This window comes from Lissotriton helveticus, chromosome 2_2 (assembly GCF_964261635.1).
Source record: "Lissotriton helveticus chromosome 2_2, aLisHel1.1, whole genome shotgun sequence".
Taxonomy (NCBI): Eukaryota; Metazoa; Chordata; class Amphibia; order Caudata; family Salamandridae; genus Lissotriton; species Lissotriton helveticus.
Window position 1 is genome coordinate 393,771,489 of NC_136060.1, and position 72,089 is coordinate 393,843,577.

The following is a 72,089-nucleotide window of genomic DNA, read 5'->3' on the forward strand; positions in this document are numbered from 1 at the left end:
GGAAAACCTAGTCGACACTGGGAGCTACTACTTCAGGATTTAAGGAAGGAGCTCAGAGATGTTTTAGTTTGGTAAGGAGCAGGATAGTAATCCCATATGTGAGATGATGAGTGTAGTGAGGTTTGCAGCGCTGTGTGAAAGAATAGAATGTGAATTTAAAACTGCCTAGATAAGATCACTAATTTACTTTATTGATGTGTTCTACCTGACAGGATTAAAATGAAACAGCACAGTGGTATGGATATAGAACCACTGTCACTTAATGGTCAACATGTTTCAGCCTATTGATCAAACTCATGTATCAGCGGCTTTCTTCAGGACCAGATGTAAATGTGCTATTGCTGCTGCAACTATGTGATAAATAATAAAGTTTCATACAACACCGGTATTCCTGCTTTTCTTTCGTTTGTCAGGTCATACCCAAGGTATCTATGGATAAAACACAAGGAACAGGAAATGGGGGTAGTTACGAGAGAGGAAGGAAAGGAGCAACAAAGTAATGAATCACATGAGAACTTGAGCATTGTGCATTGTCACTATGTCACAAGTATACTATGTTACTAGTCATAGGCGAAAGGGACTTACCCTCACTGTAGGATAGCCCTGCCTCACCTCTACCTGGCAGGCTGCTCTGGAGGGAGGCCCCGCGCTGCGGGAAAGCACACAAAGGGTGCAGAAATTATTAAAGATTTCTGCACCATTTATACTTCTAAAAGCCTAATTACTCTGTAAAACAGGAGGCCAATAGGCACGACTAGGTACGGCAGAAGACAGAAGCCTCAAGTGTAAAAGAGGCACATATTCAAAATAGGCCACAGCTTCTTGACCATAACATTCTATAGGAAACTTAGAATGTGTGTAGTATTATATTTTATTTTACTCGAAAAGTGAAAGTCTGCCATTAAAAATCAAAGGTTTTCCCTAACTAGTAGCTTACCTTTCCGTCTGTACCTTGACTCGAACAAGAGCTCGCCCGGGGCGAGCTCCCGAACGGAAGGCGCGCTCGCGTTTATATGCTAGCGGCTTAATTGTCTACCGCTGTGCCAGGAAAGGGGTCCTTCCATTTTAGCGGTCTTTACAATCGCCTGTGCTTCTATTGCGCATGCGTCTATGCACGTAATACTATACTATGCGCATGCGCTTACTGATGTATGGAGGAGACACTGCTTCACGCACATGCGCGCTTGAGCAGTGTCAGTACCTCACTGTTCTATGTTGGGAGAAGCTTGAACATTCTTCCGATGTGTATTGAAAAGCAAATTTTGCATGAGGGAAAGTCGCGCACGTCTTTTTCACACAATATAAACCCTATAGAGGGTCGACACGTGGCTATGGTGCACCCAATAAATGTCTTATCACTTAATGATATGGTTGCTAATGTTGAGAGGACTAAATCCATATGAATATTTCCAAGAGAATCCAGTCTAAAGTCGACATAGATGACTCATAGACCACAGAGGTATTTAAATGGAAAATACATGTCACATGGAACGGTGATGTTTATGTTCGTGTTTCTAGGATAGTATATGTAGGTAATAATGATCAATCACTAGACCTATAATCAAGGTAACCTACTATCTCTTCTAGATATATGGAGAGATAGAAGGTACAGACATTCTTCTCATTCTGCACCCCTTCACCGCTACATTCTGGTCATCCCTGTCAATTCTCAACCAGGGTATCTTATTCTATGGCGGACATTAGTGAGTAATGTATTAGATAGAAACCCAGGGTATTTCATCATTTAGACCCATTGTATCTGTCCTCAGTCTATAGACCCACTGTTGTTCTTTGCAGAATAGAAACCTTGAAGGATCTGTCAAATGTGGTGGGATCCAAGGTTTTTCTCAAACCACCCAATGTAGATCGGTATCTACATGGCCTTTGTCTAGAAAATGGTTGGTCAGTTTAGTTGAGCGTTTTCCACATCTAATTGTGCTCTTATGTTCTTGAATACGTATTTTAATTTTTCTAGTGGTCATTCCCACATAGCGAAGCTGACAGGGGCACCAAATCAAATAAATCAGTCCCTCGCTATTACAATTAGTATGTTTCTCAATCTTCCATGGGGAGAAGTGCCTATGTCAATTTCTAGAGTTTTCTCTGTTTGGGGACAGACTGTACAAGTCCCGCAAGGAAAATGACCTACCACAGGAGGCATATTCCATAGTGTGGTCTGAGAACCGATGTTCTTGATTCTTTGTGGTCATGTATGGACTAATTTGTCTCGCAGATTGGCACTCCGTTTATATGTGAACAGAGGTCGGGGAAGCACATTGTCCGCTAGATTCAGAACTTGCCAATGCTTGTTAATACTTTTTTTGACGGAGTTAGAGAAACTGGAGAAGGTGTTCACAAACGTTATTCTTTGATTTACTTCTTTAGTTGTTCTCTTTTCCAGTAGCGATTCTCTATTATTGTTAGCCACGCTTTTCTTAGAGTTGCGAATTATTTGGTTAGGATATTTCTTCTCCTTGAGATCTTGTGATAGTGCCTTCGCATGTTCTTCGTATTGTTCCAATTCTGTACAGTTACGTCTTATGCGTAAAAACTGCCCAAACGGTAAGTTTTCACGAAGAGCTTGTGGATGGTAACTTTGAAATGACAGTAAGGAATTGCACAAAGTTGGCTTTCTATACAGTTCTGTTATCAATTCTCCATCTCTCGGTTTGATCAGCAGATCCAGAAATGGGAGACTAGATCTAGAAAATTCTAGGGTGAACCGCAAGAACCGTGCAATTCCACTACCCCCATTTCCTGTTCCTTGTGTTTTATCCATAGATACCTTGGGTATGACCTGACAAACGAAAGAAAAGCTGGAATACCGGTGTTGTATAAAACTTTATTATTTATCACATAGTTGCAATAGCACATTTACATCTGGTCCTGAAGAAAGCCGCTGATACATGAGTTTGGTCAATAGGCTGAAACATGTTGACCATTAAGTGACAGTAGTTCTATATCCATACCACTGTGCTGTTTCATTTTAATCCTGTCAGGTAGAACACATCAATAAAGTAAATTAGTGATCTTATCTAGGCAGTTTTAAATTCACATTCTATTCTTTCACACAGCGCTGCAAACCTCACTACACTCATCATCTCACATATGGGATTACTATCCTGCTCCTTACGAAACTAACACATCTCTGAGCTCCTTCCTTAAATGCTGCTGTACTCTGCTCCGTCTCCATCTCGTGCAGGGAGGGGACATCTGCCCTGCGGCTCTGCGGAGTTGTCCGCACTGGTGGTGGTGGAGGTGGTGTTCTTGTCCGCACTGATGGTGGTGGTGGAGGTGGTGTGTGGTGGAGGTTGTGTTCTTGTCTGCACTGATGGCGGTGGTGGAGGAGGTGTTCTTGTCCGCACGGATGGCGGTGGTGGCTGTTTTGTTCGTGGTGGTGGTGAAGGGGAGGACATGGCTTCATGTCCCTGTGGGTACTCGGCATCGGTCACCACTGGGGTCTCAGAGATGACGAGGCGGCCGCTGTCATCAGATTGCATGGGGGATGCATCTGTGTGTGAAACAGTGCATTGTTATTATTTTGTCATTATATGTGGGTATTGCATTCTTTTGTCTATATAAAGTACATATTTGGACTGACATTTGGCCCTTTGCTGCTGTTTTCATATCATTCACCTCTGGGGTCAGACATGCTCTCCTTCATGTCAGTCAGTCAGTCAGAAATACTTTATTCGGTTCATTACAAAAACCACAAAAGTATACAAAATCCAAAAAACGGAGGGCCAAGGTACCAAATTACAATATGGTCAACAGACAGCAAGAAATATAAAAACGATAAAAACTGTACAAAATATATGCAGAATTCATATGCAGATTTAAAAAGCATACACAGATCCTCCAATTTACTTAAAAGTCATTATTTACAAACTCTAAAAATAGACCATGCAAGACGTTTATCTAGAGCTGAATAGTTTTTTCCTTAGTCTCATGGCTATAGTTAAAAATGTAGCAACATTAATGATTTCCCACATATTGGACAGTAACTGAAGATGCATTAAGGCCGGTTTCACTTGTCTAAACCCTTTATCTTTTTGTAGGGGGTACAATGAATTTTTTCCGAATGTCCGTAAAATAACCACAAAAGAACATGAAGTGAGCAGTGTCCATTATCGAAAATCCATCACAAGTACACAATTCTAATTCTGATGCCTTGGTCCAGCATGGGCGCCCAGAGAGAAGGAGATGGTGTTTGTTCAGCCTAAACTTGGTTAGTAGATATCTGTGGTTAGCATTGTTAACAACCTTCAGATACGGTTCTAGGTCGTGATCTGTTGTTACTACTAACTGATGGGCTCTCACGGTTGACTTAGTCAACTTGTGACCTTCTCTATCCATCCCTTTGTGCAGCCTGAATGCGGTCTTAACCCATTTCATGTCTCCCTTGACCAATTTGGACGGCTCATCAAATAATTCTGGGCGACCTAGGGAGGCTGCAAGTTTTTTAACATATTTTAGCCATGGAATGGAGTCCCAATGTTCTAAAGTAAAACAATCCCTCAGGATCTCATGGTTCACCTCCAATTCCGGGTTCATCCAAACCGCAATCCACTTTAATAGGGGTGCGATAGCAATCCGGTCTTCTAGATATTCCACCCCACATTCTCGGTGCACTATGAAACCTGAGGTCGATTGTGGTACTGATAAAATGGATTTCAAGAACTTGTCTTCTGCCACCTGTAACAACTTGACGTTCTTAAAACCCCATAGATCTGGGCCATACATGGCTATGGAAACACATTTGGCGGCATAAACCTTTAACACTGCCTGCAATGGTTTTACCCCCAATTTGCGGGAAAAACCCAAAACTGCAAAAATAGACCGGACAAAAGCATTTCTTTTCTCAGACAATTGGGGAAGCCAGGTGGAACTTTCATCAAAAACCACCCCCAAATATGGGAATCTAGTTACCCTCGATAACTTATTTCCATTACAGTGGAGTGTCATCAGCTTCCTATGCCTGCCCTTAGTGCCCACGGCCATGACATGAGATTTGGTATAATTGACGCTAAGATCCAGGGAGGACATAAACTCATGAAATGAATTTAAAAGACTTTGTAGCCCTACTGACGTACGTAAAGAGCGGCATCATTCGCATATAATAATGCGGGAATAGGGAACTTGCCTGCCCTCGGGATATCCTTGCAAGCTACTCCTAACACACTGGCCAACTCGTTAATATATAGGGTAAATAATAGGGGAGCTAAAATACATCCTTGCCTGACCCCGTTGGTTATACCTATCTTGCCCGTACAATTCCCCTTACGATCATCTCTCACTATGGCTGTGAGGTCCCTATGGAGATCGGCTAAAAAATATACTATATTTTCATCTATACCCATCTTTAGGAGCAAACCCCATAGCTTGGACCTGTTCACTCGGTCAAAGGCCGAGGACAGGTCCATAAATGCTATGTACAAGCAACCTTGCTTCGCTATGGTATACTTCCCAATCAGCAATTGGAGGTTGAGGCTTTGATCTATCGTACTGCGCCCCTTTCTGAACCCATACTGTAATGCCGACAGAGAGTTCGTTTCCTCAAGCCAATTAGTTAATTTACACAGAACCACTCTGCCTAGGACCTTCACTGCAGAATCTATAAGGGAAATTGGGCGGTAATTACCCGAGTCACCTCTGTTACCTTTTTTAAAGATAGACCGATTACGACCAGGTCATAGGGATACCGGATTTGCAAATTCTATTAAATACATTAGATAAAACTTTAGACCATATTGCTATGTTGGACTTAAAAAGATCGGCTGGTACGCAATCGGGGCCGGGGGCCTTATTATTTGTCATTTTACTGATGGCTTCAGCCACCTCATCCTCATTCACCACTAAAGTATATGGATGACTATTCAACTGGGTTGAAACATCAACCCCTGTAGTCTCCTGTTCATAAACTGACTTAAAATGAGTGAGCCACTTGTCTTCCTGAATGCCACAATCTAGGACATTGTTGCTAGAATCAACAAAGTACGGTTGATTGACCACCGCCCAGAATTTAGCACTATTTTTAATCACGTCTATAGAGGTCAGTTCCTCCCAGGCATCTTCCCTGATCTCTCTTCTCCTCTGTTCTACTGCTGCTTTATATGCTTTCCTTAAGAGGGCCACACGTTGTCTGTCGACTGGCTTACATTTCAGGGCCTCCTTCAATTTACGATTGGCCACTGAACAGTTATGGTCAAACCAGCCGACTGTCCCCGGATCTTTAGCTTTACCAGAACGCATCAAATCAGACATAACCTGGTGACAGATTTTTTGATATGCCTCCACTACCTCTTTGTCCCCAGCTTCCTCATCCATGCATATACGCAGCTCCTCCCCTCTAATGTTAGAAAGGTTACTTAGGAAGTCTTCAGGAACAATTTTACACCATTTGATCCTACGTGCCTGGTCTGTTGCCAGAATATCTTGTTTGTCAGCCCTGTTCAATGAGCTCTCAGACGTGCTAAGTACACCTCTGACACGTAGAAAGACAGGGTTATGATCACTAAAATGAGACCAAACAGGAGAATAGCCTACTATGTTACTCCCCACAGTTAAGCTTATGAAAATAAAGTCTATAGTTGTCCCACTGCCATTTCCCTTAAAGGTGGGTATATCCTCCTCATCCCCCGAGGGCATTCTTAAACCATTTTCAGCCAAAATGTTTTCTAATAAAATCCCCTGTTCCGTGTGCTCAAAATGGGTATCACCTTGTTCAATAGGGGCAAACAGATCAGTAGACAAACATTTATCTGGGCAACCATAAATATGAAAGTCCCCCAGTAGTATTATAAAGCATTGACACTCAATCATCTCCCTATATTCTGCAAAAAAGGAATTTAGCGCTGTCAGGTTGCTAGTTGAAGTGGCTCTATCAAAAGAGTTATAAAAGTTTACAATTAAAACATTGTGTGCCCCTTTGCAGGCAATTTGGACTGCCAAACAGTAAGGAGAACCTGTCGCGATCACCGTATGTATTCCAAGGATGTTATCTGCCACCAGGGTAGCCAACCCCCCCCTTGCTCTTCCTCTGGTAGTAGTGACTGCTGGGAGAGAGTAGGTGATATAGCCATCCAAAGTGAGTATATTCTTTGTGTCCCAAGTCTCCTGTAGGCCAATAATGTCTGCAGTACCTATAAATTCCCTCCAGATAGGGTCATCAACTTTGTTCCTTAGCCCAGCAATGTTCCAAGTTACCCCCTTTATGTCTCTATTGCCTCTGGTGGTATCACTGCCGGCCAGTTGACTATTAATACTAGTTATTAGATCCCTGCCCTCACCAGGCTCCTGAGCAGCTGAAGCGGATAACCAAATATCCACAATAGGGACCCTAATATCCGGGGCCGCTTTTGCAGGTGAAACAGGTATGATCCTGTTTCCTTTAGCATTTCCTGACGCTGTGCTCTCCAATTGTCAATCCACCCAACCTAAATCAGACAGACAATCATACTGGTTTGCCAATGGGATATTGAGGAGGTTATCTAATACGTGGGGAGCTTGGGTGTAGTTATTCGAGTGACCAGTGATCATACCGTTACCCCTAAAACTATCTGCGCGGTATCCATTACCATGGTTATGCCTTCCTCCTCTTCTCTGAACTGGGTTCCACCCCTCCTCCCCGCCCTCCACCCCAACTATAGGAATTCCTATCCCTAGGTACCTCATGCCTCCTCCCTCCCCTGTGAAAATTGGGGTCCTTTAGCCAACTCCATCTATTGTCCAGTTGCTCCATGGGCGTATAAAAATAGGACAAAGGCCTGGCCGTGACTGAAGTACCATTACTTCGAGGTTTCCCCCGACAAATGTGCTCCACAATTCGGGGATCTTCAAAAGTCACTGCTATGCAGTCCCCCTGCATTCTTTTCCTATTTTGTCCCACCCAAGGCGTTCTCTCAACCATTAGGATATTACCACAAATATTTGAGGGTAGAGGATAGTTAGTAGCTAGCCAGTGGCATACCTTATGTTTAAGCACCTGGAAAGTTTCTAGGTTTGAAGGGGCTAATTCCGTACCCCCTGTCAAAATGATCACATAGGGACAGGCATCCGGCGGTAGGTGAATGTTTCGCCGTGTCATGATTTTTTCAGGGGGGCTGAGTCGGGCTTTGGAGTAAAGGTAACAGGTCCTTTTAGATTACCTCGGTTGGTGGGCTTATTTAATGCTGGGGTTTGGGTACTCGCTTTATTACTCACAGGGTTAGGGAGATTCGGCAGCGGAATCTTAGGTGTCTTATTTTTAACCACTATTGAGCGTTTACTCACTGGCTGGGGTTTGCTAGCTAGAGCAGTTGCGTGAGTTGCCCTATTGGCCTGAGAGCCATCCTGAAACCTTATCTCCTTGTGTATATCATGAAGCAATTTTTCAATACCAGGAAGCCTAGCTTCTAAGGGAGCGAGTAGTGTTTTAATAATTTTTGTTATAGTGCAGCCTATGGGCTCGTCCTCCCTATCAGTGGCTCCTAGTCTGTCGACTCCCGACCTATCGACTATGGAGCTGTCCTCAAGGATATCTGCCAGGTAGTTATCCAACATGGTATCATCAAGGATATTCAAGGGTAATTTGTGGTCTCAGATTGAGCTACTACCGCCCCAGTTTTCCGCCCAACAGGTTCCCTCAACTCTTCTGTCCTTCCCCTCTCACTGGGATCAGTATTGATATTCCCGGCTGTTACAGCACTTACTTTCTTAGCTCCAGGAATGTTGGTATTGGGACCTTTACATTTTGGGATAGCCCCCTCCCGCTTCCCCCTCTTCTGACCATTTAGGGTCACTACCTGAGAGTCTACCTGAGGGTCTACCAAGTTAGACTCCAAGCTAATCCCTGCGAGGTTGCAAGCCTGGGCCTGGGGATTATGGAGTAATGAATCTCGTAAACCAGGCTGGGTGATGGTGACATTATGAACATCAGCGCGGGTCTGCACAGGGTTAAGTATGCATAAAGAGGTATCAGGGGTACATACAGAACCAATGTGACCCAAAGACAATCTTTTAGCAAATGCGAGTTCCTGTGAAACCCTTCTTTCCAAGAGTACGATGCCTTGGTCAATCAAGGAGTTAGTACGAACAATGAAATCATCTAATGTGCCGGCCTTCTTTTTACCACCCGCCGCCACCATACTTCTAGTTTCGCGGCATTCCATCTTCCTCACCGAATACAATAAGAGGGAACAGAGTAAACTGCGAACTCTTGACTCACGTTGATTGTACTAATCGGTGGCAAGTTATCGACTTAAAAGGGCCCCATCAACTGACTTAAGAACAGAGGTAGCCAGAATGTGCTTACAAATCAAGCCTAATATCCACATTCATTAATGGTCGACCAGGGTCATTGGCCCAGTCCAGTCTCCTCGGGCCTCTGAGGGCCACAGCGGGCCCGCCCTTTGCCCGGGCTTAGCCCGGCGCTCCCGCGCGACTGGTCTTTTTGTGCTCCTCCGGGCGCGTCTGGAAACGTCAATGGGCGGGGCCTGGAGGGATTGTGGGGGCTGTAGTCCCCCCGCTCGGCGGCCGCGGTTTGTAGGCGGCGGCGGGGGGGGGACCAGATGCCCAGTTACAGCTCTCCCCAGCGATCCCCAGTCAGGGACAGCAAGCGTGACGGCAAAATCCTCGGCTCCCGCAAGGTCAGCAAGAATTCTGTGGCTCTCCCACCCCTTTCGCGGAGGTCCGGTCTTTTTGTGCGCCTCCGGGCGCGTCTGGAAACGTCAACTCCTTCATGTTATGACTACAAATCCCATGATGCAACACTATGGTGAGGGTATGTGCTTTAGGCACGGTTACATGTGCACTGTGTCTGGCATGGGGGAGTGGGCAGGGATTGACAACAGGCTGCATATCTACGCTGCCATGCATCTTACCTTGTCCTCCTTCCGCAGCACCAGAGGTGTCCAGTTGGGTGACCCACACAACAGCTTCAGGTTCAATTGTTGACTCCACAAGGTCCTCCAGGGCTGTGTTTGGTGTCACATTGGATGACCCCCCACCTGTGCCTGCTGCATCCTTTACCCTTTGAGAAATCTTCTCCTTTGCCCTTTTACGGAGGTCATACCAGCGTTTCTTTAAGTCGTCAATGCTGCGGTGGGTGACTCCGACAGCATTGACCCTGTCCTTGAGGCGCAGCCACATCTTTCTTTTTTCTGCCTCAGGCACCTTCAGGGACAGCTTCCCAAACAGCCTCTCATTTTTGCTGCTGACACCCTCAATGAGTATTTCAAGTTCCTTATCAGAGAACTTGCGCTTTCTCTTCCTGGGTGTGTCCTTTCCCTGCTGGGGTGCCTCCTTCTCCATGATCAAATGCTTGGCAGGTCCTGGTTGCTGCTGGTTCTGTGTAGCTCCTCAGCTCCTGTGCTCTGCCTCCTCCTCTCAGCTCCTCGGGCACTGAATGGAGCATGAGCTGTCCAACTTCCTGGTTATGATGTCATCCGTCTGCTTCCGATGCATCGCGTCTTTTTGCAAGTTCGCAAATACCGAAATCGCATTTACCGATTCGGTATTTGCTAATTCTTGCTAATGGTGTCTTGCTGTTGTAGTTTCGCTGTGGAATAACGATTTTTAGCGATTCGGTATTTATTACCGATTCTCTTGATGCATCGCGGTTTGCATGTCCTTATTAGTGATCCCTTATTTTTCGATAATAAGGACATGGAATACCGAATTTTGATGCATATGCCCCTAAATGTATTCCCATTAAGATCATGAGAAACAGAAAGATGATGTTTCCCAGGCTTTTCACCTAGTGAGGGCCACTAACAAATGTACTTAAAAATGTACACATTTCTGCTAAGGAGCAGTGAAGAACTTCTCTCATCCAAGGGCCTAGGTTGTAAAGGACAGCCTGTCTATTCTCGGCATGCAGCTTGTGAGCTCAGAGAACAGCTGCTATCAAACTAGCCAAGGTAGTTGGTCCTGTTATAACACTTTTAGCTGTTGCAGACTTCTAGCCAGATCCCACTAGGATATTTTGCATAAATTTCTGATATCCTCCGTTGCAAACATAAGCATGATACCCCTCTTGTTTTGCTTCATATTCCCTGTACTAGGATAATATTTAATAAAGATTTATAGAAAAGTGTACTAGTAGGTTTGAGTACTGTCGGCGGGGAAGGGGGGGGGAAGGCATGTGCACAAAGGAATGCATACACACCCAATTAAAGCAAGTTTATCAGCTCCTTTTTCAGATACAGGTCACCCCCAAATAAACTATGACCCCTGCTCCACAAAAACTGCCAGGCAGTGATTAAGAGAGAAAATCAGTGTGACACAAATATATGTATACGCTAAAAGTCCGGGCAGCTTCTGATGTTGTTTCCATGACTACGCAAAAGATGCCTTCTCTCTACTGTTCACATACTCCTGCTACAATTCAATTTTCATTTTTGAATTCGTAAATATCAAAAGAAAAACATATAAACGCGGTCTCCCGGGACCGCTAAATTAGTTTAGCTCCCCTCAGATTTCCATTTGTTTGAGATAATGTTTTAATGTTCCAATTCCCGTTAAATGGATAGATTACTTTCTGAAAAACGCTGCTTTGTCATAACTGTTTCCAACACACTTCACCCACTTTGGGACATTTTCTCGGCCGATCATGCTAAACTGGCCCCAAGGCCTTGCCCCATCAGGAGCAACACAAAGTCTTCATTTCACGGCCTTCAAACAAGAGTGAGCAATCACCAGGCACTCTGGCGTCTCCCTGGCAACCACAAGCCAAGCATGGGATAATTCAATTTATCCCCTGAACCCCTAGTTGCTTCTTAAAGAGCTGTCAGCGTCTGCACGCCCTGGGAACGGCTGTGGGATGCTGAACCTCTGACCAGCCTGCAGAGTAAGCCTGGATATTACTCAAGTCAGAGCATTTGGTGTGTTTTAACATGTAGCACATGGTACATTTAACATTCAGCGCATGGTCTGTGCCTCTTTTCTGCTGGAGGCCGCCATCTTGCCCCCTGACATAATGTCTCTTTTAACCACGCTGCCAGGCCCGAATAGAGAGATGCCACGCCCCCATTCAGCTAGAAGAATGGACTTCTGTGGAAAGGCATCGACGTGGCCTTGGGCCGTCCGGGAGGCAGGGTGTCATGGGAAACATGCGCGGGGTTTTCAATGTCTCAATCCGCGCGGCTGAGACACATTTACAAATGAGCGCCTTTCAATGGGAATATGCAAACAGTCATGAATTACTCCTGGCATTTCAATATCAGGCCAGAAAAGGTTGACATGCTATTCTTTTTATGTTAATTATATTAAAATGTGACAAAGCAGATATCTCGTCTAGCTCAAGGCTCAAGTATGGAACTTTTTTTTTTTTGCAGTGATACTTTTCTCCTTTATAGTTTTAGTCCTAAAATAGTAGTATTAGTAATAAATGTGTTTATTGCCTAACATACAATTACGAATTCCAAACATTCGAATTACATCTGAAGTGCAATTTTGAAATATATTACTAAAATCCATCTTCACTTTGACTAAGGTATGCACGGCAGGTATCTTTGACCTCATGGTCACAGTGACTCACAGGTTCGAGCCTGCGGTGTCCACTCTGCTTGTTATCCTTCTGGGGTTGGTAAACTGTGTACTGCTATTCAGCACAAAGATACTCCTTGAGGTAAATATGTGCTTTACAAATACAATTTACGTCACATAATATAACCAAGGCCTCTGGAATTATGCAGCGGTGGAGGACAAATTAGGTGGGAAGGTTGACTAAGTTATGAGGCAAGCAAAGGAAAATGAAGCGGCTTCTTCGGTGAAAGTATTGTCTGGCTAAGCTGTGATTTTAGCACACATAGATCCGAAATAGACCCCAACACTTTTCAAAACACAAAGGTTTAAAAAAAAACTACACACTATCACCTGACCCCACTGAAAATGTTTACCAACAAATAAACTATTTTATCTAAGATGGAAGCACTTGAACACTATTTTATTACAATTTCCCGTTCTAAATTAAATAGCAATACTGTTTCTTAAAACATACAATGTTGCACTTGGCAAAAAAGCAAGACTACTTTGGCTCAGACTAAGTAATAAAACACGCGACTCTTTTTATTCTGCTTATCCCTGTCATATTTTTGAACTGTTTTTTAGTTTAATTTTGGTTTTCGTCTGTGTTCAAAAAGTGCACCACTAAAAGCACCCAGCTGTTTTGGGATAAGGGCCTATGATGCTACATGAATTTCCCATCCCGTTTGAATTGCATATAAATGTCAGAATCTTTTCATGCTGTAGCCAAAAGCCTATAATAGGCAATTAACTAGGGGCATTTATGCTGTCTTGGCAAACGTTTCACTTTATTAGTATAAGTGTAAAACCTGACTGCAGCAATTAATAACAGAAAGATGATAGCATTTGCAGAGTGTTTGCCACTGTACCACACGCAGCACGCCTTTTAGTAGCTTTTGATCAGTATTTTTCTAGAAAAAAATATTTTTGAAATCTACAACTAATGTAACAGAGGGATGATGGCACTTATGGTACATCCGTAATTATAAGGAAAATGTTGCAGCGGCACAATCCCATTTTCTAGTGACTCTCAACATAACAGAGCTACTAATGGATGCATTTATTTATTAACAGTGTTATTTAGCCTGTGCAAGACCCAAAAAGTGGAAGAGTGATTTACATTGGAACAGTTATGCATGAACTATAGAAGATGTTATATACTATAATAAGAAATATAATACATAGTAGAACAATACAATATACCACGTAATACATTAGAGAAGTATTTAAGGGGTGAAAAGAGCATGCAGAGTAAATAAGGTGAATTGTATTCATAATTAGAAAAATATTTCAAATAGAAAATCTGCCCAAAAATAGTAGCATAAAGGATAGCACATAGATCTCATATAGGAAAATTGCCTAGTCAATCGCACAGGTATAAAAAAAACTCCCTAATCCCACCACTCGGAAACCTGAAGCAAAGAGTAAAAGGTCACGAAAATAAAGCCAGGAAATGAATAAGGAACTGCAGCCTTTACTGGCCAAACCGACAACAATTGTTAATCATAATCACTGCAGTTACACTCCAATGTCTACCAAATTCTAATACTGCTGGAGCGATACATAATAAAAATGGCGTTAATGATGGACATATAAGGTTGTAGTAGTTGAGAAGTGTAGGGCGCGGAAACACAGGAAAGAGCTGTCCTTGCTCCAGACTGAAAGCTCCCAAGGGCACAGTGGAACCTTCGGGCCCAGCCTAGGACGTCATGCCATAAACACTGAGTCACGTGAGCAGATGACAACATCTACTTCCGCCGACTGGAAAATAACCAATGGCCGACAAGATGCGTACCGCAGCCGCTCTGGCTAGGGTGAAATGTGCTGTGCAGTTCAATTACCCCATACACCTGCACGCCATGAGGGATGGTGTGCGTGCACGCACTCTAAGGCATCAATAAAAACGTCTGTGGTTTACAACATGGTATATATATTGTGACATGTTATGCGTGAGTCTGTATAAAACTGTCCACGTAGATCTTTCTTTACTGCAACACTTGGATCCGAGAAAGATGTAGACTGGATCAATAAATCACATATTTGTTTACTGGCTTGGAACATTAACTGCATAACAAATATCCATGCTAAAAGGGAGATATACAAAGAAAACATAACTAGAGCAGGCCCCATTTTCTCTGCTAGAAGTAGGCAAAGCCTCCTTGAGCAGTGCAAGCATAGGAGCAAATTATCGAACCGAATTGGGCTTGCGTAAATTATATATAGGTCCGTTTACTTTTTCTCATCTAAAACTATCGATATCAACCTAGTGGGCAATATAAGAGATTTTCTTTCAAAGCCTAAGCAGAGTTTCAGCGCTCTTTCCTGACATTTTGAGCATGACCCGCAGGTCACGAGTTCGAATTCCCTGCAGGGCCAACTTATCCATTCTTTTATCTGAAGTCAAGAAAGTGTGTTTATACAGGGTCGCCTCAGACTGTCACATTTACAAGGTCGATAACTATAGAGCGCTATTACCCTAAGTCTTACAAACACCTACTATTTACGCCTCTAGGGCCATATTATCAAGAAAGGGCGATACATTATCGCCGCTTCTATCGGCAGGAAACTGCAGCTAAAGCGGCGATAATGGGCTTGATAATATGCCGTTGTGAATTCCCATAGATGCTCTCTATTAAAAGAGAGGGACCCAATCATCCAAAGGAGTAGGGTACCAAAAGACAAATGTCAGTAAATGAGATCCCCCTTAGGCAATTTTGAAACTAAGCATTCATTCAGCTTATTAAAATAAACATAAAATCTTAATACAGCATATGTAAAAAACAATGAGGAAAAGCAGAAATTGCAAATATATAAAAAGGAAGTACAGTTTATTACAGCAAATTAAAAACCATTCAGGCTTGTATCAAACAAACCCATCATAAATACAATGATAATCATAAAAATACACATACATATACAATAACACTGGCCAAAATAAAATATCGGGACAGAAGATAAGGAAGAATTAGTTCCTATAGATGCCCAGGTTCTGGTGTTAACCTGGTCTGCTATGGGAATTCACAAGGGCATATTATCAAGCTCATTGTCGCCGCTTTAGCGGCAGTTCTCTGCCGATAATGTAGTGCCCTTTCTTGATAATATGGGCCCTAGTTCTTGTGTTTCTCGTATAGGAAGCAGAAAGAGTCACACAAACCACGTGCAAACTTAAAGGGACCAAGGGGCATATTACCAAGGCAGGCGAAATGAAATGATCGTCGCTTTTGCGGCCGTTTTCGGCCGCAAAGCGGTGATAATTTCATCGCCCTATTAGCAAGCTGTCGCTAACATCATTTAACGACAGCTTTTAGGTGATAGCAAGCAGTTTGGGGCCCGCTTTGCATGTCAAATATCGCTAATGACATGCAAAGTGGGCGTACCCAACCTGTTAGTGACTGAAAGCAGTCGCTAACTTCGCTATCGCTATTATCAACGCAGGTGTAGCGATTAAAAAATTCACGCTAAGCGCGAATATCGCTGAAAACTTACACCTGCTCAGACCACTTCTTAACCTGTATATCCAATTTGAGGTAGATATTCAGGTTAAGACCCTATTGGCGTTAATGCCTGAATATCGCTGGATTCCCTGCGATATTCACGCATTTCGGCACTATCGCCGGATATTTTATTGCATTTTAGATAAACTCTGCTAATAGCACGTTATCTCTGCGATAAAATCCAGCGATGCGCGCCGATAATTTTTTTTTCGCTAAGCTTATTTAGCGATAAATATCGCTAGTTGTTGATAATATGCCCCTAAGTGTGCACCCACAAGGTAAGAGACTGCACGTACAGCACACATCCATGCACACACACACTGGTAGGCTTCTGCATGGACATTTGCACACACTTAAATACGCTGTTTACACACCGGAGACTCCCCACATCAGTAACAGGCACAGGGTTCAAATGCCCACAGTTTAAGGAGCTGGCCGGCTGTACAAACAAACATACCTAAAAGCTGAGGCTTATGCTGGCGTCCACCAGATAACTTGTCCTCGCTGCACTGACTACCCTGCACCTTTTATGCCACTGCCCATACACCTGACAAGAACTTGAAACGAAGTGTAGCTCCCTTCATGGTGATATATAGCGAGCAGGACTGTGTCATGCTTGGTTTTCGCACGAGCCAGGTCTGGCAGGCAGCACCACAAACTGCTGCGACTGAAACACACCAGGCTCGTGCTCTCTGCCCAAACAATGATTATTGGTTCTTAACTGTGGCTGCATTTCAATTAACCCCTTCGATGCTGATGATGCCCCCCAGCCGTCATGCATCACGGGGCTCGTGTGCTGATGACGGCTGGGGGCCGTCATAAACCCACCCACTCGCGATTCTGCCGCACAGGCGCAGAATCGTGGCCGTGCCCAAGGGGTTAAATGAGAACCTTAAAGGCACGTGGGCATGCTTGCTCTGAAACGCCTGCATCTTCCTGCACTCCAAAAGCATCTTTGTCATTTTGTATTCCTCTTCCATCTGGGACAGTGTTTCCAGCCCAGTTTACCTACTGGCGTTTCTGATGCTGCAGTGTTACTGATGAAGCACAGTGGAGTGTGATTGAGCGGCACATATTTTGAGCAGTGTAATTTTGATCCACATCCTGAGATACTGTAGGAGTGCTTATTTAAAGTACTCCTGGTGAAAATTAATGAGACTTATAATTGTGTGCATAAAAGGAGACTAATAAAGGTCTATATAATAGTTACATATTAATGTGTCAGGAAAAGTTAACATTTAGGATGTGTCTTGTGAAGTTGATAAATAGAAGGCATATGTGTTGACTAATGTTTACGTGTAACAAGCAATTATTTCCATGGTGGTGCATTTGAAATGATATCTTCGTAATTCTTTGCAATTTATTCATGCATTAAGAAGCTGCATTTGTTATGTGTTTAGAAATGTACACGTATTTGCAACCTAGTAACAGAAAAAGATACCACTAATTATCTCTTCCTATTGTGTTTACTCACTTATGAAATACATCTGTATTTATTTTAACCTCTTCAAACAATGGCAACCAAGAAAGAAATTTACAAATAATAAAGTCTTTGTTCTATTTATTTCACCATCTTCTTCAAAAAAGAACGATTATATATCGTTTTTTTCACTATTTTGCAAACACATATATATACACAACATTAATACATATATACATATATATACAATATACACACAAACAACATTATATATATATACACACACTGTATTCCTATTATTCACAAGCTAACACATATATATATATATATATATACATATATATATATATATATATTTTTTTTTTTTTTTACACTGACGAAGCCTGTGAAGGCGAAACGCGTCTGTAAGGGGTGAGGGGGGTTTGGTGATTAAAATTCTGCAAACGGATACCAGCGTGCCGGCCTCTCTTTTTCTGACACCGGAATGGGACACGGAAAGTGTGCAGCAATATATATATATATATATATATTTTTTTTTAACCTTTAAGAGTCTTCGCCCTTAATTTTTTCAATCAAATTCTTTTCTACCCCTTAATCTAAATATCCTCGGAGTGGTATTTAGATAAAGTGGTAGAATGACAATACAATGTCTCGATGTATAGGAAGTTGTGTATATAGAAAAATCATTAGTCCCTGATGTATATATGGTAATTTGTAAATGTAATTGTTTTTGATTCTTTAGGCGGAACCTTGAACGCCCTAGTCCTGATGAGGCCTGGAAATTAGAAAGGCTGAAACGCATCGACACTTTTGTTTAAAGGCAGCAGTAAAGAAATTTGAATGTATAAAGGAAACTAGAAAGAGTATACAAATAATAGAGGCTTATGAAAATACCTCTCATACTCTCAGTACTGAATGGTGCCCTTTTCTTGTAAGGAAAGCCTTTGTTTATATATGGTTTGGAAGCTTCCTTTGATTGAAAAAATTAAGGGCGAAGACTCTTAAAGGTTTAAAAAAAATATATATATATATATATATGTTAGCTTGTGAATAATAGGAATACAGTGTGTGTATGTATATAATGTTGTTCATGTGTATATTGTATATATATGTATATATGTATTAATGTAGTGTATATATATATATATATATATGTGTTTGCAAAATAGTGAAAAAAACTATATATAATCGTTCTTTTTTTAAGAAGATGGTGAAATAAATAGAACAAAGACTTTATAATTTGGAAAATTCTTTCTTGGTTGCCATTGTTTGAAGAGGTTAAAATAAATACAGATTTATTTCATAAGTGAGTAAACAAAATAGGAAGAGATAATTAGTGATATCTTTTTCTGTTACTTGGTTGGATAATTAGTCCCAAGGCATCATTTTTATTGCTCTCTGTATTATTACCCAGATGCCATAGGGTTACTTGGGTTCCCCCTGTATTCCCCCTGTATTATAAGGTATAAAGTATTTGCAACCTAGGCACTGCTAAATTGACATGAGAGTGGGGCTCAAGAACCGTCAGTAGGGGTCGGTAGTGGGAGTGCTGCCGGGCAATGACGTGGGACGGGGGAGGGGCAGTGTGGGGGTAGTAAACTACGGAATATGGCCAAATACAGGTAAGTAAACATATAAATAAATAAAACAAATTTGGCGATGCAGTGCGCACATCAAAATTTGTTTTATTTATTTATATGTTTACTTACCTATATTTGTCCATATTCCGTAGTTTACTACCCCCCACCCTGCCACTACCCCGCCCCACATTACTGCCCGGCAGCCCTCCCACTACCGACTGCTACTGAGAACCGTTCATTTCAAGCTTATGTTTAAAGCCTAGCGTGTAATTCGTATTGATCCTTCAACGTAGAACATATTTGCTCGTATTTTTGTTTCCACTGCAGGTGTGGGCAAAGCCTCATTAGTTAGCATAGAAGGATTTTGTGTTCATTAGATAGCAAGGTATGCGAAGACAAAGTTTGGCAAGGAGAAATGTGGCAACAAGCAAGGAGGTGAGTTCTCATGTAGGAGAAGAAGAATGACCAAGGACGAATGAAGATGCAACTTATTGATGCGGGAAAGGTGTGCAAGTGTCCAATTTGTGCCGGAATCATGAAAAAGTACTAGAGAAAGTCAAATGGGATTGCCCAACTTGAATGCGACTAATATTTTCTGGTGTAATTCAGTGAGAGTCGGAGAGACATTTTAGGACTTCATGGTGAGCAGGTCTATGCTTCTGCGGCTCTATGCTACATCACCCATGGTTAAAGGGCCATCGACTGAAGACTCTGACAGCTGACACCTTTCTAATTTCACCTTGCTTCAACACTTCTTAGTTTAGGGATGTCCTTCTAAGGCAGTGCAGGGAGAGATAGCATGCTCATGCTTACTTTTAAGAATCATTTGATGCAGTTTAATACTCAACTCTTTTTCCTGATTTTTTGCATTGTCATTATAGAATTAGTTATCTGCTTTGTGTTATATAGGGTGAATCTCTTTACGAGATTTGTACTCATTTTGTTCATTCTATATTTCTATATGATAATGTTGAGACTGGTATATATTGATTGGTTTCTAAATTTATTATTAAATCTTTCAATCCCAGATTTAGTTGTTGAGTGGATTATTGTGTCACCGAATTGGTTACACTATACTAGATTCAATTGTGAGTCTCCCTCTTACCTCTGAAGCTGCTATAAAGACAATCTGGTTGAAGATAAATGTTTGTGGGCCCAAGCTCTCTCACATGTAAGTCAAGAGCTACATCCAGACAATGGTTGGTGAGAGCACAGTGCTTCAACAGGAATACAGCAGCTAATGGAAACCTGCAAGTGTACCAAAGGAAGCAGAAGCACGCATCATGGCGGCAGAAGGGTGGGGCAGAGGGCCAGGCCTTACACCTTGTCTACACCAGGAGGACTACATTGTGTTTGCTTGAGACTGTTTGGTTGAGGGAGAGGAGTGAATCCCCGTGCAACAGCATGCAGCATTCAGGAAAGCTACAACCTTCCTGGATTATGAGGAAAATGCAATGTGAGGGACAGACATGATCTTGGGGAATGCCCCAAACCCAAAACAACCACTCCAAGAGCTGAGATTTCTTCTAATAGTGTGCACTTGGGACAACACAGCAACCCACAGATAAGGATGAATACTTATCATATTTAAATTATTATTGGCAAACTCTGCAAAATGCTGGATTCAATGGAATTGGTGTTCAGATTCAAATTGGGGATGTGGACATGTGCTTGGTTGATGGGAAGGTTTGTTCAACTAAGGGGAGGCTTGTGAAGACAGAACTAAAATTACAATTACTTGTGGTGACTCCACAAAATCAGTGATCACTTGAGCCGGTGGGGGCCACCAGCACTTATTTTTGGGGACCAGCACTTTTTTTCCTTTTCAGCTATTTACCGAGTGCAAGAGACGGAAAAACACACAAAGCGGAAAGACCATCACAAAGGGAGAAAGGAGGAACCTGCAAGAGTAAGATACAATAGCATGGAGTGTTTGGTAGAGGATTAAAGAGGCATGAGCTGGAATCAACAATACTAGCCTTGGAATTCGTCTCACCAACATTTACTTGCACTGGCTGCTGGCTTATGAGCAGAGTTTTGGCCACTGGTACTTACTCTTTTACATATTAGGCACTGGACAAAATCCACAGCTTTTCAGTTGTGTATTCTCACCGTCAGTGTTTACTACAAGGATCAGGTTTAATAACCCTTACAAATTATCACAGGTCCAATACCATCAGTGTCCTGGAATGGCTCCTTTTGTATGCAGCTGAAACTTGGAGACAGGATTGTGGATGTTTTTCCAACAAGTAGTTCAACCAGTTATCTAAAAACGTCATGTGTATTGTTTCCCCCAGATTTCTTTTATTCAGTGATGAAAGTTGAATTTTTAATCAAATTCAGCTCTGTGTAGTCACAAAATATAATCCTTGTTGGCAAAGTATTGGAGGCATAAATATTGTCATTTTTCATACGGATGAGATCATATAATTTGGCCCCTGGAATGAAGCACAATCTATGTTTCAAAAGAGGTAGGATATATTCTGTTACTTATGTATTTCAAACAAGTTAGAAAGATTGCGTTTTTAAGAGAGAAAAAACATATTTCAATGCAAAGAAATGTCAGTCTAGTTGCAATGCCAAAAGTTCCATGAATCCCGGTGATCTAGATGGGTATTGCTGATGTTTTCAATCAATTTGCCTGAAAATATTGTTCAGTAGTTTTAAGTAACGTCCAGAAAGCTATACGTGTAATTAGCAACTGTACTTGTGATAGTATTTTAATGCTGTTAAGATATCCTGTATCAGAGTTAGAATGCTAGTCCCTAAATTGTGTATTGTGAATTTACCAGACCCAGGTTATATTCCTCCATGTTCTTTACTCTCTACAACTCTTCCTTTTCAATGTGATCTGTGTCATCACAAGCGGGCGCCATTTTAAAGAGAAGAGAGGTCGAAAGTCCCTTTTCCATGTTAGTGCTTGTAACATTAATTCTCAGACATACTAAGGCAGCCACCATATTGGAATATCATATATTTACCTCAAAATTAGCATCCATTGCGGCGCAACTGGTGACTGTTGACTATTGGATGTATCACCCTCCAGACGACCCAGCATATGCCCTCGATAGATACCAAACGGACCGCTCGGGTTATCTGGGGGCTCTATACACCACTGATAAGAAAAATAAGGGGAAGTTATTCGGACCTTACACTTGAAATTTGGGGTATAGTCACATCTCGGCTAGGTTCTACAGGCACTCTCTCGCTGACCACGCCGTTGTGGTTTGCTCAAAAATTAGGAAGGCTAGGATATCAGCCCTGATTTCACAAATGGGACCTCATCGGGTTATCCACCGTGGGAGATCCGGTCAAAAAGGGGGCGATACTGACCTTTAGTGAGCTCCAGAACCAATATCAGTTGGCACAGGGAGAAATGTATAGATACTTACAAATCAGGCACGTGCTACAGGCAGCTTTTCCGTCTCTTGCAAACATACCAGAGTCGTCACCTTTGGAAGACCGCCTGCTTGATAGACCTCTTAAGTCAAAGGCAATATCTTTAACCTATAAGAAACTGAGCAACAACCTTCCGGATACCTTCCCGAAGCTCAGGGAACGTTGGCAAGATAACATAGGCCCTATAGAAGACGAAGACTGGCAGTCGGCACTAATGTCCCCACGTGAGGCGGCTATCAATCTGAGATTTCGACCTGATCCAGCTTAGAATACTTCACCGATCATATATCACAGGGGCAGTCTTGGCCAAGATGGGGTCCAAACCTGATGACAGATGTGTAAGAGGGTGTGGCCACTTTTTACCATACTCTGTGGTCCTGACCCAAGGTAGGCCCCCTCTGGGAGGGAGCCAAGACTCACATGTCCACTGCCATAGGAAAAGCTATAGCACTAACCCCACAACTTGGAGTATTGAACATCTGGGAGGCCACTGACCTAACAAAAACCGAACTACAGTTCATGACACTGCGTTACACGCTGGCAAAAAGAGAAGTGGCTAAGGGCTGGGGGGACATTAACCCACCTTGTGTCACCCTATGGGTCAAAGAAATGTACAGATGTATGCTGGCAGAGACTGAGATTTACAAGGCATGGGGATGCCCTAAGAAATGGGATAAGAAGTGGTCACAGTGGAACAAACACAGAGGAGACCTATGTGTGTCACCCACGATCAAAATGGAAATGCGTAGGCAAAAGAGACTCGTAGGAGATATGTACTCTTGATTGATGTTGAGCTGGAAATTTTGATGGTAACATGCAATATGTCGTTCAATCGTGTAATGTATTACTGTGATTTCAATCAATAAACAAAGTTTAAAAAAAATTAGCATTCATTGAATTATGGTGAAATTACAATGCTTATAGAATCTTTAACAGAGTCAAGCATTGTGAACTAATCTCAGGCTAAATCCCCTAACATTCATCAATCACTAAAGTTCTTTCTTCTTGATGTGATCTGTGGCGTCCAGAACCAGCACCATTTTGTAGTGGAGAAGAGTAGAATGTCCTTCTTCCATGTTCGTCCCTGCAAGAGAATTTCTCAACATTCTATGGTAACCGCCTTACTGGAGTGTTAGATATAAGCTTCAGATTTGGTGTTTATTCTATTATGACCATGGGGCAGTGCTCTGGGCCAACCCTTTTACTATTGGTTATCCAGTGGATTTTTCCTTCACTGACTGAGAAGTTAAGGGAGTTATCATTCAATCAATCAATTTAAATGGCAGTGCAACCCATTTTCTACACAGTAAGGGCCAGGAATCAGTGACTATTGTTAAGAAGGTTTGATATAAATTAGAAATCAGTTTAAGATAAATAAACCTCAGCACTATGCTATAAAGATACAGAATAACCACTGGAAAACCCAACCTCCAAAAGACGTTGAGGTGTACCAATAGAAGGCAAACAAGAAGTTCAGTCACAGCAAAACATAAGATCAATAACAGAATTTGGTGCTCAGAGAAAAGTTTCTGAGACTCTCTTCTATACATGAGTGAAGTCTAAGATCATCTAACTTAAAGTCAAAACTAAGAGGATGGTTTTAGACCTAGCAGGATCTAAAAAATCAAGGAAATGCAGAAAAATAGGAAAATGTAGAAATGTACGGGAAGGTATAGGAAGGTGTCAGCATTTCAGAAGCTCGGTCAAGAGTCTTCTTGCATCTGGTAAACAAGTGTTTAGCCTAAGCCACATTGTGAAAGAGTCAAAGTTAATAAGCATAGAGGTCTAAACATCTCAAAGTCAAAAGGAAAGTGGCTGAAATCTCAGGCAGTGTGAACTCCAATTATTTTTACCAGAATGTCCCAGGTAACTTGCCCCTCTTTCCATATCATCAGGGCTCCATTGTCCTTCCCATTCACATTTTGTAACCTGTAACATCAACATTTTCTCCCAGACCAGTCATGGGAACGGTATTGTCCATTGTCACCAATGAGCCTTTGCAACATTAATAAATGGAAACTTTCAGTTGATGCTCTGTCATGTTCCTTGTCAAGTTCTTCATCTCAAGTTTTCTCTCTATCACTAGTACAGTGTTGTATCTATTGTCGAACTAACAAACCATGTGAATTGCACCTGCAAGGAAAATGCATGCAAGCAGAAATGGAAAACTGCATTCTTGAAGAACAAAATACAGGCTTATTAGAACAAGTTAAAGTATTAAATGATGCACATTTAATATGCGTGTGCACATTCAAACACAAATGAATAAAACGGTCAGTACATTAGATTCATTTTAAGGTTCATAAAGGTAAGATAGTTTTGAGTATACCTCTCTAAATGTGACTAAGGACTATATTATGAGTGAAAAAGTGAAACATTGGTGCACACAATACATAAATCATTTTAGTTTCTAAAGTAAATATAATTTAATAGTGTGAGGATGGTTTCTATTCAATCAACTGAAAGGTAAATGTCATTGAATGAATTAAGCTACACAATGAATATGAATTCTCTAATTCTACATTGAATGCACTTTAATAGTGATGTCATGTGCAAAAGGGTACATTAGTATCATTTGGCCACACAGAAAACATGTGCTAAGTGCATGTTTACATTGCGTATTTAGTGAAGTGCAAAGCAAAAATTACCCTGCTCCAACCATCTTATTACAGAGTATTTAGGGAGGGAGAAATATTTAGTTTTTCATTTTTGTTTTTACTTGTAAAGTATTTTCCTTATGGAGGTTTTCTGGTTTGGAACAAATCACTTATAAACCCAAAGCAATAGTGTATTAATGTAATGTGGCTATGTAATAGATATATACTAATCTTGTCAAAGTTCACAATATATCAAAACTTTTATCCTCCTTATCTATACATTGCTATTACCAGTTGAGATATGCTCTAAATATCCTTACCACCACATTGTGTTGAAACAAATAATTGCATAATGCTCAAAGCAACTTATCTCCTAATGGTTACATTATTATTAAAGTGTCTCGGACCTTTCTTTTGCAGATTACATTACACAATGTTACAATCATTTCATTAAGATACACAATTGGCTTCTATGAAATCAAACAGGTTGATACTTCAACAATTTCACCATCATATTCAATATGCTAACTGTGAGCCTGAGACATATATGAAACATCTTTTTTTTAATTACTCAGGTACTACCTTCCAAGCAAAATGTTCACATCTTAGAATGATATTGGGGTTAATCAAGAGATCTCATTTAAACTATCTAAATATTTCTCTCGCCTTAAATATTCTGTAATATTGTCATAAAAGAAAAAACACCAAATTAGAGTTATGTATCTAATACTAGCTGTCCGTCCCGACGTTGTCCGAGTATAAAAAAGATTTACCTGAAGGACAGCAAACTTTACCGAACGCTACCCCACCGCTTTCCAATGCAGCAGGCGTCTTAGAATGCACACGCCCACACACAACAACGCTGAAGGGCAGGCACAACTCATGACGTGCACGAACGCTAATCTCATCACAGTGAGATTAGCGTTCGTGCACGTCGTGAGGTGTGCATGCTGTTCAGCGTTGTTGTGTGTGGGCGTGTGCATTCTGAGATGTGTGGGCGTGTGCATTCTGAGACGCCTGCGTTTATCCCCGGTTGAGATCGGTAACGCTTATGCCCACAAAGGTTACTTCGCAACATATGTTATTAACGCCGCCTGAATGGCAATGTGCGTGAATGCGGTGCACCTTGTGTCTTCTATACGGACGTGTGAGAAGTGATTATAACTCGTGAATGGAAAGGCGAGCTACTGAATGACGCGGCCATTTTTTTGTTATAAAATTTGTGGCACGCCCCTCTGAGAATGCTGTTTTGGTACGCCTCAATCACAAAGTATAAAGTGTGTACTTTGACACATCTACGACCACGCCCGACACGCCCACAGCCCTCTGAGTGTGTAGTTTGACACGCCCACGCCCCTCTGACAACGGTTACGGCCACAAAGTAAAATGCGTGTAGTTTGACATGCCCAAGAACATGCCCCCGACACGCCAATGCCCACGCCCACAAGGGACTACTTTACCCCTAAAGTTCTTTGACGGTTCTAATGTATATGGTGGCCACCTGTATAGCCTATGTCCATCTGCTGCAACTCCCCTTTCCAGTGCTGTATTGGGTGTTGTGATTGGTGCTGTACTTCTTGAGTTTACCCGCCTCAAAGGTTTCAGCTCTCTCTTTATAATAGTAGTATGGATTCCATTATAGCAGTTGCCATAGAATGTTGTGAAATAATCTTACAGGCACAAATGTGGAAGTAGGATCTTCTATTCATCTCACCTTCAAAATGGGGCAATGGTTTACATCAAGAAGATAGAACTATAACGATTGAGGAATGTTAGGGGATTTAGCCCGGGATTAGTTCACAATGCTCAACTCTCTTAAAGGTACTATAAGAATTGTAATATGGCCACAATTCGATGAAGGCCGATGTTGAGGAACATATTTGAGATTCCAATATGATGGCTGCCTTAGTATGTCTGAGAATTAATGTTAGAGGCACTAACAGGGAAGAGGGACTTTCGATCTCTCTCGACTTGAAAATGGGGTGTGCTTCAGACCCCGTGGATCATGTTGGAAAGGAAGAGCTGTAGCGACAAAGTAACATAGGGGGGATTTAGCCCAGGATGGGTAAGTTCACAATACTCGATTTTGGGACTCTCATTCTAACTCTGATATAAGATATTTTAACAGCATGAAAATCGTGTCACAAGTAAAATCGTTAATTAAACGAGTAGTTTTCCGGACATTAACTAATACTACTAAGCAATGTTTTCGACCAAAACAAGTGAAAACATCAGCAATGCCTATTTAAATCAATCGCATTTATGGAACTTGAGACATTACTACTAGACTGCCATTTATTTGTACAATTTTATTTTTCTTTCTTTGAAAATCTTGATTTTTCAAACTTGTTTGAAATACATAAGGAGGGCTGAGAGTGGCTGTACGAGCGACATCGGACCCTTGTCTAAAATGTGACTACAGGGCGAAGTTTCCACTCCAACTCCGGGTTCGGATTGAATCATATGAAACTCGGGAAGTTCCTGAGAGTGTGTAATAAATGGGTAAGTATGGCGGAGTAGGGATTACCCATCTCTATTAAGTCAGTGACAGTGAGCGGAAGTTTAGGCCTAATAATACAAGGGATCTTTATCCTGACGCAGGCCTTCAACCTTCAGAGGCATTGGAAAGGTCGAAACATGTTGATAATGGCAATAAAGGCTACAGGGAACTAATCATCCTGGTATACTCCAAATTAAATGTTTTAATCCTGCCAGGAGAGACCCATAATAAAGCAAAGAGGGCACCCTCTTAGTTAGTTTTACATGTTTTTGTTTTTGTATAAAGGAGCCCTTTATTTTTGAGGGGGTATTTGCCCCAAAAATATTATGTTTGTTTGCTCCACTCTGTGTGTTCGTCTGCACCAGAGTGTAGTAGCACACCTTATGATGAATCATGCCACTATGTAATGGGCGAGGGCAATTTAAAAATCCTTAAGGGTGTGCCAAATATGAATTTGGTGTATTGAATTCTCCTGTTCTTTTTCTGTTTGTGTGATTAGATAGTACTAAGGGAGGATAGAGGAAGGGTAGTACCTCTCACCCCTTTTGAGTGTATGTTGAAATTAGAGGTGGACGAAGAATTCCGCTTGGAGTTTGTGGAGTTTTGCACACTCCGTGGTCTGCAGCGAGAGCGAAGTTTGGCAAGTTTTTCTCTCAAATGATTTGCCTACATTACTTGGTGAGCGCTCGTTAAATAAATTGCACACTAGACCGCCTCCCGGCGAGATTTCTCAGCGCAGGCAGTTGTGGCACGTCGCGGGCGGATGCGGCATGTCGCGACCGCTCGAATGGAGAAACCTGCTGCGCACGTTAAGAAAGCTGCTGCTTGAGTAGAATGTCTACTCGAGTGGCAGAAAGCAACAGCGTCCTCTGGCGCAACACATAGTGATGCTTGTGCTGATTTTACAGCATGGGACAAACTCCTGGTGCTAAAAATCAGTGTGAACAGTGTGTCTTATAAGACCCTGCTGTCAGAGATTTTCCACCACTTTGTGGAATTCCGTGGACTAGAACTCCGCAAACCCTGCCCAGGCCTAGTTGAAATACATAAGCAACAGAATATATCCTACCTCTTTTGAACCATAGATTGCGCTTCCTTCCAGGACCAAATTATATGAAAACAAAAGGTAACTGTTGTGTGATATTTAAATAAAATATCATATAAATTTTATTGGGGAACACATTTCAACTATAATGTCCATTATAACTTCTAGCATGCCAGTGCACTATAAAACAGCCTTGATACTAACAATACGGAAGGATCTTTCGGTACACATACAGTACCCTGAAGGGAAACTTAACGCCATACTTACAATATAATCACACTCCCACATAGGATAGGTTTACTTCAGGGAAACACACCTGATATATACCTTAGTTGTATGTGTGGTAAAGGTTCAATCAATCAATCAATCATAGCATTTGTAAAGCGCGCTACTCACCCGGAGGGGTCTCAAGGTGCTGGGGTGGGGGGGTCTGCTACTGCTCGAAGAGCCAGGTCTTGAGTTGCTTCCTGAAGGATGGGTGGTCCTGGGTCAGCCGGAGGTGGATGGGGAGGGAGTTCCATGTCTTGGCTGCTAGGTAGGAGAAGGATCTTCCTCCGGTGGTGGCTCTGCGGATGCGTGGAACGGCGGCGAGAGCGAGGCTGGTGGATCGCAGCTGGCGGGTGGGAGTGTAGAAGGTCAGGCGGTTGTTGAGGTACCTGGGGCCCAGGTCGTGGAAGGCCTTGTGTGCGTGGGTGAGGAGTCTGAACGTGATCCTCTTGCTGACGGGGAGCCAGTGCAGGTCTCTCGTGTGTCCGGAGATGTGGCTGCGTCAGGGGATGTTCAGGATGAGTCGTGCGGAGGCGTTCTGGATGCGTTGGAGTCTTTTCTGAAGTTTGGCTGTGGTTCCGGCGTAGAGGGTGTTTCCGTAGTCCAGTTGGCTGGTGACGAGTGCCTGGGTGACCGTCTTCCTGGTTTCGGTGGGGATCCATCGGAAGATCTTTCAAAGCATACGCAGGGTGTTGAAGCACAATGACGAGACGGCGTTGACTTGTCTGGTCATCGAGAGGGAGGAGTCCAGGATGAAGCCCAGGTTCCGTGCGTGGTCCGTTGGCTTGGGAGAGGTGCCCAGGGCAGGGGGCCACCAGGAGTCGCCCCAGGTGGAGGGTGATGATCCTAGGATGAGGACTTCCGTCTTGTCTGAGTTCAGTTTCAGGTGGCTGTTTTTCATCCATTCGGCGACGTCTTTCATCTCTTTGTGTAGGCTGGTTCTGGCGGTGGCGGGGTCGTTTGTGAGGGAGAGGATCAGCTGGGTGTCGTCGGCGTAGGAGATGATGTTGAGGTTGTGTTGGCGTGCGATGGCTGCGAGGGGCTCATGTAGACATTAAAGAGGGTCGGGCTGAGTGATGATCCTTGTGGTACGCCGCAGATGACTTCGGTGGCCTCGGATCTGAACGGGGGGAGGCGGACCCTCTGGGTTCTTCCGGTGAGGAACGAGATGATCCAATCCAGTGCCTTCTCCTGGATTCCGATGTTGTTGAGGCGCTGCACTAGGGCGCGGTGGCAGACCGTATCGAATGCTGCGGAGAGGTCCAGGAGGATGAGGGCCGCTGTTTCCCCGTTGTCGAGTAGGGATCTGATGTCGTCTGTGGCTGCGATGAGGGCGGTCTCGGTGCTGTGGTTGGCTCGGAAGTCGGACTACGAGTGGTCGAGGGATCCGTTTGTCTCGAGGAAGGCGGCCAGCTGTCTGTTGACGGTCTTCTCGATGACCTTGGCAGGAAAAGGGAGGAGCGAGATGGGACGGTAGTTCTTGAGGTCGGAGGGGTCCGCTGTTGGTTTCTTCAGGAGGGCGCTGATCTCGGCATGCTTCCAGCTTTCCAGGAAGGTGGCGATGTTGAAGGAGGTGTTGATGTTGTCCCGGAGTTGGGGTGTGATGATGGAGTCGGCTTTGTTGAAGACGTGGTGGGGGCAGGGGTCGGTTGGTGATCCGGAGTGGATGGTGTTCATCACGCGGGTGTCTTCGGTGCTGATCGCTGTCCAGGCGCGGAGGGTGGTGGTGGCGGGCGTTGGCTCGGTGGTTGGGTGCGTGGTCTGTGCGCCGAAGCTGTTGTGTATGTCGGCGATCTTGCTGTGAAAGAACGAGGCGAGTGAGTCGCAGAGGTCTTGCGAGGGAGTGATGTCGTTGTTTCCGGTGCTGGGGTTGGAGAGCTCTTTGACGATGCTGAAGAGTTCCTTGCTGTTGTGGGCGTTGTTGTCCAGTCATTCCTTGAATGCTGTCTTCTTGGTGGTGCGGATCAGCTGGTGGTGTTTGCGGGTGGCGTGCTTGAGGGCAGTCATGTTGTCTGTGGTCTGGTTGTTGATCCAGGCTTTTTCGAGGGTACGGCAGCTTTTCTTGGAGTTCTTGAGTTCGTCGGTGGACCAGGAGGCTTTCTTGCTGCCGGGTCTGCTGGAGGGGGGGGTCTTCAGTGGTGCGAGGATGTCTGCGCAGTTGGTGATCCACTGTGTGAGGTTGCTGGCTGCTTCGTTGGGGTTCTTTGTGCTGGCGGGAGGGTTCTGGCTGAGGAAGGTGGTGATCTGGTCAGCGGTGATCTTGTTCCAGCTCCTGCGAGGGGCCTGTTGCCGGTGGTGGTGGGACGTGGTTCTTCTGAAGCTGAAGTGGATGCAGCTGTGGTCCGTCCAGTGGAGTCCGGTGGAGTGGCTGAAGGAGATGTGCTTGCTGGAGGAGAAGACGGGGTCAAGCGTGTGGCCGGTGTAGTGGGTGGGGGTGTTCACCAGTTGCTTGAGTCCGAGGTTGGCGAGGTTGTCCAGCAGGGTGGTGGTGTTGGTGTTGTGTTGTTCTCCAAGTGGAAGTTGAAGTCTCCTAGGAGGATGTAGTCAGCCGAGGGGAGGGCGTGCGGGCTGATGAAGTCTGCGATGTCTTCCCTGAATTGTGTGCGTGGTCCCCGGGGTCTGTAGATGAGGGTGCCTCTGAGGGTGGTCTTGGGATCGGTGTATATCTGGAAGTGGAGGTGTTCGGCGGCGGTGAGGGAGTCGTCAGAGTTGGTCGTGATGCGGATGGTGTTCTTGTGTACGATGGCGATGCCTCCTCTGGTCTGGTTGGCGCGGTCCCTCCTGGTGATCTTTAACCCGTCCGGGATGGCGATGGCGATGTCGGGGGCTGAGGAGGCGTTCATCCAGGTTTTCGTGAGGAAGGCGACGTCTGGTGAAGTTGTGTCGAGGAGGTTCCAGAGTTCCACGGCGTGTCTGTGGATGGAGCGGGTGTTGAGCAGGATGCACTTGAGGTGGTTGTTGTTGGTGCTCGGCTCAGCGGGTGCGGTGCAGGTTCGGAGGCAGGTGAACTTGCAGGCTTGGCAGGTGAAAGGTCCGTGGGATCGTTTCGGGGTGGCTCGGTAGCAGGCAGGGTTGCGGCCAGCATTGAGTGCGTTGAGGGTGGCGGCGTCGTAGGTCCGTCGGGTGGTCTTGCATCGGCGGGGGCCAGGGGTCCTGGCGCTGGGTGCGGGCCAGGCGCGGACGGGCGCAGACGGGCTTGCCTTTGGCGCGCCTTCGGCGCACATTCGGCGCGCCCGCTGTGTGCGTTCGCCGTGCGGCCTCCATAAGAGGGGCTCTGGGAGGGAGGAGCAGCTGGGAGGTGGGAGCGGGGTGGCGAATGGGAGCGGTGGGGGGCGTGGCCGCCGGTAGCTGCGGCGGGAAAGCAGAGGGCGAGGCGGGAAGCGGGAGGGCACGGGAGGCAAGGGGGAGTGAGGGGAACAAAAAACAGGATACAGAGGCAAAAGGGGAATGAGGGGATCAGCAGAGTACAGAGGCTAAAGGGGACCGAGGGGAGCAAAACAAAACAGAATACAGAGGCAAAAAGGGGAGCGAGGAAAAAACGGCAAAGTACAGGCACAAGGAGCGAAAAATACAGTGAAAGCAATCCAGAGAAACAGCGGTGGCAGCACACAGCACACAGCACAGGAAGGACCACACAGTGGCTAGGGGGGTGACCTACCTAGTGGCAGGGTTAAGCGTCGCTCCCTTTACCCCCGTGGGGTATCCATATAAGGGGCTCAGGGAGGGAGGAGCAGCTGGGAGGCGGGAGCGGGGTGGCGAATGGGAGCGGCGGGGGGCGGGCCGCAGGTAGCTGCGGCAGGAAAGCAGATGGCGAGGCGGGAAGCAGGAGGGCACAGGAGGCAAGGGGGAGCGAGGGGAACAAAAAACAGGATACAGAGGCAAAAGGGGAACGAGGGGATCAGCAGAGTACAGAGGCAAAAGGGGACCGAGGGGAGCAAAACAAAACAGAATACAGAGGCAAAAAGGGGAGCGAGGAAAAAACGGCAACGTACAGGCACAAGGAGCGAAAAATACAGTGAAAGCAATCCAGAGAAACAGCGGTGGCAGCACACAGCACGGGGAGGACCACGCGGTGGCTAGGGGGGTGACCTACCTGGTGGCAGGGTCAAGGGTCGTAAAGGTTAAGTCTTGCATGATAGAGGCAATGTGTGGTAAAGGCATTCTGTGGCAAGAGACGCATGGTAAAGGCATGAGTTGTAAACTCCTACACCCATCTAATAGCCTATACCTGTGGTGTCCCCAGTTTCATCATACACAAAAAACAACTAATTTAAAATGCTGCTGCTAGACTCTTTTTCTGCCTTCACCCAAGAGATTGCAAGACTCGGGAGCTGCAATCACTCTACTGAACTCCTATAGCTAGAAGAGCAATATTCAAGGCTCTCTCAATAGGTCCCAGAGCCACCAAGCTCTGAAACTCGCTTCAAACCAAGGGGCATATTTACAAGCCCCTAACGCCACCATAACCTCACTTTCAGTGACGTTGTGATGGCAATAGGGGCCTCACCTTATTTACAAGTCAGAGTAAAGCCACTTAACAATACTTAACTTTGCCTTGTAAATAAGGCACCCTTTCATGCTGTATTTAGCGTGAAAGGGGAGGGCATTGGGTGTTGCAGTGAGTGTTCCACTGCAACACCAATTGATTTTGACCCTGTCTCCTACTAACAAGGGCAGTGTAAATAGGAGGCAGCTCCAAAATTAAGACCAGGGAAAACCTGGCCTTAACAGGCGAAACAAGGAGAAATGCTTTATTTCTCCTCGTTTTTGTTATGTTATGTTATGTTAAATTATATTTATATAGCGCACGGCTACTCCGACAGAGTGTCCCGGCGCTTTCCACAAATAAATCAGTGTGTAATAACATAACACGAAACAATACAGAAAAGAAACCCCCCAAAAAGCAACTAAGCATTAAAAAGCCATGTCTTCAAGCTCTTCCTAAATTGAAGCAGGTTAGGAGTACTACGTAACGCCAGTGGTAAAGAGTTCCACAACTGGGGTGCCTTAAAGCCAAAGGAGCGGCCTCCAGTGCGGGCCCTATGCACACGAGGAACCACGGCAGTAAAAAGAGCTGCAGAGCGCAGTAGGCGAGCAGGGCGATAGAAAGTCAACCTGCGCCGTAGATAACCGGCCCCAGGGCCAAACAGTGCCTTGTGCATCAACGTAAGGGATTTGAACATAATCCGCTTACGGATAGGCAGCCAATGAAGCTTCTGAAGCAGCCCCGAGGCTCGCGATCGCCTATGCAGGCCGAAAATCGCGCGGGCAGCAGAGTTTTGTGCAACCTGTAGACGCTGGACCAGGTAGTCTGGGAGGCCAAGGAAAAGGGCATTGGCATAATCCAGCCTTGATCCAATGAGCGCCTGCACGGTGATCCGCCTATGCTCCGCAGAAAGCAATGGAAGAAACTTGCGGAGCATCCTCAGAACACCAAAGCAGGCGCCCACCAGACCAAGTACATGGGCTCTCAATGACAATTTATTGTCAAGTTTAACCCCGAGGTTTTTGGCAACCAATGATGACTGAGCCGGGGGATTCATTTCAACCGGCCACCATTGTCGCCACTCAGGGTCAGTGGCACATCCAAAAAAGAGAACCTCAGATTTGCTGGAATTGGCCTTCAAGTTGTTATGCTGGAACCAATCAAATACCATGGCCAAACAGGCCCGAATACCCTCTCCATCAAATGGCTGATCTTTGCCACATGTGAAGAGGAGTTGCGTATCGTCGGCGTAGGATACGATCTGGGCCCCATACGCCTCCACCGCCGCCGCCAGAGGGGTCATAAAGATGTTAAATAATGATGGGCTCAACACAGAACCCTGTGGAACCCCAACCCCCAAAGGCGGCATCTCGGCGGAGCGCTGCGAGACCCAGATCGTCTGGCGGCGGCCTTCCAAAAAAGATGTGAACCATTTGAACACCGTCCCCCTAATGCCGATGTCATGAAGCCTGGCGAGGAGCGCCGCATGAGGGACGGTGTCGAAGGCCGCCGACAGGTCCAACATGACTAGCATGGCCTTGCCACCAACATCCAAAGTCTCCCTGATGATCTCAGAGACCTCCAACAGTGCCGTTTCCGTACTAAAATTAGGACGGAATCCGGACTGGGAAGGATGGAGCAGATGGTTCGTTTCTAAAAAGCTCGACAAGACGCCATGAACATGCTTCTCAGTGATCTTAGCCAACGCCGGCAAGAGTGAAATCGGCCTATAATTGGCCAGGACCTCAGCATCAAGACCTGGCTTTTTCAAGAGGGGAATAACCATCGCCCTCTTCCAGGTACAAGGCACCTTCCCTTCCCTTAAGGAGGCGTTGAGGATAGGATTGACCAAAGGGTTCACCACAGCCGCCATCTCAGCCAAAAATCTGGCCGGGCAGGGGTCAAGTGGCGAGCCCGATTTAAGGCTGGCAAGCAGCACCAGCGACGCCTCGCTCGTGACAGCAGGAAAATCTGTCAAAACAGCGACAGGCGTAGGCGGTAGCTCGCAACCCGCCCCGGGGCCGCAATCACTAACCACGGTGCTCTCCGAGAAGGAGGCTTGAATCGCCTTGATTTTATTTGTAAAAAAGCTGGCAAGATCACAAGCCCACGACTCCGATGATACTAACAGGGGTGTCTGGGAGCTGGGAGACGCGAACTCCTTCACCACCGTGAAGATCTCCTTGCAGGAGTTCGCCGCTGCCTCAATCCTCCTAGCCAGATATACTTTCTTGGCCTCCAAGATGTCCCGATGATAGGCCTTGATAGCCGCCCTATAGGCAAGTTTGGCCTCCCCGTTATACCGAAGGCGCCAGGCCCGCTCAGCAACCTTGCACTGGCTGCGAGCCACCCTCAGCGCCTCAGTAAACCACGGCGCAGATCGCCGTGCTACCGTGGACCGAGGGGCAACTTGCGGGGCAAGATCGTCTAACCTTTCGGTCAGCCACGACTGCCAGGCCTCCGTGTCTTTTTCCAGAACACCCGAAAGCTGGCAGGGGTGTTCCACGAGCGCCTGCTCCAGCATATCGGCTGTCACTCTGTGCAGCGCTCTCGAAGCTGGTCTAGGTAACACGGGGGCAATATTACCCGGCCGCCCAATCTCCGCCACCGAGAACTTGATCAACCTATGGTCTGTCCAGAGCACAGGCAGGGTTTCTACATCAGCAACCGGAACTGATGAGAACACTTGATCTAGAGTGTGCCCTCTCTCGTGCGTAGGACCCACCACGTATGGGACAAGACCCAGCGGAGATGTTATATCCAACAGTTTAATTGTATCCGGGTCGACTGTCGCATCCAAATGGACGTTAAAGTCGCCCGCCACAATACAGTGCTGAGTGGTCAATGCCAGCTCAGAGATGGCGACCTGCAAATCCTCCAGGAAGGAGCCCATGGGGCCAGGCGCCCTATAGACCAACAGCACCTTCAGTGCTTGGGACGGGGACAGTCTAAGCGTGATGGCAATGGATTCCGAGCTCCCAATGGGGTTCGGAGGGAGAACCGAGCATGAGACACTCTTCCTCACCACCACCGCCACCCCGCCGCCCCTGCCCTTCTCTCTGTCCTGCCGGTAGATGTTATAGGCCGGAGGAATAGCAGAGAAAATGTCAGGGTTCGACGCTTCTCCCAACCAAGTTTCGGTAAGGAGAAGACACAACGGGTTTTCCCTCACAAGAAGATCGAATAAGTGTAGAGCATGACAGCCCAACGACCTTGTGTTCAGCAACAGGCACAGATGTTTAACCGAAGCCTCAGGGGGTCTGTGCACGTTGACCGGAGTCCACGTGGGCGACCAGCCACAGGCCGGACAGCGCCTCTTGCCGTTACAGCGGCCAGGGAAGACCGAGCGACAAGAGCAGGAAAAAGTCCGCAAGGCACGCAACATCGCCGAGGAGTAAATGCACATCCTCCCTCAGCCGCCGGCCGTAGCGCAGTCCTCCACCGCCCTAACGCCTCCGGGACGCTGACGGGCGCAGACGGGCAGGACTCCGGCACGACTCAGGCTAAGCGAGGGCGTCCACCTGCGCGTACCGCTGCGCGTGGGGGAGCGACTTTAAATAGGCTCTCCAATGAGCCCTTGGCGCGCGAGTCCGCTCCAAGATGGCGGCCGCCGCCGAATACCAAGCCCCAATCTAAGATGGCGCCCGCAATGAAGACCCAGGACCCGGACCCACAAAGTAGTGGTGCTTTGGAGGCACAAAAGTGCAGTTTTTATGTGCAGTAAGGGGAGCGGGATGTAGGCAGAAGGGAGCAGGTTAAAAACGAGGGTAAATATAAACCCCAGACAAACACAAGAAGTAATCCCAAATTAAAACAAACTAGGTTAAAATGTCCACAGCGCTCGTCCAGCGCGCTTGCAGCAATGTGGTAGGTGGTAGAGACCCCTGTTCCACGAAGGACCGCCTTAAATAGGCTCTCCAATGAGCCCTTGGCGCGCGAGTCCGCTCCAAGATGGCGGCCGCCGCCGAATACCAAGCCCCAATCTAAGATGGCGCCCGCAATGAAGACCCAGGACCCGGACCCACAAAGTAGTGGTGCTTTGGAGGCACAAAAGTGCAGTTTTTATGTGCAGTAAGGGGAGCGGGATGTAGGCAGAAGGGAGCAGGTTAAAAACGAGGGTAAATATAAACCCCAGACAAACACAAGAAGTAATCCCAAATTAAAACAAACTAGGTTAAAATGTCCACAGCGCTCGTCCAGCGCGCTTGCAGCAATGTGGTAGGTGCTGTTTCTATGTGTGCTGCCTTGTTCAGCACACTTAGAAACAGCAAATTACCTATGATTGTTTATGTGCAGGATGGTCCACCTTCCTGCACATAAACAATTATAAAAAAAATGCTGTTTTGCAAATTCTATGTGTGCTGCATTAAGCAGCACACATAGAAGTTACAACATGGCAATTAAAGATTGTGTATGTGCAGGAAGGCAAACCTTCCTGCACATAAACAATCGTCCCCTCAACCAGGCACCCTTACACTATGATGCAAGGGTTCCTGCATTAGCGCTAGGCAGCTAAAGTTAGCACAACGCCGGGGGATACTCATGGCTTCAACATATTCTAGTAAATATGGTGCAGCCCTTCGTTTCTAAAGTGACAAAGCATGTTGTTAGCCTTCTTGGCTTAACGACACGCTTCGTCATTTTATTGTAAACATGGCCCCAAGATTTGAAGCATTCAGGAGCATACAAAGTTTGGGAAGACAGTTGAATACATTGCTATTTACAAGATAACTACCTCATCCCACAACCCCAGGATATAAACTGGAATGATAATTGTACTTTCAAGAAAACTCTACAGTTTACAGGTTACATGCCACAGACACAGAACAGTCCAACCAGCACAGTACTTTCTATATCTAGGTAAGTTATTTAGGGCTGACCTATGGCTAGCCCGGCTATTATACAGTAATGACAACTCATATATAGCCCTTCTGACCCATACTAATGCTAATGCGCTCAGAGGTTGGCAGCCAGCTGTAGTCCATACTGGCTGCATAGTAACTCCATTACATTGCTTCAGTGCACTTGCATAAGACATATCTGGTACAGCTCTAGTTCACCAACCAGTACTGTACCAACCCATAAACCAGCCTTCACCAACCGAACAGCAAAACACACAAGATGATGGATGGAATGTTGCACAATGGCAAAACATTCACCCCAGTCACAGATCTGGGTTTAATCCATCGTTATTTTGCTCACCATGCCACCCCAGTTCAGACATGGCTATATTCACATCAGTCTTGGCCCTGTGCCTCAGGGTAACAGTCCAGCCCGAACTGCCAAGCCATGTCTTCCCTGGACCGGAATCAAGCATCCTAGGACTGGTTTCTGGCTATCAACCGTCATCAGCCAGGATAGCTTGACTCCAGTGGTGTAGTGAGCACGGGACCCACCTCTGGGCATTCCCTTCCCACATAGGGTGAACAGCAAAACACACAAGATGATGGACGGAATGTTGCACAATGGCAAAACATTCACCCCCAGTCACAGTTCTGGGTTTAATCCATCGTTATTTTGCTCACCACGCCACCCCAGTTCAGACATGGACATATGCAAATCAGTCTTGACCTTGTGCCTCATGGGAACAGTCCAGCCTGAACTACCAAGCCATGCCTTCCCTGGACCGGAAACAAGCTTCCTAGGACCGGTTTCTGGCATTTCAGCCGTCTTCAGCCAGGCTTGCTTGAATCCAGTGGCAAAGTGAGCAAGGGACTCACGTCTGAGCTTACCCTGCCAACTTATGGCAAACAAAGCGGTACAAAAGAGGGTGGTGATGGACGGAGCATCTGAACCAATCAAACACTCACACCCAGTCAACTGATCTGGGTTTAATCCATCACCGTTCTTTACCCCAATCTGCCACCCCAGTTCAGACATGGCCATATGCAAATCAGTCTGACCCTGTGCCTCATGGGAACAGTCGAGCCCGTAGTGCCAAGCCATGCCTTCCCTGGACCGGAAACAAGCTTCCTAGGTCCGCTTTCTGGCATTTCACCCTTCTTCAACCAGGCTTGCTTTAATCCAGTGGCAAAGTGAGCAAGGGACTCACGTCTGAGCATACCCTGCCAACTTATGGCGAACAAAGCGGTACAAAAGGGGGTGGTGATGGACGGAGCATCTGAACCAATCAAACACTCACACCCAGTCAACAGATCTGGGGTTAATCCATCACCGTCCTTTAGCCCACTCTGCCACCCCAGTTCAAACATGGCCATATGCAACCCAGTCTGACCCTGTGCCTCATGGGAACAGTCCAGCCCAAACTGCCAAGCCATGCCTTCCCTGGACCGGAAACAAGCTTCCTAGGACCAGTTTCTGGCATTTCAGCCGTCTTCAGCCAGGCTTGCTTGAATCCAGTGGCAAAGTGAGCTGGACTGTTCCCATGAAATGCCAGAAACCGGTCCTCGGAAGCTTGTTTCCGGTCCAGGGAAGGCATGGCTTGGCAGTTCCGGCTGGACTGTTCCCATGAGGCACAGGGTCAGATTGATTTGCATATGGCTATGTCTGTACTGGGGTGGCAGAGTGGGCTAAAGAACGGTGATGGATTAAACCCAGATCTGTTGACTGGGTGTGAGTGTTTGATTGGTTCAGATGCTCCGTCCATCACCATCCCCTTTTGTACCACTTTGTTTGCCATAAATTGGCAGGGTATGCTCAGACGTGAGTCCCTTGCTCACTTTGCCACTGGATTCAAGCAAGCCGGGCTGAAGACGGCTGAAATGCCAGAAACCGGTCCTCGGAAGCTTGTTTCCGGTCCAGGGAAGGCATGGCTTGGCAGTTCGGGCTGGACTGTTCCCATGAGGCACAGGGTCAGACTGATTTGCATATGGCTATGAATGAACTGGGGTGGCAGAGTGGGCTAAAGACCGGTGATGGATTAAACCCAGATCTGTTGACTGGGTGTGAGTGTTTGATTGGTTCAGATGCTCCGTCCATCACCACCCCCTTTTGTACCACTTTGTTCGCCATAAGTTGGCAGGGTATGTTAAGACGTGAGCCCCTTGCTCACTTTGCCACAGGATTCAAGCAAGCCGAGCTGAAGATGGCTGAAATGCCAGAAACCGGTCTTCGGAAGCCTGTTTCCGGTCCAGGGAAGGCATAGCTTGGCAGTTCGGGCTGGACTGTTCCCATGAGGCACAGGGTAGACTGATTTGCATATGGCCATGTTTGAACTGGGGTGGCAGAGTGGGCTAAAGAACGGTGATGGATTAAACCCAAATCTGTTGACTGGGTGTGAGTGTTTGATTCGTTCAGATGCTCCATCCATCACCACCCCCTTTTGTACCACTTTGTTCGCCATAAGTTGGCAGGGTATGCTCAGACGTGAGTCCCTTGCTCACTTTGCCACTGGATTCAAGCAAGCCGGGCTGAAGATGGCTGAAATGTCAGAAACCGGTCCTCGGTAGCTTGTTTCCGGTCCAGGGAAAGCATGGCTTGGCAGTTCGGGCTGGACTGTTCCCATGAGGCACAGGGTCAGACTGATTTTCATATGGCTATTTCTGAACTGGGGTGGCAGAGTGGGCTAAAGAACGGTGATGGATTAAACCCAAATCTGTTGACTGGGTGTGAGTGTTTGATTCGTTCAGATGCTCCGTCCATCACCACCCCCTTTTGTACCACTTTGTGATTGGCTGGAGCTGGCTGGTGTGCCTGGCTCCAGGAGTCAGGATGGGTCTGCCCGGTGGTGAATGGGGAGAGGGGCTGAACACAACAAAGTGCTCCAAAACCAGTTGCATCTGGTTTTCCCTTCACCCTGTGCTAGGAGACAAAGGAAATATGTGTATAAAAAGGGACTGTGACCCCATGTTTGGGTTCTCTGGATCCTATCTTTAGGGGGGCCTGCTGCTGCTGCTGGGTGCCAGGAGGTACCGCCACTGGGGACTGCCTCCCTGCCTGGAGGGCCCTGTGAGCTGGCCCCTTGGCCCAGCCTTTGCCCCCCTCCTGCCTTCCTTTCAAGACTTTCCTTGGACTTTGGTTCTCCAGCGCCTGGGAGCGCTTTATTTTTCATCCTGGAAAACGCTTTATGTTCCTGAGGAGTGCTTCTCCTTCTCCTGGTAGCCCTGGACTGTGCACCGTTGCTGCATTGTGTTCGCTTGTTTTATAATTAATTATCCCCAGTGCGCAGGTGCCTAACCTGCGTCTTCGTGTTTGCTTTGTAACTAATGTGGGTGCCCACCCCTCTTATTTTGAGTCTAATGTGGGTGCCCACCCCGCTTCTACATTTATCTTCACTCCGAGGGTGCCTACCCCTCGTTTTGCCCCATTGTAAAGAATCACCGCCGCAGCCCGGCTGAACCAGGAAGTCAGGCAGCCTCTTGCCGACGTGTGTGGGGCCCAAAAGAGCCGGAAGCCGACGGGAATCCACCCCGTGTTCTGGTGTAGAAAGTGGAGTGAGTGGAAAGGAGAGTCCAGGCGGAAGCCTACCCCGCCCTGGACTTAGCCCGAAGGAGCAGAGGAGTCCTGGAGAGCCCCCACAGTCTAGCCTGTGATGGCCGGTCTTCTGCGCCACAAGGGGAAGACGCCCAGTTACAGGGAGGCGGCCGGCGGGAGCAGTGCCTGTTCCTTGTCCCCGGTGCTGCGAGTGAAGCACGATGCCCGAGACTGCCAGTGAGTGGGGCTCGTTGCGGAGGGGTGGGGAGTGCAAAGGGGCACATTGCTGGTGCTGACCCCACCTCCTGGCCGTACTCCCTGCTTTGGGGCACAGCTGCTGAGCGGACTCGCAGGAGAGCGAGCCGCTCCACCGTTAGGGTGATTTTCGCTCGAGGAGCCCCAGACTGGGGCCCCCTCCTACTTGTGCCCGTTCTTCCTGTCCCTGGGGATTGCCCATGTAGTGAGGGCCATAGTTAGAGGTTGTGTCCTCTTTGGTGGCGGTCCTGCCCTCGTGCCTCATGAAGGGGGACAGTTTCAATTTGTAAGCCACAAATCCCTGAGTAGGGCCCCACAGGCACTGTGAGTGCCAGCACCTGCAAATCTTCACAGCTGCCCCGTTTTGCCAGTGTGCAGCTGCAACGTGGGGGATGTATGACGTTACAACGCATACTTTTACAACGCCTACCTTTACATCGTAAGTTTTACAACGCATACCATTACAACGCATAATGCTTTTGGGCGCTGGATAGTGAATAGTTTAATTTACTATTCCAACTCCAGTCCCCGTGGATAGTAGGTAAGGTGTTGGATAGTACATTAAACCTATTCCCTATCCTAGCGCGCCCCCCAGCGCTATGCGTTGTAATGGTTTGCGTTGTAAAAGTTGCATTGTTATGGTAGTTCGCTGTAAAAGTTTCGTTGTAAAGGCTGTATACCCAACGTGGGGAATATTTACTGTTTGAGGGCATATGTTTATTGTCAGAGCCAAGGGGCTCCAACCAGGCACATATTGTTTTCAGAGCCTAGAAGGCTCCAACGGTTGGCGCAATTTGTTTAAAAGGGCTACTGAGCGCCCTGGCCGCATTTTTCCCTACCTCACAGCTGCCCAGCAAGTAGTGGGCAGCTGCACCTTTTAGGTACTTCATTTTAAGGGGACCTGTTTCTGAATCACTCCTTCGCCCCTACTTTGGCCTACACAGCTGCGCAGCACGTAGTGCCAGCTGCCATGTTTAGGCTGTTGTCTTGGCGTTGTTGCTTTTGGGTGCATGCGCAGCCAGCCCTGACTTTTGGAACAAAGTGCGTTTGAGCCCCACGGAAGGCCAGTTGGCCTGGGGTCAGTACCTATGTGATTCTGCGCAAGGTGATCGGTAATTTGGGTTTGTGATAATAATTGCCTAATGTGATGTATGCGTAATGTGCAATGCCTTTATGCCTGTGATACCTCTCACTGTGTTTTTTCATGCTTAGGAGATTGTTTTGCCTAGTACAGTTTATACTAGTGAGGTTATGTTTCCCTGCGTGATCTATGCCTAAGGTGATTAGTATTGTGTTCCTACCTTTTACCAGTAGTTACTGGTTGTATCCTTCAATTGTTATTTTGTGCTACAATTATTCTATGTGCTAGAAGTACTATTTCTTCTAAGTGCTGATTCTGATAGTGGCCCATGTGGCCCTGTCATGTGTATATAATCCCCTGTAAATACTGCCCGTGCCAGTTGGCACAGTGTATCTGCGTGATTATGATCTAATGTGTTTATGGTAATACAAAGGCTATTTTTATATATAACCTTGTGTGGAGTTCCTTTTTGTGGTGTATCTAGTGTGTTGCTGCTGTGTGTGTGTGTTGCGCAAACGCTTTACACATTGCCTCCGGGATAAGCCAGACAGCTCGTGCCAAGCTACCAAGGGGGTGAGTAGGGGTTATCTTGGCGTGTAACTCCCTTGCCCTGACTAGAGTGGTGGTTTCTAGAACTACGCTATGTGCAGGAAACTACGAAGTCTTGTTATAGAAAGATAAAAGTGTCACTCACCTCAAGCACAAGAAGAGACTGGAATTAGTATGCTACTTACAAGCGAGTCCTGATACCAACAATGAGGCTTAATCACTTTTGGGTTTGAAAGGGCAGGGCCCATTAGTTCCAGACCCGTTCTAGACTCACAATCCGATGAGACTGATGGAGCACGATGGTCCTCTTTCATTTGTAGGGCTGCAACATTTTCATGAGTAGTCTGCACCTACATTTATTCTTTTGTTGTGTTAACATTTAGTCATTAGAATGTATTTGGTCAAATCATGTGAAAGTGAAATGATAGAATGATTAAGTGCCATGTGAAGAAGTAAACGTGGCAATTGTGTTTTGAATAATGTAACCTTTAGCATTTGTTGTAATTGATCAACAAAGTTGCTAATTTATAATGTAATGCATAGAGTTAAACGTGCACCATATTAATGTTACCCATGGATGTGTTAATTGAGCTTTAAAATGTCAGACTACATAGACTGCGTATAATGATTTGTACATTTGTGTACAAATAACTTGATGGTTTAGAAGTGCTTAAGTAGAATATTCATTTAAATGCATTTTCGCAGGGCCTATGTGCTTCGCACTTATGTTGGGCGATTTCCGTAGGCCTGACATGTTTTCTCCCTGACAGCTCTCGTAATGAGGGGGAAAGCTGAATATCATGTGCATGTTGGATTTGTTCTTTTCTCAAATTTCTTTTTCAGGTGGAGAAAGTCGTCTTTGTTTGTTAGAATAACTGGGCATATTAGCAAGAACCTCGATAAACTTATCCCCGTTTTAGTGCCAGGAAACTGCTGTTAAAACGGCAATAAATGGCCTGCTAATATGCGTTATAGAATTCCAATAGAAGCCCGGGTTAGATGTCCTGCAGATCTAACCTGGGCTTCTATTGGAATTCTATAACACATATTAGCAAGCTCATTATCGCCGTTTTAGCGGCAGTTTCCTGCCGATAAAACGGCGATAAGTTTAACGAGGTTCTTGCTAATATGCCCCAACGTCTTTTGTTTTAGGAGTCAGGCTCGAGGAGGAGAATATACATTTATGCAAGGAATGCTGATAATTGGGAGACAGTGTTCTTTCTTACTGAGGGAGGCCTGGGCATCGAGGTGAACGAGCCAGGAGCTGGGAGTATCGAAACTAAATAGAAAATCACCTATGAGAAGTGCCCAGTGGGATGAGGTGATCCAGATGCATGCAGGGGGCATGTTCTTTGTATTTGTGTTTTGAAATAGGGACAGTACCTGGGGTGGAGTCAGGAGAAGAGGTGAGGAGATCGATGAAGAGATAAGGAGAATCTTAGAACGAGCTCTGTATCTTTGGCTACTTAACCCATACAATGTGAGTGCACTTCTTAGGAAGTCTTCATTTGCTGACACCTTTTCCTGATCTTGCCTGGGGAATGCTAAGTTGGTATGTCACGGTAGTAGTAGTGCAGACTAATGCTTTTCACTTTTCAATCCCAAATGAAGACGGAACTTGACGTAGGGGCAATCATTACCTGCGTTCTGGTTCTGGAATTTGTTATTCTTTTCATGCTTCAGCGTTTTAATCTTGCCCGTAGATTCAGATTTGTATTAGTTCCAATGTACTACAACCTTGTCTTGAGGTGTCTGTACATCAAGTTAATTTTGGCTTTGTAATAAACCCACTAACTTGGAATTCGGAGACTGTGATCCTTCAGGGCCATGCTTCTTTAAAGTAGTTTGTTTGCCTTAATCAAGTTATTTTCCCCTCTGCACTTCTCAGCAGGTAACAAAGATTCATTGAACAAGGATTCCGAGGTAAATTGGTAGAGAGGAACCCGGCCCTAACAGTTCTTTTTTGCAGCATGAAAATGTGAAGGGGAGAAAAGTCGTTAAAAATGCCAATCAATTGATCAATATTTCCTACTGACACATAGTAACCACAGACATCTTACTTAAGGGTAGTTGATTCATTACAAAGCCAAAAGTAACTGAACATAAAGACACCTCAACACGAGAGTGTAAAAGTACATTGGAATTAGCGTTAAGCCAAATTTGCGCATTCAGTTTACACGAGGTAGCATAAATAATACAATTAGTTTAAGAAGCAAAATGCAGAAAATCAAAAATCAGGAGTCCAAATCCCCTTGCATCGAGGATTGATGAATAAAGATCATAAGTCTAACCCTACTTTAACCCTAAGATGACATCCCATTTTAGCATTACCCAGGTGGAGGGTATAAAGGTGTCAGCCTGTGGAGTCTTCCTAAGAAGTATCCCCATAATATGGGTCAATGTAGCTTAAAGCTACCAGGACATAGCTTGTCCCAAGATACTCTCTCTCAGAGGGCAAAGAGAAGAAGTGGGAACTTTCCTTACTTTCACCTCATAATTCATAGGTAGCCTTCCCAAAATTAATTTCAGATCACAATATCTGCTCTGAATACAATCCTGAAGATAAATTTCCATGAGACAACGGTGTTCTTCTTTTGATACAACTTGGCCTTAGTTCCCAGACCTTCTCCTGTGTGAAACACAACAACCTTTCTTTATCGGCTCAAGCCATGCGATTGTAACTTCTTCCCTCCTTGCCTGACTAGTAAAACAAAGACATAATTCTAGCTAACAAGAATGCTTCTTCCAACTGCAACACAACATGTGGGAAATATCAAATTCCACAGCACACATGAAATTCGACTATTAATTCTAAAGCAAGAGTTTTCCAGGGAACTGCATTTCAGTACTACAAGATTTAGCTAACATAGAAAAGCTTCAAATGAACTTCACGAATTTGCAAAGCATTAGGCACTTTCAATTTAATGCATTTATCTACATGTAAACTAAAGTAAAGTAAAGTCCACATTTGTAAAGCGCACAATCACCCATAAGGGTCTCTAGGCGCTGGGGGGCCGTCGGGAAGATTAAGCGAGCTATTGCCCAGAGTCACATGGTGCTGGGTGCTGGGCTAATCTGCCGCCGGAGCCGGGGATCGAACCGTGGTCCCCAGATTCCAGCGTCAGTCGCCCTGGCCGCGGCGCCACACCTCTTCCCTGAGCAACTAATAAACACATTTGATTCTTGACGTAAATGTTTTCAGCTAGTTACATTCATTTACTTCCTTATTTAATATTCAATGGCTAAAAGCACATGACGTTTTCATGTAATTACATTCCATAATTCTAACACTTCACATTAATACAACAGAGCTTACATGCGCGTGTGATTTACACATGCGATTATAAGGCACTCCTTTCATTTAAATGCAATTTCTGCTACATCAGGTGGAAACTCTAATGTTTAACTTAGAGAGGATTCCAAGTATGACGGTATGTGTCCATAAACTAATCATCTCGCCAAATGGAATGAAATTCATAGTTATGCATTCTAGGTCATGTCCTGGGTACATTAAATGCAATCGTAAACAGTAGTCTGCACCCAAAATAGAATTTGATCCGTAGAGTGAGAAAATAGATGGCTCCAGAGAACAATTTGTCAGTCCTACCATTGCACCCCTCTGCTTCTCTTTAATGTTGGGGCCAATTTCCATAATATTTTTCCAGTTTGTGTGTGCAAGTTGAAAATATGCTAAAATTGCACGCAAAAGAGGTGTTTCCCTGAGGCAAACGAAAGATGCTGCTACATTAGTGCAACAAATAAAAAAACGCGAAAAAGAATTTCTTAAGATATTTAGGGGTGGGCAGAATTTGTGGAAATTGACTCTGTGGAATTCCGCAGAGTTACATAAAAACTCCATAACATTTTTCAGAGTTCCACCAATGGGCTGAAATAGGGACATTGTACTGCTCAAGCTGTGATTTAGTGCCAGAAGTACGTTCCATGCTGACAGACGGTACCATGGGATACACCAGAGGGAGCAGCTACTTTAGTTGATTTTCCTGCCACTCGAGTTGAATTCCCACTTGACTGACAGCCTTCTGCTAGCAAACTGTTGCGGCTGCCCGTGTTAGATAAATATCGCCTGATGTCCTCCCAGCGACCAGAAATCGTGCTGTGGGATGCCAGATCTCACTCACACTCACCAACTTGCCATCCTGGAGCCCGGCGTGAGAAAAAAATCTGCCACACGGTCATTGGCAAAATTTGGCTGGAACTTAGTGTTACCAGAGTAATGTGGAGTTGTCAAAATTCAGAACAAAATATTTCTCCCACCCCTAAAGATAAGGTAGAGCACTCCAAAAGCATAGCAAATAGCTTTTTCTCAGAAGCATTAAAAATTCTTGTTGCATTTATAGGTGAACATGCTCTGCCTCTCGAAGAAAAATGGTGCCAGCACAACTTACTTACAGTGTGTTCATGTTTGAAGAAAAAGTGACCACATTAATATCTATAAAGTCATTTTGCATGTTAGATTGGTGACTACTAGTAAAAAGAGGGTAACATCCATGATGTTTACAGCATGGTGTCAAACGTTATGTCCTTTATACCGTGATTGGTGCCAGAAACATTGGTGTAGCGCATTGAATTACTTCAAGTCCACAAACCCTATAGGATGCTGTCACAATGACCGCATGATGTCATCAGTGATGTCATTGATGATGTAATTTACCGTATCATGAATGATGTAATATGTGAGGTCATAAACAGTGCATGGCGGGCAGCAAGTCATAGTTAGTCAAGTAAACTATAATTGGTGAATTTCAGTGTTTTATTCTTTTCTAAACTTTAGTTATTATATCTTTCTTTTCAATACCTAATTATAATGTCCCTTTAACCTCACCCCACCCATGCCCAAACTTCCACAATGGTGATTGGACACAAGACCCCGTTTTTAAAACTTTTTTTGGTTCTTCAGTACGGTTAGTTTGGTATCACGGGGTGCTGCACTGGGTACCTTGGTAATAGATGGTTGTACCACGGTACTATCACCCTTAATTGGGGTCCCTGTAGGAACCCTTCACATGGCCCTGAGGGTAAGGGTGCCCCATGGTTCGAAAGGAATTTGTTTTTGCTTGCTCATAACCTTAGTGCCATTTGTCAAATCGTCACAAAATGCTTTAAAAAACATGTCATCAACCTCAGCTCCTCGCTGGTTTGGGCGTGATCCGTCAAGCAGGGGGCTGAGAAAAGTGGGGACCCAACATACATTTTTCCCATCCAGTTTTCCAGAGGAAAATTACACACAGCTGGAGCCAACATGGCTCAATGGAATTACACCAAAATTGAAAGAAAGCTAGATCTCAATCCAGAAAGAGTGCTTTTAGTAATCTGGAGTAAATCCGTCCCGTTGTTTTTAACCCCTTCCATGCTCATGACGAGCTCAGCTCGTCATGCAGTACACTGCTCCTGTGCTCATGACGAGCTGAGCTCGTCATGAACAATGGGAAATCTGGAGTAACAGCGCTCAGGGGAAATTGCCTTAGCACTAATGTGGTTAAGAAATTAAGGCCTAGATGTATCATCGTTCCTATTTGTGATTTCTTAATAGCGTTTTTTACCGAATCGCTATTTAGAAATCGCGAAATGGGATGTATGTTTAAAATCGCTATTTTTTTGCGATTCCTTATTATTCTTTATTTGCGAATTCGCAAGTTGCGAATTCGCAAATAAGGAATAATTTCCCATTCATTCCTATGGGCCAGTAGGCCCATAGGAATGATTGCGAAATAATTCTCAAATTGCGAATTCGCAATTTGCTAATCGCAATTTGAGAATTATTTCAAGGGTGCAGGGGTGTCTCATGGACACCCTGCTGCACCCCTGAAACTTACATGTGTGTGCATATGGCGCACATACATGCCCTATGGGCATGTATGTGTGTCACATGCCACCTTCAAAATTGCTAAATTGTGAATTTTTAATGGAATTCGCAAATTAACACCAACCTCAAATTGGTGTTAATTTGCGATTTCTTAACCAGAATTCGCAATTTGAAAAAGCTTCATACATGGCATTTAAGGAATCGCAAAATTGCGATTCCTTAAAAGCTTAAGCAAAATAAGGAATCACAATTTTTTGCGATTCCTTATTTTGCTAATTTCTCATACATCCCAAAAGATGCAAAATGTCCGTTTGCGATTCGTTAACGAATCGCAAAAGGCTTGATACATCTAGGCCTAAGACTCAAAATTTGCATTCATTTCAAGTCACAGAGGATCCGTGAGCTTAACTACTCATTGCAATTTGTTGGCTGCAACCTGCATAAATAGTTGCAGCCCTGATCTTAGTCCTCAAGTCCTAAACAATAACTCAAAATAAGATATAAGAGGAAGAGCAAGGATACCCTGACCCCCTAGGCTCTGGGGTCAAATTTCATATTAATGTTTTTTGAGGGTTCTGTGGATCTGTGAAACCGCTGAAATTTGGCAGTTATGATTACCAAGGCATACAAGAAATGTGACAACATGGTGCGTGTCATTAGTTCAGACATGTATTGTGTGTGTTGGTAACCATAATTTTTCAATTTCAGTTACTCTTTGCATTTGAGCCAGAACCATAATTCAGTTTTTAACTTTTTCTCACTTAATAAATATGTATACGCAGAGGATACATTATGGGTAACTGTGTAATATGGGGCAATTTTGCAAATAAAGGGACCTGGCAACATAAAATACTATTAGGCCAAAGGCTGTAAAATCTCACCAGGACTACAAGCTGGCAACAAACTTAAATTTGAGCATTGCATAGTATCAATAGATGTGTGAAAGTTATGTTTTTCTTAGTGTTATTGGGCCACATTAATTTTCACTGCCATCAGCCGCGGTAACAGGGGTAAGGTGGTGGGGCCGGGTGGGAGGGATTTTGAGGGACGATGCAGAGGGAAAATGTATTATTTATTTATTATGTTTCCCTCGGCATCGCCCCTTGAAATCCACCCTCACCCGGCCCCACCGCGGTTACCTGCACAGACCGCGGCTGTCCTCAAGGTTAAATACAGCAGGTGCAGGGAGGCTTCAAGAGAGAGAATGAGATGATAGAGAAAGAAATCCGATTGGCAAAAGAGAGAGAGGAGAGAATGAGACAGAGAACGGATGGATGGATGGAAAGAGAGAGGAGAGAAGGAGAGCGAATGGATGGAAAGAGAGGGCTTGCTCATGGATGCGAAGAAGCAGGGCTTATTTGAGCATTTTTACAAGAGCTGGTTTTGGTTCCCCAGTTCGGCCATGCCTATCATGATATGCCCCCTGACCCTTGCCTGCTTGTGGGGTCATACAGAGAGGCCCGCTGGTGAGATTTTTGACCTGTATGGCCTGCTCTGCACCTCTTCCCTCAGGGGGTTTCTAAAGAATGATTACTCATTTTCCTCTACCTGAAGCAGTGCTTAATTTGAGCCCATGGTTTCTGGTGCTCGGTACCGGCACCACATTATTTTCAACACTAGCAATTACAACAGCCTGCCACATGATGGCATTATTTGTCTAATTTTGTGAGGAGCACAACAACAGTTGTTTAATATTTCAATATTTCATATTTCAAAATCACTAATACCGAACCCCCCACCCCCCTCTAAGCTGTAAGAATAGCTTGTGCAGCAGGTATAAGTCATTTTCAATGTATATTTAAATTTTGAATTGGCACATTTCTAAGAGTTTGATGGTTAAGTGTGTTGGTCGGCACTTGCGGGGGTAATGTGTGGTGTGGGGTGCAATGGGCTCCGGACAAGGGTGCTGGCACCTATTTGTTCTACAAATTAAGCATTGTCCAGAAGTGTCTCTTCATCAACTAATTAGTTTAGCTTACACATAGCTCTGCACATCCCCTGTCCAGACAGGTAGCAATCCGCCCACGAAAATACTTACAGTACCAAAGACAGCCACAAATGAATGCATAGTGAAAATAGAGCAATCAGAATATCAGCATGGCCTGCAAAAAGAACCTGAAATGAAAACCAGCGCAAGGCTATGCATTAGTAGTCACATAAAACTGATAAATAAATAGCTACATAAATAGAGAAAACATTTTGTCTGGATGAGATCATAATATTCTTTGATCCAGGGTTCCCACACCCAAACCTAAGCCCAGAAAAAAACATAAGTCTTGCTGAGAGTCTGCTTAATGTGAGCCAGATTGTCTGCCTTGGAGAGATATACATTTAAACAAACACATGCCATGTGCATTCAAAGTATGTCCAGCAGTCTCATCAATACTTTAAGAAGCTCTTCTTTGTTTCTAGCATTCCACAGATTGAGACTAAGTACAGGGATCCCCCGAACCAACAAATCCTGATTTGGCTGAAAAAAGAAATAGAAGAAATGAAAAACAGAGCTCTAGGATGAGTTTTAAATTTAAAAGCAATGAAGAAACAAGAATTTTTTTGTCCCCATATTTACACTTGCTCTGCATTTTTACATAGTGCCAACTTGACTCAAGGGCGTTGGAGCACTTTTACACGAGCACTTGTGCCAGATTATGTTACAAATTTGATTTGGACAGAAAAATTAAGGGGCTGGTTTAGAGTTTGCTGGGTGGAGGTAAGGTGTGGAGTAATTTACTCCCATCATTATGAGGGTCATCTGCCCACCAAATTAAGACGTGTCATCAGCCCTGCACACCACTCTAACCAATGGCAAGATCCACCATCATGGCAGTTCCTGCCAATGTATTAAAAGTTTGAGAAATGGTACCCTCTAAATGATAATGTCATTGGTCAAACTTTAATCTGTTGCTGTATTTTCAGCGGGATTTTATTTTTGAAAAAACAAAAATAAATGACCCCACACCATTGATTTTTTTCATGGTGTTGAGGTAATTTAAAAGTTTTTACTCTCCATTAATGCCATGTTTATCATTGAGGTAATGGAGAGTAACAACTGGCCATCTGGCCTACCACTCTAAATCGGGCAAGCGGGTGAGTGGTCAATTCTCTGATGGCCCTTACTCCATTGGGCTGTTGAAGGAGTATGTCAGCGACGGACAACAGCGGCCCGTGCAGGTAAGGGCGGTGGGACAGTGGGGCCGGGTGGGGGGGAGGAGGGGATTTTGACAGAGGATGACAAGGGATTATTATTTATTTAATTATCCCACGTGGTCGTCTGTTCAATCCCTCCCCCAACCCGGCCCGCTGCTCTTAACTGCACGGGCCGCTCCTGGCGATGGAGAGGGAGTAGTCTATGTGAATAATGAGGAATGCCAGTGGCTAGTTGTCCATCAAGTTCACACCTGCCTGGGTTTAGTCATGGGGCAGTTGTTGACTTGCTTCCAGCTCACACAGAGGTGCCCAAATCACATCTGTCAGCTGTATGTGTCCTGATGTTTGAACAGTCCACTGCATGATATTGCAGTAATTATCCTGTATATTATACTAGAGGAAGTCAGTAAAGCACAGACTTAAAGTATCACTGACTTGTTTCTAAATTTACCAGTTTGGAGTTTCCTCTTTCACTACTTTTAATAAACATTAGCCATGATTCATGACAGAACCACACAACTTTGCAGTACTATCACACACCGTTCACAACTCCGGCTATTTCAGGTCACTACTGTGTGTCTAAAGTCAGACCAAACAGTAACACACACACAGTGCTCTGTGAACCAGACCTGTCATAATGGAAGCATCCTCTCATATGCATTTTGGTATCTACCAGCATCTTAATTTTTCTTGGCACTGTTTTAGAAATGAGTGATTGCACAGTGATTTTCAAAAATCTCATACTCCCATTACTTGCTTCGAATGTCGATATGCATATTTTGGGTATATAATCACAAAGGAAAAGGCAGGTGACAAATGGAACAATGTAATTGGTGTGTGGGGCATCCGTACCACAAAATATTCAGATAACATGATTAAGAGAAATGAAAAAAACAAAAATGGCATCAGGATGAACCCAAACCAATTAAACAAAAAGTTTAAGGCAGAAAATAAATTGAGACTGGTAATTAATGCATCCAGGCATAATACGTCTGACCTGCCTCCTACCCCTTTCCACAAGATGGAAAACAGTAACCCTATTCGTCTGACTGTCGTCCCTTTCGCAATTTGATGTACCTTCTGTCACCATATGATACCATCATATAGCAATTCACTACCTGACCACTCATCATTAACAAGACATGCATATTATGTATACAAGGACCTTTGGAACCTTGCTGGCAACTGGTGGGCACATTTAAAGGCGTTATCAGTCTGCTTATGTAGACACTCAGGGACTTATTTACAAACCCAGTGTTCAGTATTTTTTGAGGTTCCGGTGACGCAAAGTTCAGGCCCATATCTATGAGGCCACGAAAAGCCAACCTGTGTGGCTTTTCATGGCAAGTCGCTGCGTTGCCTCACACTGCCTCGGGAAGGCTTACCATGGACATCGCAGTGGGTGTTCCATGTTCCCCATGGTTTTTGACACATTCATAGATTTACAACATAGCGAAAGTCTGGCAATGCGTCAAAACCCTGTGCCTCCACAGGGGTGACGGACTGGTTGTTTTTGGGAAGGAAGGTGACCCTTCCAGCACAAAAACAACCTGATTTCAATGCAGGCACCCCGGCGCCATGGTACAAGGGTGCCTGAGTTGGCGTAAGGCAACCAATTGTGCGCCCACGCAGTGTATGAGGACAGGAAGTGCTGTATCTCATAGATACGGTGCATTCCAGCCCTTTTCTTTTGATGCATGGCTGCGCAGCAAAGTGACATGCAGCGCTCCCCGACGTCTAATTGTTGTAAATGAGGCACTCAGTACTAATCAGACTGGCCTAAGACCAGGGAGAACTGCCACACACTGCTGGTCACTAGAGGACCCTGATATTGATTACTCTACACATCCCAAATAGTCAAAGACTCAAAACTATTATTTTAATGCAGGGCATCTTGCCAAATATATTTACTTCATGTCTCGTAATGGCAATTATAACAAAGAGGACTGTTTTACTGTCTATCTGTGAAGATCCCTGACCTTAATTCACCTCTTACCTTCTCAGGGTGGACAACCCCCTCCCACATTGAGCATAGGTAGTAGGACTGAACAATTGCAAGAACACTTGGCAACACAATCAAGGGACCTGCCCAGCTAATCTGAATTGCCACAAACCTAAATAAATCCATGTCTCTCTGTCATACTTCCACATCAAGCACACCATCATGTGCAGCACTCCATAGCACAATAATGCACCTCCATAGTCATCAAGCACAATATGGAAGCCCTTACCACATAGGCTCGAAGCTAAGACAACATACTTCCAATGACACAAACTTGGGTATATTTACAAGGAAAGTGAGCGCCTTCTTAGCCTAACGACATGCTACGCCACTTTGGAAACGCAGGCCTGCACCATATTTACAACAATATGGTGCAGCCCTGCCCTTCTCCCTGTGTTGGCACTTATTACAGCCACCTAGCGCCAACGACAGCACCCTTGCACCATAGTGCAAGGGTGCCTGCGTTGGGAGAAATTAATATTTATGTGCAGGAAGGTGTTCCTTTCTGCACATAAACATTCATGCATGGTGTTTTGCTGTTTCCATGTGTCCTGCACAATGCAGCACTCAAAAACACACTAGACACACCACAAAAGAAACTTCACACAAGGTTATGTTAAAATAGTCTTTGTATCATCCATAAAATACATTAGAACAGTGTTTCCCAAACTGTGGTCCGCGGACCCCCAGGGGTCCTTGACACATTCCCAGGGGGTCCGCAGGCAACAGTTTTAAAAGCACTGCAAAGTGTCCTTTATCATTAGCAGTTTTCAAGCAACAATAAAAGTGTCAAGATAACATCAGTGATTAATGGACCTGCAGGAGAGAGATGAGAGTTGTGTCCAGTGGTAGCTTTAACTTATTTAATGTAGCACAGAGGGTTAACATGCCTACTACAAAGAATGTGTACCATGCATTTAAAAATGTTTTTATTTCATGTGCAATCTTCCCAGATTGTCATACCCTGGTGCATAGTAAGGTTTTCATTTACTATTCTTTAAAAGCTAATACAATTAAATACATAATGATAAATGTGTTGTAGACTGCACCATTGTTTCCCAAAATCTTTTAGGGGAGAGCCTTACAAAGCCCCGTCGGCAGTGGCCAGGCTCACTTACTGCACTTGGAATGCACCTTATGGGGACTGGTCTGAAAACATTTTCTAGGGCTGCTTTTGGTTTCCAGTCTGGCCCTAGCAGGAGCAGGAGCCTCGGACTGTAAAATAAAACCAGCCATTTAAAAGTTAATCCACTGGGATGCAGCACCAATCTTCCGATTCAATTATTTGTTTTTTTGCCAATTCTTTCAATATAAAATATTAAGAGGGATATTTACAACAGAAGTGGAGGAGTGTGTGTCATTAGCCTCCCTGGCTTGACATGCTCTGCCACTTCTGAAATGTAGGGCTGCACCATATTTACAAGAATATGGTGCAGCCCTGCATTTCCCCCTGTGCTGGTGCTACATTTAGCAGGGTAGCGCCAATGCAGGCACCCTTGCACCATAGTGCAAGGGCATCTGCGTGCAGGGGAAGATAGTTTATGTACAGGAAGGTCCTCCTTCCTGCACATAAACAATCTTGAAATGCTGTTTTGTCACTTCTATGTGTTCTGCTTAATGCAGCACACATGGAAGTTACAAAATGTATTTTTTTTAAAGATTATTTATGTGCAGGAAGGGTCGCCTTCCTGAACATAAACAAACCAAGGCGTTTTGCTTTTTCCATGTGTACTGCATAAAGCAGCACACATGGAAAAAGAAAAATCGAGGAGAAATAAAGCATTTCTCCTCGTTTCCCCAAGTTAAGACCAGGTGTTTCCTGGTTTTAATTTTGGCGCAGTCTCCTATTTACGCTGCCCTTGTAAATAGGAGGCAGCGTAAAAATCAATGGGAGTTGCAGTGGAACGCCCACCGCAACACCCACTGCCCACCTTTTTCATGCTAAGTATTGCATGAAAGGGGGCGTTATTTGCAAGGCTGCGTTAAGCCACGGTAAGTGCCTCAACGCTGCCTTGTAAATAAGGCGAAGCCCCTATTGCCATGGAAACATCACAAAAAGTGACATTCCCTTGAGGATAGGGGATTGTAAATATGTGTGCACATGTGTGTTTATTTTGTTCGAATTAATGTTTGAAATTTAAATCCTACAAATTGCTTGGGGGTCCCCGGGTTCCAGTGGTGACTTAATGGGGGTCCACAGGCGTCAAAAGTTTGGGAACCACTGCATTAGAACATATCACATATATACACTGTGACACCTGGCACTTGTCATGTATTTACAGGTATTTGCATAAATCACCAAGCCAATCGGGCCACTGTCATAATCATCACATAGATCACAGTTAGTGAGGACAGCCAGTAGCTACTGGTAAGGGTGCACTAAGCACACCACCTTTAGGCATAAAATATCGATATTTCTCCCCAAACACACAATCCGGGTTGCCAAACGCCAAACACATCTCGCGAGCATGCGCAAGCATACGCAAGCATGCGGTACAAGCAACTCTGCATGCTTGCGTAACTTCGCGTAGTATTGCAGAGTTTTTTTGCCACTTCGCATAGGCTCACGTAGTGCAGCTACACGAACTCCGCTTAGAGTTAGTGAGAACAACCAGTAACTACTGGTAAGGGTGCACTTCGTACACCACCTTTAGGCATAAAATATCAGCAGTGCATCATTTCCATAACACATCATGCCCCTCTTAGGCATAAACATAACTGCACATTATGCCACAATATCCCTGAGAGCCCACTGGCCCCCAACACATGTAGGACACCAAAGTACCAGCCCTTCTGTCCTCAATCAGCAGTCCCAGTGCTTCTGCGCTCACCACCTGGACTGTACAGTAATTTTGTGGAGTTTCCTTCATCCACCAAGACTGGGGGTCCTCCGTCGAGGATAACCCGAAGCTATTAAGACCCACAACAAGGCCTCTGCCCCAAAATTAGGGCTGTGGGGCCAAGGCACACTCTGGCAGCTGCCCACTACCATCTGGGGCAGCTGCTACCCTGGCCACGTATGGTGACGCCGACCTGGCTCCTCACCTGGCTCTTCCTTCGGCTGATGCTACGTGCAAGGAGAGGGGGAGCGCTGCTTCCCCAAGTGCGGAGCAACCAAAAAGCTTCTGCCCCAATGTTACACCAAGTCCGGGACCCTCCAGGATTTCCAGGACCGCCGTTTGTCAAGCTCCCAAAGCGGAGATGCCTGTGCCCTCTCTGCCGCACGGGAGGCGCGCTGAACACGCCAGTCAACACAAAGCAAACTCTCTCCGCCCACAACCAGGCACCGTTACGCCTGGCTTCCGTTTCGCGGTGCGGCTGCTTTTCGCTTCGTTTTCGAAGCAGGAGCACACATCTCGGGCTCACCAGACAAAAGGTGAAGCACCCACGACGCGGTTTGAGTGGGCGGACACCGCACTTTGCCCATACACCACAAAGAGTGTAGTAAAAGCGTGGTGCTCATCAGCAGCTGGATTGAAGGGGCAGTAAAGAGAGAACGTTCAGCTTGGTGCTAAGTCCCCAGGGGTAGAGCTGGCCACATGCATGCTACCACACAGGGCCTCCCAGCAAAGGGCAGCCCCCCCAAACCCCTTAGGCAGCAGCTGGGTCCCACGGCGGTTCCTCCTGGCGGAGTGCTTCTTAAACTCCAAGTCAGTCTCAGTTCAACAGAAATGGGGTCATAGCCCCAGTCCAAACCAGTTCTGGGGTGCACTTATTAACTGCACAACACTCCAAATGTAAGTGTAGGCCCTGGCCCCAGACACAACACAGGGGGCGGAGCCATCATTGTGGAGGGCAGGCACAGCTTTATTCGGGTTCAGTTGCAACTCCTCCCACCACTCCAAATGCAGATCAGGCCTATTCAGCCTAGTGCTGGCTCACCCAGACTCTCTGGGGCCACTACACCTCCCCAGCCCCTGTCACTCCAAGGCCAAACACTCAATACACAACAGGCAGGCACAAAGACACATAGCACCCAAAAATGCCTTCTTCTAAAAGTGGCATTTCTAAAATAGTGATAATAAATCCGCGAACACCATTACGCAGCATTTATCACCACTATTCCAAACATATCAAACGTGTTCATGCTACTCCTTTCATGTCAGGAATTACCACTGAATCCCCAATGCATTCCTATGAGATGGAAGCCTCACAGCAGTGAGTGACCAAATAGGCTGTTTGTCACTACCAGGACATGCAACACGGTTAAGGAACATGTCCTACCTTTAACCTACATCGCACCCTGCCCTTAGGGCTAGCTAGGGCCTACCTTAGGGGTTACTGATATGCAGAAAAGGAGAGTCAGAGATGCGGCAACCACTTTATGTGCCATGTCACAGCAGCAGTAAACTGCGCACACTGGCCCTGCTGTGGCAGAAGCCTGAAACAGGTTGGAAATGCTACTTTGGTGGGTGGCACAAGCAGCGCTGCAAGCCCACCAGTAGCATTTAATTTACTGACCCTGGGTATATGAGATACTACTGTACAAGGGACTGATAGTATATTAAATATGCCAAATAGGTGTAGACCAATCTTACTAAGTTTACCATAGAGAGCACATGCACTTTAGCACTGAACAGCAGTGATCAAGTGCCCATGGTCCTAAAACCACCAACGACAGGTCAGAAAAAATACCATAGGAAAGCAAAAAGTTCTGAGATCACCCTGAAAAAAGGGCCAAGTCAACACAACCCCCTTCCAGCCTAAAGCCAGGGTAGACCAATCAATACCTTGATGAGCTTCCCTGCTTGGGGCGATAGAACATGGACGCGGTGTAGAAAACATGTAATAATTTGTTTGGCATAACCAGCAGTCATTTTGGCTGTGATAACCATTTCCTTTCCTTCATAATTCTTCCGTCCTCTGCTGCTCGTCTTTTCCTGCCTGTGCTATCTATTTTAGTTGACTTCCTGACTCAGCTAAAAGCAATGTAGGTGCTGAGAGTTTGTAGCTGCCAGTACATCTGTTGTCTGTCAATCATTTCTGCTGCCATAAGTACTCCTGCTCCTTCCTCGCACTTCGCTGACCATGTAGTTTTTATCTGCCCTTGTTTGCTGATAACTATTTCTAAAACTGTTCTTCCCTATTTCTGTTCACATGCTTACTGAGCAGAAAACCTGTATACAAGACCTGTGTTCTGTGACATCAGTGTACTACCTCCTCCAGCACTTGAGAGTGCTGTGTGGACATGGTCCCACTCATGAGTGATTAATAAACTTGTTATTTATTCCTATTATTGCTGATCTCTACTTTGTTGGTTTTTGAACCCGACGACAAAAGGGTGACCATGCACCAGTGTACCCTAAAAAGGTATAATTCCACAGCGGGCCTGAAACTGCAGGAGCATACTCCAGTTCTACGCCAATCTGAACCCATGTTGATTCCTCTGTCAGAGCTCCCAGGACCAACTAAGCTATCCCACTGGGACTCCTGAGCTATCCGCGGCCAGTCCCAATCCCTAAGCCATCCACATGTCTCTGGTCCTTGTCATCTCACAGAGTGGAGGGCAGTAGCCAGAGGTACATAGTATCCACTCTCCACTCTACCTCTCACTAGTGCAGTCCTATACAGCCACTGATCCTTCAACACAGGGTCTGCATCCTCAGGCTGACCAGGGGTCAGGGGAGAGGCTCTCATCCCCCTACCTCTCCTTCTGGGGTTCCGCACTCTCCTCCTAGGAGAGGCACCCTCAGAACAAAAAACTGTCAGTACTCTGGAATCAGCCCTCCCACACACTTCTCCCACTAGTTCAGGACCTTGACCCTGCAACTGGTCTCCCAACCTAGGGACCAACCCCTCATGTTGAACCGAGGCCAGAGTCGAGAACTCCCTCCCTCTGCACCCCTTTCCAGAGTTCAACTGGAGTGGTACCCCTAGAAGACAAAATGGTAGGGACACTGCTTACAGATGTCCTTCACTCCAGGTCAGGCATTACCTCCTGAACCTGGCCTCCCAACCCAGGGACTTCACCCAGTGGCTGAGCATTGCCTGGCACACCAGGACTTCCTGGGCAGCACGCATGCCCCCCCAAGGGTAACACATAACTCATGTGTTGTGTGACAGTCTGCTTGGTGCTGATCTCCCGACTCCTACCCATCTGACAGTGTGTGAAGACCTCCAAAACAGAAGTGGTGTCACCATGGTCACTCCTAGAAGGCTCAGCCCTTAGGGCTTCCCCCTGACCCACTGGTTCTCCCACTGAGGACTGCATCCCCCTCGCACCCCTCCATCTGGACTTCTGCACCCTCCACTCTGGAGTGGCACCGCCAGACACCAGATCTGGTGGAGCTCTGCTTACAGACGCTCCAAGTTCTCCTGACATTAGGAGATCCTCCTCAATGGATGGCCTACCAGTACAGCCTAGGCTCCCCACCTGGTGTTCCCTTAGGGAACCCTCCAGACCCTGAGACTGGGCTTTGAGCACCTTGGGACATATCCCATTCTCACTCCTTCTCTGCGGAGACAGGATGTGAGTCCCTACACCCCTCCCACTAAGCCAAGACCTATCTGGACTACTAAGGACCTTTCCCACCACCCTCGGTTGGGAAATACCTGAGCCACTCCCCTTGGAGTCACTGCCAAATGCATTTTCAGACCCCCTGGCACTCACTCAGAGGTCTGCCTCCCGTGCAAGTTCCCTAGGATCAGAGAACTTACACCCCTACAGTCGAGTAGCCCTGGAAAACAACAAAGGAACATGTGCTCTCTGACAATCAGATTGAACTGTCCATCAAAATTGTTTGCTGTGCTAACCATCACCCAACCTTACAGTGCATCACAACATTCATCCACAAACTCCCCCCAAAACTGGTAAGACAGTTTCCTACTGCCCCTGAACCTCAACCAATACCCCTCAGGTGTGACACCCAATTCCTGGGAACTAGGTACTATGCTCTGGGATCTGGGAGTGGAACTTCCAACACTGGACTCTATATTGCTGCCACCACTGGACTCCACCCTCACTGGTGAATCCAGACCCCTAAAACTACACTCAGGGGACAACTTACCCTCAAGAGCTAGCTTTTCTCTGGCGATGGGCCTCTCTGCCTCCGCCATCCTCTCCTGGGCTAGAACCCTTTCAGTTTCTAGCTTTTTCTCTTCAAGGACCAGCTCCCTGAGACTCAACTCCTGAGCCAACAAGGCCTTTTTCTCCTCTAAGGCTATCAGGGCCTCTCTTTGCCCCGCATCCAGCTGTGCTAGCCCCTTGTCATGCTCCAATTTGAGCTTCTCTAACTCCAGTTGTGCTCCCTTTCCTTCTGCCTGCCCACCAACTCCTCTGGTGACCACGAAAGGGATGGGGCACTACCCCTGGCACTAGACCCAGCAATGAACTCCCTCTCTACGGGGTCCTCACTATCTACTGGTGTCCCTGCTCTGTCATTTTCTTCCTCTTGCAAGACTCTTCAGGGCCACCCTCAGACCCACCACCCTCTTGGTATGAAGACTGGGAACCCTTCCATCTAATTGTCCTCCCATGCCCATTCATTCTCTTGCCATCGGAGTACGGTCCCTGAAGGTCTAGCTGGGTGTCTGATCCACTCACTGCTATGTCTTTCTCCTCACAGAACCCTCTCAACTCCAACATACTGTATTTGAACAGATCACCCACAATAAAGGCAGATTCCATTTTTGGCAAGGCACTAAGGGCCCGATGTAGGTAATCTCGATTTACCTAATCTTAAAAACCGAATCGTACTGATTCGGTATTTAAGAGTAGGTAAATGGGATGTAGGTAATTTCTATTTTTAAATTACCGAATCGGTAAAATTCGGTAATTACCGAATCTGTATTTTCCGATTCCGTAATTGCCATTGAATCCTATGGGCCTTGAGGCCCATAGGAATCAATGCCAATTACCGAATCGGTAAATACCAATTCGGTAAAATTACCGAATTTGCAAGGGGGACAGGGTGTCACTTTGACACCCTGTTGCACCCCTCAATTGTGCATGGGTGCACATGTTGCTGACATACATGCCCTTAGGGCATGTATGTCTGTAACATGGCACATTTTTAAAGCAAAATAAATGCTTTTTGAAGGGTTTTCATTATTTACCACCAACTTCTAGTTGGTGGTAAATAACGAATTCTTAAACCCTTGTAGCACTGATTACAGTGCTACCTACATGTTAAATTACAGAATCGGTAATTTTACCGATTCGGTTTTTTACAGAATCGGTAAAATTACCGTTTCTGTAATTTGACATGCCCCTACATCTCAATATACAAATACCGGTCGGAAACGGCCGAAAATCGGTATTTTGGGCCGTTTCCGACCGGTATTTGCCTACCTACATCGGGCCCCACGACACAAGTGCAACACCGGAGGCCTAAGCGTAAGAGCTGCAACAGGAGTACACAATTCAAAGATGACACTTTGAGGAGAAATTTTAAGCAAATCAGGAAAAATCCCAAAACATGTGGTTGTCTAAATGCAGAGGTTGTAGTGCAACCATGCATCACTGTGGTACTGGGCAAACGTGAGTCCTATCCTCACCGCTGACAACCAAAGTTAGAAATGGGATTTCTGGTTGGCTAGGGCATGCGAATATGTAATGAAGGCTAGGCACACCTTATGTCTAAGTTGGTTTAACTCAATTCAACTTTCTTGTTATGTGTGCTGCATAGGTTAGCACGATGTCCCTATCGTGCTTCTACAATGCTAATAAGAAAACCAAGCGAAAACGCTTGACCTAATGCGCACTGTTGCACTTCCAGCTGGGGTGCTACTGTTTGTATATTAAACTTAAATTTTACAATTGATAAACAACATAACTTTTAAATGATCAAAACCATCATAGTGTTGTAACTTTCATAGTAATTTACTTTGCGTTTCCAAAAGTAAAACATTTAATGACCAATTGTAAACATCATTGGATTACATGTCAAACATTTCGTAATCATTACATTAACATTTTGAACATGTTTTCAACGCCCGCCCTATGCATTTCGGGCCCCTTGGCCCTTCCTCAGGGGCTGTGTCTAGAAAAAATCAGAACGAATCACATTGTAAATTACGGTCCTTCATTCATGTAGAGTGTACAGTCAAAGAATATTTAACATAATGAATCTATGCACAACTGTTTGAATGTATGTAGTGGGGACGAAAATAACTGAGAGAATCTTTAAAGAACGTAAGTGTGAACAGGTTGAAAGTTTACTGAACCATATTGTGATATGTATAAAGGGTGAAGAGAAACTTGGGAAAAAAGAAAGCATAAAGGCCTAATACCTTGCCCTGTGCCCTCGTAACCCGGGGGAAATAAATATGCACCTGTGTCATGCACTCGTGACAAAGTGGCTACCATTTCTCTCCGGTTACTGACCTTAGTTCTTATATGAACCTGGAGTCGATATTATCTCACTGAGCGTATTATATTATGAGGGCTGGTTCTGAAATTAAGACGTCACAGCGTGGTCATTTATCGGAGCTTTACAATGCATGTTACAAAAGAGTATTTAAAAGAAAAATGTAATGAGCCTATCGTACCTATAGTTATGCGTGTTGCTCGTGGTCAGTCAAAAAAGATTGGCCGCGTTACATCTGAAGCCGCTTCATAGGGTAGATCCTCGTGCTAAAAAATACGAAGGACAACGTTCAGTGGCGATTATATGGACGAAGATGGGCTTTAGCGGCTGTCGGAATGTAGCTTACCTAATGGATATCTCCGAAAACCTTAACTGGAAAACGCCTGGGTTCTAACCGGCTTCTGGATAAGTGGTCACGCACGCGCGTGCGGTACATATAGTTCCGATACTGAAAACGGACTCAGATGGGTGTTACAGCTTTCTTAAGTATAAACGCCCGCCATCTTAAGCTGGTGATATGTCTACTGGGTGCATGTTCTTCAGAAGATGAGGATTTGAAAATAAAGATTAAGATAGAATGAAAAGGTGCAAGAAAAATGTGTTTAGAAAAATGTGTAGTATGGGAGTATATAAAAAATCAGTATTCATTGCAATGCTTACAACTGTAAACATCATATAGCATATCTACATCATTACTTTCACAATCTAGTTGTGCATGTGGAATACAGATCGCACGCAGGCGACTCATGAGCAATAATTATAAATAACATCCTAGATCTACTCGATCATTGATCCCTTTGGAGTCTTGAGAATCTAGTTTCCTTATCCAAAACACTTCCCTTTGAAGCAATGTTTTTGTCAGGTCTTTACCGGGGGGGGGATTAACTACCTCAAGCACCTGGAATTTTACCTGTGCTATAGTGTGCCTGTAATTGGTCCAATGTACCGCTAGGCTACTGTTGGGATTATTATTGCGTATAGTACTTTTGTGTTCTGATATATACGTGTTTTTATCTTCCGTTCTGTTTTGCCTACATACAAAAGCCCGCAGGGACATTTTATAGCGTATATCAAATTCATAGAATTGCAGTCTGCATTATGCCTGGTTTTGATGGTTTCCCCTGTGTGGGGGTGCTTTACATTGTCACTTACTATTACGTTGTTGCACTGTACGCAATTGTGGCATCTCCTAGTTCCTCGATAGGTTTCTTGCGGGTTCCTTGTTGCTGATTTTAACATTTCTTTGATATTTCTTGATCGTTTGTATGCAAAAATGGGTCTTTCTTTAAATTGTCCTTGAAAATCATTTTCATTACATAGCAGGTCCCAATGTTGATTAATACTCTTTTTAATTTCTCGGGAACTGGTGGAATATTTTGATACAAAGACTTGGCGTTTCTTCTCTAGTTTAGTTGTAGATGTTAATAATGATTCCCTGGTTTTTTCTGCTACTTTAAGTTTAGTAGCCTCCAAGAGTGCCCCAGGATATTTTTTGTCCAGGTATTTCTCTGTGATGATTTCCAGATTTTTCTCAAGTGATTGCGTATCTGTGCATATCCTTTTGGCTCTTAGCATCTGAGAATATGTCAAGTTTTCGATTAAGTTTCTTGGGTGAAAGCTATTGTACATCAAAGCTGTATTTTTGTCTGTTATTTTGTGGTATACCTCAGTCTGAATTTCCATTTCATCTATTTTTACTAACACATCCAAGAAAGGAATCCTCGTGTTTTCTATGGTTTTAGTGAACTGCAAATTTTCGTCCAGTGTATTGAGTTGCAGTATTTTCTGTGCGAGCAGTTCTTTGCTATTATGCCATATTAAGAAGTTGTCGTCAATATAGCGTCAATATAAGGTTACATTTTCCATCCATTCTTCATCTGCTAGTAAGAAAGTTTCTTCAAATTTAGCCATATAGGTATTGGCATATGCAGGCGCTCCAGAAAATCCCATGGATGTTCCTTTGTTCTGTAAAAAGAACTCGTTCTCGTGTTTAAAATATCCATGGTGAAGACAGAAATGTAAAAGTTCCAATGAAAAAACTTTGTCAGCTCTCAGTTCGTCTTGCCAGGCAGGCAGAAACCACCACTCTAGTCAGGGCAATGGAGTTACACACCGAAGATGACCCCTGCTCACCCACTTGTTAGCTTGGCAGAGCAGTCAGGCTTATCCCAGAGGCAATGTGTAAAGTGTTTGAGCAACACACTCACACAGCAGTGACAAACTTGGTTATCATCGGTTAGGATAGAACTCACATTTGCGCAGTACCACAGTGACGCATGGTTTTTCTTCTTCTTTCCTCTTTTCTTCTTTCCTATCCTTCCTCAGTGTACAGTACATTAGTACACCAACCATGAAAGCCCTTGTTTTTGTCAGTTTCAGATATGTCTACACTGTATTATGTTTTTTAATAACTGCTGTAATAAATTTAATAATATTAATAAGTGTGACCACACACAAAGTTATATATTATATTTGTTAGTTTGTACTAGTGGTAATTGAACACAATAACAAATACCACCTTTCACTGATGTTCTTCTTGCTTCTTTGCTTCTAAATGCACAAAAGAGGAGGAGGCGTCATCACCCATTGTACTGCCAGACAGAAGTCCTTCTGCACACTACGTCATGTGATGTGTGACCACAGATATCTCTTCAACTTGTGCTACTGCGTGCTGCTGACATCTGAAGAAGATGGCCCCACAGAAAGGTACCAGGTCCTCCAGGACCATGAAAGTTGCCAGTGAGAAGAAGGAACTGCCACTTACCAAGACTGGTGTGCCTCCCAAGATCTTTTTTTGGAAATCAAAAATTGCGCCTGCAGCAGAGCTGTCCGGGGAGCACGCTGGTAGCAGCACCTTCACATCAGTGGACCCATCCCTTCAACCTAGGCCCAAACTCATGTCTGTCGCAGAGGCAGCCAGTCCAATAACAGCAACGCCGACGAGCAGTGATGTTGAAATTGACTTATCGCAAAGTAGTACCCAATCAATCCAGGTAACTGAGAAAAGTGGGCAACATCAGTCGCAAACGCCACCAATAGTAGTTGTTTCTCCAGAAGTAGGGGCAGTCAGGAGCTAGAGCTTCCTGCAGAGGAAGAAGAGCAAGCCACTCTTTCAGAAGATCCATTGTCTTCCAGATCCCCAGCAATGAAAAGGAAGGCAAGTCCATCGACTTCTTCTGATGATCTAGACGCCACTTGGATCCCACCACCTCAGTCTGAGAGTGAGACGTGCCACAAGACAAGGCTAGGGAAAAGGATGGTTCCAGAAAGCCTTAGAGTCATGGAGGTAGATATAGAAGAGGAGGATGATGATGACAAAACAGTCATCAAGGACTTTAGTCCCGCCGCAGTGGAGACCGACATTACCCCATCCCAAACTGCTGTGAGGGATGTGACACGGATACCAGCAACACAGATCATACCACCACACCACCTCCAGCTTCCATATTTTACCGGCTGCCACGTACATCCACCACAAGTACCACCACTGTAGAAGTGGGTGCTGCAGAGAGTAAAACATCACACCCACCTACCAGTTCATCCGGCATTGCAAATGGCACCAGCAGCAGCTCCAGGAAGTTGACCTCCTCAGTTTGGGACTTTTTTTCGGTTAGCAGGAAGGAGGTGAACATTGCTATATGCTCCATTTGTGGACAATGTGTTAGTCGGGGCAAGCTTGGTACAAACTATGGTACCGGAGGCCCAACAACCCATCTGAAAAAACACCACTTGATCCAGTGGGAGGCGCACCTTAGCGGCAAACAAACTGCAGGCATTGCTGTTGGTGGGGATGAAGAAGTAGAAGAAAATACGATTGTGGTGGAAGGTGAACAAGGAGACATTTTCTCTGGTACACAAGTAGCTGTGTCCTAAACAGTGCAATGGTACAACCCACATCCTCATCCGCAACATTTCAGTGGCACAAGAGTAAGAGTCAGGCTGAGACATCAAGGAGACCCAGGCAAGAGAGTACCACAACGAAAAAACATGTGTCAAGCCTAACAACATCTGCATCAAGAAGTCACCTGCATCAGTGGCACCAGAAAAGAAAAAAATGCAGGCTACCATTCTCAGCATGTTTAGGTCGGAGTGGCAGTACGAACGCAACCACTGAACGGCACATTTGTACAATGTGAAGCTGACTAAAATGTTAGTGCAGGACCTCCTCCCTTTTTTTGTGGAAGGGATGGGTTTCCTTGAATTTGTGACGGCCATCTGCCCAAAAGGGAAGGTTCCCAGACGGTCCTATTTTGCCAGAGTTGCTGTTCCAGTACTACATCACGACGTGCTGGAATAGCTTGGACAAGCTTTGCAGCAGAGTGCTGTTCACACTATCCACCTGACAACAGACATGTGGACCTATTGCCAAGTCACTGATTACATGTGCATCCCTGCACACTGGATCTCTTGTGTGGGGGTTAGAGAAAAGATATCTGCAGCAGGTGTTGACACTGCTGAGATTTTTAATGCTACTTGGAAACATGCAACTGTAGCCATGTTCGCCATGGAAAAATCGCATACTGCTGCCAACATTTTGTAAAACTTTGACAGCAAGGTCCAGAGGAACATAATTCATCATACTTAATTGCTGGTATCGATTCATCATCCTTTCTAGCACTAAAGCTTATGCTTGTTCACTTCATAGGTTGAGTCAACTACAGTTTGTAACTTGTACTAGGCTATCCCCGCAACCATTATGTTTTATTTTACTTTAGTATTGCTTATCATCATCATGGTTTCTTGTTTGGCAGTCTTCTTGTGTACTGACTTCTACTACTCCTTCCCGAGTCTCCCTCAGGCGACTGACTATCTCATTTGCTTTTTTTGCAAATGCTACTGCCAGTGTCTACTACTAGTACCACCACCACCATGGCATCTTGGGAACCAAACCATCATCACCATGCAGCTATCGCTATGCCTAAGTATACATAAACATCAATCACAGGTAAGAGAAGAAGTTTGGGGGAGGCATAATTAATAATATGGAAGTTAATTCATTAATTCACACACCCACACCCTTCCGAGTCCAGTTGCAGACTGCATAGACTAGGAGGAAAGACTGACAGTACTAGTAGGACAAGTCACTCACAAGTGAGGGTACTACATCAATCTGTTTGTGTGTTACACTATCGGCAGATTATTTAAATTAAAAACTGGCAACGGCCCTGCAGCAGCAAACATTTACATCGTATGTAAACTTTAAGTATAAATAATTTATTCCCCTAAAAAAAAAAAAATGGAAAAATCCCACAGCACCTGACCCACCCCTCTCCCTAACCCCAACCAATGTCCAAAGATAAAGAAAGAGTCCAATGTCCGCTCCATTGTTTATAAATAATAAATATAAACCCCAACTTTTCCCCAACGCCCAATTCTTACCCACCAAAAAAAAGATTGAATAAAAAAGGGGCAATGCGACAGAGTTCTACCAGCGGGCTCGCCGGTTACTCTCCAGGACCTTTATCCGCGCCTTTAGGCGTGCCATCCGGAGGAGCATGCAGCACTTGAATGCTTTACAGTTGCATCCACAGGGGGATCAGCAGTGTTTAATGAAGTGCGGTGGGTGGCTGCCAGACCATGGTGCCGTACCATTGGGGGGCCTGGCAGGGGATTGGAGGATCGGAGGAGCCTGCAGCTGCTGCTGCCTCCTCATCCGCCAGGCCAACAGCCGCCGATATTCTGTGCAGATGGTCTCTAGTCGGGGGCCGGACCAATTTCACTTTCACCCTGACTACTACAACAAGGCAGATGATATCTGATCCAAATGATCATTGATTATATAAGGGACGACATGAGGTACTTTTGATTGATTGTGTAACCATGCAGCTGACAGGCCACCCATGGCAAGCTCACACAATCGAAAATGACATAGGTAGGGAGTGGGCCTCGGAGTCGGAGGGAGGTGCTTGATACCATACATACATAATATATATGCTGTGCTTGCTAACAACTGTAAGTCAAGGGAGTATTCTAAAATACAACCTTGCATCAAAAACCTTGAAAAAAAACGTCCTGTTGTTTCTCTTCCCAGTAATTTTTCCATTTATCAATCATTACATTGCTCTTCTAGCATTATACTTTTTTAATTCTAATCTTATTCTATTCTCCTTGGCTTTGCTACTCTGGCACAGTTTATTTTTCTTTTACATTCTCTTCAAAGACTCCTCATCCAGTGACAGTCTGCACCTATTCTATGATGATTGAATACCATCCAGGCATCCATCCATTCAAAGTAAACATGTCTATCATTCTTCTTAATCTCCGAACAAACCTTAGTTTCACCACCATGTGGAAAAGTAAATTTTGCCATGTTGTATGTGCCTACGTGTTCCCCATGTTATGTTATATGTGCATGATCGATATGCATGTATTCCCTTCTGATCGATTAAAGACGCAATTACAGTTGTGTCCATCTCTAGTATGCCAGTTTCCAGTCTTCGTGAAAACAACGAATATTAGGCCTATGTGAACCTACGTTGCCACATTTCACAGTGTGCACGTTAATTCATTGAATTGTCCCCGTTTCTAGGCCTCAAAAGGGCCCGGACTCAGATTCAGCTCCTGTCTCCTGAACCCTCTCCGAGGAGCGATACAGCCCCCACCTGCATCCCTGACCCTTAGCTTACTTTCATGCCTCGCAGTGCCCGGCTCGGCCTGGCTCTGCCTCCCAGTCTGCCAAGAGTATGTTATGTTTCTAGTTATCAGTTCAGCCCTCCTTCTCTGCATTCCTAAGCTACTGAATCGCATCAATAGTCTCCGGCATGGTCTAGCCTTTATGTCTCCATGTAAGAGAAATACTGTATTGATATTCATAGAATATTCCTAGCACACGTACTACATGTAGAATAATGCATGCACCAGTCTTAATGTCTGTTAGCCTTTGCCCTGATAACTTTTTGGATTCTATCAACATGTACTCTAAACACCAGATACTAGATATGCCTGGGTACATGTCGCTCTGACACTCCAGACTTTCGTCTCCTCTTCTAGCGCAGAAGTCATAGCCCCCAGTTCTCCCTGGTAACACGTCATTGCCCGTTTGCGCGCACCACTAGGTTAGAGGTCCCAGCTGCTCAGGTAGCCCCCTCCATGTTTCCGCCCCTTTTATGACATATTCTGTTACGTTTACATCACATGTCTATGTACACGCCCTGTACACGCCTTCTTGTTACATCATTTTACCCTTATCTTTCGCGACTGCTACAAACTCCGCCCACTGCTACGCCTACTGTATTGAATGCAATGTATTTGTTTAACTATAAATATTGTGCACTGTTATTAAAAGTTACCCCCCTTATGCTCCCAGATCCTGCCCCCGGCAGCTGCCATCCCATTCCCATGCAGGCTGTTCTGTTCCTGTCCTTTTATGCCTGATTAAAGCCTGTCAACTCCAGCTACCTCGAATCTTGACTCTTATTTATTGAGCTACCTGTTTATTGATTATAGTAAAAAATAGATCCGGTAATAATTTATTTATTTACCACATAATGGCGCCCGAACAGGGACTTGCCCTTTCCCCACGCGCCGGAGAAGCCACGCAGGCCCCCTGATCCTCTGCAGCCGTGACGGAACCATACCGTGCACGTGCAGATATTTCTGCTTCAAGTATCCCTCAGGCCCACGGAGGAGACGGAGGTTGCGGTCCAGCGTCCAGACGAGGCGGTGGAGGAACGCGGCGAGTCCCGACCAGAGCCCAAGCCGAGAGTCCAAGGTCCGAGGTATCCGGAGGCCCACCTGTAACTAAAGTCCGAAGTTCGTCCGTCCGTCGTCGTAGCAGTCCAGTCCAGTCCGAGGCCTTCCGTTCTTGCTGCCCGGTGAGTACCGTTGCTGGGGTAGTATCTAGACAGGGTCAATTGAATTGTCTCTGGTCCGTGGGTTTGGGTACACAGATCCAACACGAAGTGTCCACTTAGGTGGATGCGGGTCCTGACGTGTCTCTTTATGGGACCGGTAAGTTTCGTACTGTTTTAGCAGTGCATCTAGTCATTCTAGTAAGTTCTGTTCTCGAGAAATTCATGTGTTCTGTTTTCAGTATTTCAGGTAGTTTTCTGTCCGAACTGTTATTTTTAAATGTTATTTCATGTGTTTTCAATGTCGTGGTATGAGTGATTTGTTTTTCTTAAAGTTATTATTGTGTTTATCGTGTATTGTATGGTGTCCAGCCTTAGTTATGCCTCTGTTCACGAAGTTACGTCAGTTAAAAACCAGAAAAGGTCTGCTCGAGGAAGCAGTTCCTGTCCCGCCGAGGGATAGTCCAG